Source organism: Macaca nemestrina, unplaced genomic scaffold (assembly GCF_043159975.1).
Source record: "Macaca nemestrina isolate mMacNem1 unplaced genomic scaffold, mMacNem.hap1 Scaffold_78, whole genome shotgun sequence".
In the NCBI taxonomy this organism is placed as follows: Eukaryota; Metazoa; Chordata; class Mammalia; order Primates; family Cercopithecidae; genus Macaca; species Macaca nemestrina.
This window is the reverse complement of record NW_027257869.1, coordinates 59,212-131,300: the sequence shown is the minus strand read 5'-3', so window position 1 is coordinate 131,300 and position 72,089 is coordinate 59,212. Positions and strand designations below refer to the sequence as shown.

The following is a 72,089-nucleotide window of genomic DNA, read 5'->3' as shown; positions in this document are numbered from 1 at the left end:
ACGATTTTAAGATTTGGGGCTGCCGTTTTCTGCAGTCACAGATGCGGACTTACATATTCATCATGACTGAAGGCAGCACGTATTTTTATGTTCCTTCTGTAATGGTAATAATCATGGCAACATTTCCTCGATCCTTAGAAAAGCCTCCTAACAGCAGTTGCATTCCACCCCCTTCCTTAAAATTAATAGAATTTACCAAACTAGGTGAAATCAGTGTTCATGAGAAAGTGAGAAATCAGGGTTCACACAATGGCATAGTAGCTGGGCATAGAGTGTACGTCAACATCCCAAACTAAGAACCCATCACAGTTATTCCCAACTCGCAGGAAAGCTAGAAAATTTAGAAGGCTTAAAACATAATTATAAATGAAAATAACAAGAAATCAAAGTTTTTGAGGAGCATTTGTTAGCCAAGCAAGGAAAGCCATTAACCAGTGCTGATTACATTGCATTTGATTACAGCAGCCAAAGACATGTCCAGAGGAAGAGACTTTTAAAGATTAGTCTTTCAGTAAGAATGGTTGCTTAACAAGTTCAGACTACTGGGGTACACCAATTATCAATTAAAAAGCAAGGCAAACTAGTGTGAGTCATTTTCCTTAATCCTTAATGCGTCAAAAATTACCACATTGGCCAAGCTGGTCTCCAACTCCTGACCTCAGGTGATCTGCCCGCCCCGGCCTCCCAAAGTGCTGGGATTGCAGGCGTGAGCCACCACGCCTGGCTGAGAACTGTTTGACAGAGGCTGAGGGGAGGCTCCTGTCCCTTCCTGGGACATCCGCATCCCACCCAGTTTCCCATATCGACTATGACACTTGAAGCATCACAGCAAGGGCAGCTGCATTCCCCGCAGTTCTCTGCACTCATGCCACAGCTGCGTGAGCAGCCGCAGCCCTGGAGCTGCCACTCAGCCTTATCGTGCTGGCACAAGCACATCAGAAACTACCAAGCCCCCAAGAGGGAGGATTGGGGACCCAGGGGAGTGAACCAGGAGGGAGGAATGTGGCCCAGGAGAGTAGGGAGGAGTGGGGGCCCTGGGGAGTGAACTATGAGGGAGGCGTGGGGGCTCAGGGGAGTGAACAAGGAGGGAGGCGTGGGGGCTCTGGGGAGTGAACAAGGAGGGAGGCGTGGGGGCTCAGGGGAGTGAACAAGGAGGGAGGCGTGGGGGCCCAGGGCAGTGAACCAGGAGGGAGGAGGGTGGAGTTCGGCCCAAGGAGTGAACCAGGAGGGAGAAGTGTGGTCCAGGGGAGTGAGTCAGGAGGGAGGAGGGAGGAAAGCGGTCCAGGGAATGAAGCAGAAGGCTCTGGGGGTAGCAAGTTCACACACCACAAATACCTCCCAATCCATCCGCGTGCAGGGAGGGGATGGAAACCACACAGGACCTGCAGCACTTTCTCCTCGCAGATGAGGAGTGAGGATACCGACTCATGCACAAAATCAGAGCTAAATTTCTACCACGGTGGGGAGACGCTTCATAGACCCAAATGGGTACAAAAAGAAACCAATCACACAAGATCAGTGGATGGAATGGGATCAGAAATTTAAGCCTGTAACGAGTTTTCAGAAAAAACTTCACTTTATCTGCAAGATGACTGCAGCTCTGCTTGATCATTTCTGCAAATGTCTAACTCATGATGAGCCATCTCAGAGCCGTTCAAGAGGAGTAACAAAATCAAAACGCCACGGCATCCTCCGTATTTTAGATAGCCTGCAACAGTATGGAAATGAGCAGCGGTGCCAGAGCTTTCAAGTTTGTTTAAAGTAAATTCCAGCATCAGGGCAGCATCTTCCTGGCTGAAGCAATGAGGTAGGCTCCTGCTCACCGCATGGGAGACCAGCTTTCAGCTAAGCTGCTGTTAAGGGTCTGCAAACCATGATCCCCGACCGAGCCTTGGGCCAGGGATTTTTACACGTTGAAGTTTTCACAAAAGAAATATATGCAGAGACTTCTATGGCCCTCAAAGCATAACACGTTGCCTACTCTGCCCTTTACAGGAGCTTCTAGCTTTGCTGTCAGTTACAAAGTGTTTCTATAAAATAATGTCACTGATTCTCAAGCATGCCAGCAAAAGTCACACTTCTCAACAACCCTCAATGGAGATGCACCATCCTGTGTTTCACACAGATTTTAGATTTTTAAAAGCCAAAATAAGGGAGGTAATTCAGCTAAGTATTATAGTAACACAATTTGAGATACTTAATGATGTGTGACAACAGAATACTTGGCATTCCTGTGAGGCAATAAACTAGCTCAAACACAAAATAACAAATCAAAGCATGTTTTGGCCTCTCAATCAGTGAAATTGGAAATAACATTCAGTTAAATGACACTAAAAAAAAAAAAAAAAGCACAAACAAAACAAATACTACTACACCATCACTCCTTAAATTTATTTAACTACTGCTGCCAAATAAAATGGAGAGACTTCTTACTGCAGGGTAATAATCGGCCATTGTCATCATGAAATAGACCGCTGTGCAGGCTCAGGCCCTCCAGCCCACAAAGGCAGGGGGAGGGAGGAGAAACGATGGCCAGAAACAAAGGGACAGGGCAACCATGACCTAGTCAGCAATTGTACCCTCCCACCTTTCTTCTGGACTTACAATTTTGGAGCCATCTGGGTTTACCTTCCTATGTCCATAAGTCAGCAAGTTCTCGAAGCCAGAAATCTACAATGCTTCTGGCAGCCAAGTCCTCTCGGCCTTCCCCCATGTTTTAGGGCGTCATCAGCTCACCCCTGGATAGTATCAATGGCCTCGGAGCTCCAGTCAACCTTGCACTCCACAGACTCAAGTATGCCAAGAGCCACTCCAGGCTGCCACTGCCATGACCAAAGGCTTTCAGAGACAGTCGCCAGCACTGCACAAATCCATGTGGCTTCACCAGGCGCAAAGCGGCTCCAGCATTCCATCCAGTCTGTCGCTGCTACCATAGCTGTGAGTCTAGGATGTGTCAGGAAGGGAAGGAAGACACCATGTACATCATCTCATTTAAGCTTCAGTGTCACAAGGTGGATTTTGTCGTGCCCGTTTTATGGATCAGGAAAGTTTTAAGGAGGGCAAGCACAGGGCCCTGCTGACACAAGAGCAAGACCCGCAGAGGCCTGGGCATGACCCCCGCCCCACGCTCCCTGGGTCCTGATATCCACTCCTCCCCCGTGGGAGCCTGATCCTGGGTCTGCCTGAATTGCTACCATTCCTAAGACACGACTCACGTCTGCCCACCTCCTCCTTTATCTGTTTCCCGCAGCCCAGAGGCGTGTGTGCTCTTCCATCCAGACAGACATCACACTTCAGCACCTGCATCTGACATCACTTCAGCCAAAAGCTTCTCTCAAACCTCCCCCCCACACCCGCCGGTCACACAGGTCTGCACCCATCACCTTTCTCACACGAATTCTCACATATTCCTGTGTAGCACCATCCAACTGATGATAGTCTGAGAGGAGGAAGCTTTGTAGATAAGTCCACGTTCTACTTTGCTCCCAGCCCTCCGTCTTCCGTCTTGCATGAGGCAACCGATTAACAGCAATTTCATTTCAGCACAACATTTCCATTTGAAGAAACGCAGAGCATAGGGCTCTGGTCATAATTAAAAGCTTGTTTCATTTGTCATTTGAAATTCCATGTACTGCTGCAACAGCAGCACCCCCTCCTCGCCAGGCTCTGCCCTAAGGACATCTTTCCTGGCAGTGAGAGCCCCGCAGGTTTCCCAGCTCCTCGGGCTGCGGCTTCCACGCTGGGCCGGCACTGACAGGACCGGAATGGTGCCCCCAACAACTACAGGATTGGAAGCTGGTCGACTGCTCTGTAGAATGGAGACATGTTAGTAATCCCCGACATTTCCACTGACAGGCTGCTCAGGTAAACTGGGAAAAATCCACAAACTAGAAAGAATCCATGGGGAGGAGCACTTCTGTCTCCAACCTGGCAGCAAACGGTGGCTGTGCAGACGATCTCTTCAGGAAAACTATCGACTGTATCTCAGGTCAACAACAGCCCCGCTGAGGGCCAAAAAATCAGCTCCCCCTGGCCCTCACTTCCTAAGGGTCAGCCCTCCCAGGCCACCTCTCCTGGAAGATCAGCTCTGACGCACCCACGACGGTCAGGAACCGGCTCTGGGACACGTTTCCCAGGCTCCTGCCCACCGCCCTCTCTCTTCTTCCTCCTCCATCTCCCTCTTCACTCCCATCCGCTCTCCCCCTTTCGCTTCCCTTCTCTCCTTTCCTCTCCCTCCCTCATTTCCTTTCAGCCCTCACCTTCCTCACTGCACTTCCCTATGCAACTCAGCGGACGCATTCTCAGGTCAGTAGAGTTTTCTTTCACTCTGTTTTTATTGCAATGATCATTCTTAATGAACAGAAACCTGTTTCGGACCATGTGGATGCCACCTCCTGACCAACTGCTGCCCCGCGGCTCCGTGTCCACTCAGTGACCTCACGGCGCAGGTGCCCAGCAGTATGGCTGTGACCAGGGGTAGCAACGTGGGACATGAGAGAGGTATCCCAGCCAAGAGGCCCTGCAAAGCCTCCCCAGCAAACCGGAGCAAGGCCCAGGGCGGTAGGGAGAGCGCCGTGCTCACGATGTAGGCAGTTCAGCTTCCGCAAACTGTCCATCGACTGCAACTTACTTTGTTTCCATGGTTACAAAAGAACCATAAGCATTCTGAAATATGTTCTTGGTTTCATGTTTGCGAAATCTAAGCAACATTATAAGAAAAATCACTGAATTCTGCCTGAGGCTCTAGGGGTGTTTTTCTCTCTGAAAGGAGCCCCCTTCCAGGACTTGGGATTGAGTGACAGCCTTCAAAAATCACGGTTATCCTGGTGGTAACAGGGAACTCCTCAGCCCGCCAGGAGCTGGGGCCCTCGACAGCCCCCATGGCTCCAGACGCCAGTGTTCTAAGGATCACACATGTGCAGATAGCAAAGCTTGCTGCACACACGCCAGGTGCTAACAAGCCCCAAACGTCTCACTCATACTTGCTAACCACATCGCTTCTCTCAGCCTCCACGGCGTTTCACACTCTGCCTTTATATAGAGATGAACCATGCGTCCTGAGCGCTACAAAGATTCAACTCCTTCCGGGAAGAGGGGTGCATCTTTCCATCACGGGGTCCTCACTCCAGCTGGCACAGGATTTGCAGATCGGGCGAGTCTAATGTTGATGACACTTTCTCAATATTCCCTTCACACCCCTCCAAAAACAAGAGTGCTGCCAGCTTCTTACCAACGTTGTAATGAGCAAAATATTTTTCTCTTATTTGTCACTTTTTAACGTAATACTAGTGAAGAATGTGACTCTGCATGTACATTGTAAGCACCCACACCGTGAACATTCTGCTCTCCTGTGACTGTATTCACAGGTCACAAGGACAAAACTTCTCCATAGTAGCCTATATATATATATATATATATATATATATATATATTTATTTATTCATTTATTTATATATATATATTTTTTTAACATGACTTCCACTCATCTGAAAGTCACAGATGTAGCTTTTCCTTCATAAAAAGATCCAAATGATACACAAACCAGGTTTAATAAACACATTGGTCCAGGTGGGAAAATGACCCCTCAGTCTCCCTCCCCTCAAAGACCAGGGCAGCCAGGAAACTGCGCTCTCCAGTAAATGACAGCCGGCAGGATTCCCTAAATAAGCAGCCGGAAGATTCCCATCTCGCAGAGCACACCTTTCAAGACTCAAGATGCCCCCGCTCCCTGAATATCCGACGAAGAACAGGGCTACCCAACGGAGGACTGAGGCAGTAAACAAACATGTATTTGGCCGGGGGCGGCGGCTTATCCTTGTAATCCCAGAACTTTGGGAGAAGGAGGCAGGCAGATCACAAAGTCAGGCGATCGAGACCATCCTGGCTAACACGATGAAACCCCCGTCTCTACCAAAAATACAAAAAATTAGCCAGGCGTGCTGGCGGGCACCTGTAGTCCCACGTACTCGGGAGGCTGAGGCAGGAGAATGGCGTGAAGCCAGGAGGCGGAGTTTGCAGAGAGCTAAGATCACACCACTGCACTCCAGCCTCGGCGACAGAGCAAGACTCCGTCTGAAAAAAATAAAATAAATAAAATTTTAAAAGTTTTCAGCAAATAGCATCATCGACCCACAAATGAGAGGTACCGTTTTCATTCTAGGAGGGAAACACTACAAAGCACGTATATTTTAGCCCTGTAAGTGAATTCTTCGGGCATTCCTGTGTCCGCTATCAAATGCAGCACATCACCTCAAAAGGCAAAGTTCTATAAGTCACATCCAAGGAAGGGAAAAATCATTCTAAGTTTTAGCCATCCAGTAAGAACCTGATCCAGAGAAGCCTACTTGTTCCAGACTCTAAGCGGCAATATATTGCTACAATGTAATGAAAACAAAGGGATAATTAAGAAAATTTCAATGCTAATAAAAGGCAAAAACATAATTAGATTTATTCTACTCTAGACAGAGCAGCCGGGCAGTTCACCCATACGTTATGAACGTTGCTGTTTTTCAGACAGGGTCCCAACTCTGTCAAGGCTTGACAGCAGGGGCGTGATCTCCACTCACTGCAAGGTCCGCCTCCCAGGCTCAAGCGATTCTCTTCAGCCTCTGGAGTAGCCGGGACTACAGGTGTGCAGCCATCATGCCCAGCTAATTTGTGTGTTTTCCGTAGAGATGGGATTTCACCAGGTTGCCCAGGCTGGTTCCCTGGGTCTCGAGTTCCGAGGCTCAAGCAATCCGCCCGCCTCGGCCTCCCAAAGCGCTGGGATTACAGGCGTGAGCCATCACGCCTGGCCCTTTTTTTTTTTCTTTCCTTTTTAAGCGATTAATGTGCTTCAGAGTCTTGTAGGCATTAAAAAAAAAAAAAAAAAAAAAACAAGCAAATTCTGTAAGGGAAAGAAACCATTAACATGTTTTACACACCTCAAAACTCAAAACAGAAATTCTAAGAATAAAATGTATTTTATTCACAGAGGCATTCTTAAAGTTCTGTAAAAGTGACACCATGGACACCACCACATCACAGACGAGTGTGGCAGGACTGCTCAGATTCAGAACACATTCTAAACAGTCCCCTTGCCACTTTCCTCAGTGGGAACACTTTATTCTGTCTTTTATTCAAATTAAGTATCTTGCAAGGGAGTTGAAGAAAACTGCAGAGCAGATTTTAAAACTTCAATGCTTTTCTCAATTTTCGTCACATTCTGATGCATTTTTATCTACTACACGGCCAATAAGTTTAAAGCTTTTTGCATCGATAAAGACAATGCTCCTTGTAGCAATAGGCTTTTTCTTTTCTATACAAAGATCTATAACTTAAGCTAGTAAACTGGGCATTTCACAAAGATTTTGCACAATTCCTAGCACAGATTATAGCAAAATAAAACCATTATCTCTCTGCAATTAAATAACCAAACATAGGAAACTGCACAGTTAAAATAACCATTCCATTATTTTATATAAACACAAATGATAAAGGAGAGTATGCTTTGGAAAACAGTGTTTCCATAAGCTAATGATGAAGCAGAAGACAGTTCCTCAGCCTCATATGACATTTGACAACCGAAGTACTCTGGCCCAAGCCCAGCCCGGTTAAATGGAGGGGAAGTAAACATGTGACCGACCGTGGTGGGGCACTGTGATAGCCACAGTCCAGGAAAGAACAGCTGACATGTTTCTTCTTCATGGGAAAACTGAAACATACTCGAGACACCTTAATTCTTTAAAACACATTCTGCCCCAGTACTAACCTTAAGCTCCCATTGATAAAGATTGCGATAACCAGAGGTGTTTATCCAGGCCCTCGAAAATCACGGACATGGTACATACACAACATTTTCAAACACTCAATGCTGCCAGTATGTTCAATGCGCTGTGATACCGGAGGTCTTGTGCAGGACCAGAAGCATCGCAGCCTGGTTACCTTCCTGGTGTTCAATGCTTTGTATGTGCAAAGTCTGCTGTTACAATTTACTGGGCTTAATGTCATTCAGTTTGTCACAGAAGAGAGCTATGACATTTACTTAATTCCACACACAGATTCTCAAGTTCATCTTCCACCAATGACTGCTCTGTCCACAAGACAGCGGAGGGAAGACCCAGGAAAGGCCTGGGAGATGCCAGGTGCTCACAAACTGGTATCAGTCTGCTGGTTCTGGCTTAAAGGAAAACAGACATAGAAGAAACTAAAAGGACTCACTACATCTAATATCACAATGTTCTCAACTTTACCTTAGCCAAAAATAAAAGCGGAATAGCAAAACTACTCCAGGGCATGATTCCAGGGCTAATCTGAAACATGAAATATTTAGAAGACAAAGCTTATTGTGAGTGCAATTAATATACACATAAAACACTGGTTTCGCAAAACCCAGTCTTTGCGATTGCTTTTATAAAAAGTAAAATTCTCATGAGGATCACATACACTAACTGATTTTCAAATGAAAGGACTGGTAAACTTCAGGGCATATGATTTCTGCCACACACGAGGGGAGCAGTGAGAGAGAAGAGCTAGGATCAAGTGTGCTGAAGCTGTCCTAGGACTGAAATTCAGTTTCTGCCAAAACAAAAACACAGGAGGCTGTCAACTTCGATAGCAAGCTCTGCTTGAGAGCGTCAAGATGTTAAAATTGCAAAGGGGCTTCTCCCTGCTATAGGCACGCGTGATCCTTGCAAAAACATAGCTCAGCATCATCAAAAATCAGGAAAGAACACAAGCTTTCCAGACACGAAATCCAAGAGCAGAAGGGAGCAGAGTCCAAGCTTGCTCGGCAGAACTGTTCCCGGACAACAGCACAGAGGACGTCACAGGGAGGGCAGGGCAAGCAACAGCAGCTTCCGTGATGCCGCAAGCAGGGCCTGAGCCAGGAGAGCAGTCTCCTCCAACCTGACAAGGAGGCGCGAGGAGCCACAGAGAAGTCAATTCAGGGTCTTTTTCAGAAAGGGGCAACAATGAGAAAATCTGGTCTTACCCAACCACCCCCCACCCACGGTAACAGCTAAACTCGCACGTGCGTCTGTCACCTTCCCCACCCCCTCTTGCAGATGCTCTTCCTGCACCCGGGTGCCTGTCTCCGTGCTGCTCCTGAGGCCACACCTGTTGCCATCCAGTAGTGACCACGAATTCACCTTTGTCCGGGCGAAGCAAACGCAGAGTTCACACATTCCTGTACAGGTTTGTTGGCCGAGAATCTAACTGCACTGTCCGATTCCAGATGTGCTGGTACCAAGGAGAACGTTCGATGTCTGGCATTTATAAACGGTATCAGTGGGTTCTCCTGGGACTCCCAGGCAGCCGCACGAGGGACGGAGCTGTTGCCCTCTTGCCCCGAGCCAAAGCAGCGCTGCGAGGCAAACACTACAGGCCACATCACACTCGAGCACCGACTCTTGACAGTTGCTCGTTCGTGTGTTCAGAGTTCAGGGTACAGGCGACAGACAGGCCTGATCTCAGCCATGGGACAGCAGTGATTGCCCACAAGTCCCGTATCTAAGCCCCGACTTGCCCATCGGCCTTCCTTCAGGAACAATGCCCACCTCACAGTGCTGCCATGAACGCTAAGTCAGCACGTATATACACAACCAGATTCATTGCAATTGTGCTTTCTACCCCAAGTTAATACAACCAGGTGCTATCATCGAGACTGAATAACCAATATTAGAACAGAAGGTCAGGCCAGCGATGGTGGCTCAGACCTGTAATCCCAGCACTTTGGGAAGCTGAGGTGGGTGGATCACTTGAGGTCAGGAGTTGCAGACCAGCTTGGCCAACATGGCAAAACCCCATCTCTACTAAAAATAATTTATCCAGACATGGTGGCACACACCCTGTAACCCCAGCTACTAGGGAGGCTGAGGCATAAGAATCGCGTGAACCTGTGACGTAGAGGTTGCAGTGAATGGAGATTGTACTCCTGGGCTCCACCCTTCCAGCCTGGGTGACAGAGCAAGATTCTAATAAAACAATAAAAGGTCAAGATGAGAACTGATTGCCAAGGTCCACAGTCCATATACTTAAAACATAAAATTCATTAGCTAGTACTTGATCAAGTTGCTGCTTTCTTCATTACAATCTTGTATATCCTTCTAACACGGCTCAAAATGTTTACATTTGAACACACCTCGAGTATAACAAAAAATAAAGTGCCTGTATTTCACAAACGAGCAATTTCCAGTAAGGCTGCATCCTGCTCTAGTTAATCCTTTGACAATGTAAAACTGAGCCATCCTGACATAGCACTGACACGTGGTGCAAGAATGACCTCCAATTAAATCGCTAGATTTAGAGAACACGTAAATATAGTTTATCACTAATTCACTAGCCATTAGCAAGATTTTAAAGGAAGAAAAATTATCAGGACTGTAACTAGGAATAAAGGCAAAAATAAACATGAAGAAATTAGTCACGTTTAAATCAATACCCTTTCTGTGAGGCCGTAACAAAGTATACACAGCAGGGGCACAAACTGTCATGCTAAACTGTCACCAAGCTCTCTATGAAGGTGGTAAGAGCGTCCCAAGTCGCAGAGCCTCGTCTTCCTATTTAAACCCTAAACAGCCAACACCACTCAGCATGCAGTGAGAGCTCTGAAAGCTCAGAGGAACGCATGATGGGATGAAGGGCCCTAGCCCTGCCATCACCCTGCTGCTTATTAAAAATATAAAACAAACCCCTGCCTTCAAGGTGCCCAGATCTAACTAGTACAAGGTTTTGCTTTTAACAAGTTAACTACGAATGATGAAGACTCTCAACAGCTGTGCGAAATGTAAGGCAACCTCATAAGAGGAACTTGGCTGAGACTAAACCCAGAGATGGTTTTTTAACCACAGAAGAGGAAAGAACTGAAGAACCTTACAGAAAGTTGACAGCAATTTCTATTTCTCTACGGTACAACCTGGAATTTACCTTTGAGACAGACTGCCCTTCTGTTCTGAAAAATCAGATTATTCTTGCAATCCTCCATCAGGACTGAAATTCCCAAAGGCATGGAAAACCAAGTACTAATTTTAACCCCCCCCCCAAAAAAAAAAACTACCTATGATCTTAGATGTGAGATTTAGTATTCTCAAATTCCAAATTTGGAAATATTTTGCACAAAGTCCTTATTTTCCCTGTTTACTTGAAAGCTCTCTATTCTTTTGTCCTAAACATCTTCCTTCTCATCCTTCCAAACAATATCTGAAGATGAACTTACATATCGTTTTCAATGTTACCAAGAAGATACTACATTTGTCATGAACTGTTTATATTCACAACTCTAGGAGGGATTTTGCTACATCGTGAGGAATAACACGAGGCAGTTAATACGCCACGAATAAAGAACAGTAGAAAGTGGACACATTTCCTGATGAGTGCCGATTTCTCATTGAGCTGCTGACAAAGTTATAATACAGAAAGCTAGACAGCTGCTCTGTTAGTTCTACCTCACTTAAGTGACCGAGTCATTGTTGTTTCGGTTCCCTCTCTCGTCTGGGGATGAGACACACCTCACAGAGCTGTTTATGATTTCAGGAACACACACATCAATGAAGTGACTGTTCCTAAATCGTTGCAAAGGGTAGAGTAACCTGCCAAATTTCAACTAGGTTGTAACAAACAACTGTTTTCATCCTACACGCTCCGGTGCCAGCAAGATGGTGCGTTCTCGGATCCCTGCGGGAGCCCTATTCCTGGTGCCATAGAGCACACACACATTTACATCCACATAGTGTACATATATGGCACACTGTAACACGTGTACCTGCATAGAGTGTACACACATCCGAATACGTAGAGTGTACATAAGTGCACTACGTGCGTACAGAGTGCACACACATCCAGATCCATGTAGGGTACATGCATAGAGTGTACACACATCCAAATATATATAGTGTACAAACAAGTTCACTACGTGTGTACAAGCATAGAGCATACACACATCCATATAGCAAATGTACATAGGTATGCTAACATGTATGTACATGCAGAGCATGTACACACGTCTATATGCATACAGTGTACACAGGTATACTATAACCTATATGGCATACACAAGCACATCCGTATGTACACAGGTATGCTATTTGCTATATGTATACACATGCATATAACATTCTTATCCAATGTACGTAAGTGCACTACAGCATGCATACACATGCGCAGTGTACACATATGCACATGTATACATTGTACATCAGTACACTAACATATAAAACGTATACACATATGCAATAGTGTACATACATATGCAGCATGTATACGTATTATTGTGTACATATCCAGAAGTTTATTCAGTGTGCATAGTGTACATGCATGCTTGTGTGCACATATGTATATATACATCTGCAGAAATAATGTGCACATACCCACATGGTGCACGTACACAGGTATGTATGTGGCATTAAATACATGCATGTATGTACACATGTAGAACAGATAGGTGTCCAACTAGTGTGCATATAATCATCCCCATACACACATATACACATGTACATGCATGCCTACAGCATGCACGTGTGTAGGACACAAATGTAGTGTACATACCTATACATTGTAAATACATGCACAGTGGAAATACACGTAGTATGTGTACACCACATACACACATGTACATTTATACAGTACACATATACCGAGACCCAGAACGGGTCATGAGTATTAACACGGCTCAAACGCTTCCAGTTCTACCTAAGTGAATTTTTTTCAAACTATAATAGAACTCATATAAAAAGGGTTTTAAGGAAATCAATACAGCTAGTGACAAAAACAGTGGGAAGGGCACAACCACTTTTCCCTCAGAGTTCTGGGCCTGACCGTGGAAGTTCAGAGGTTTCCTAATGCAGTACACATCAGAACTGACTCACAATGAAGCACTCCTTAAAAATTAAAAATGTGTCCTCATGTTTTGGCCTTTGAGACAAAGCCTCTTATTTAATCGATTTCTGACTGAATTTGACTCACAGTACTCTGGCAGATTCTTCATTTTCTGGTGAGACAGACGAATGTCCCAGGGTGAGGACAATGCCAGCCGTTTCAGGGTCAGCTTTTCGAGGAGCGATATCTGGCAGAACACAATCCAACACCATAGGAGGATCCCCCACCCAGCCACTTAGACGCTTTCTGGTACTTACACTGTCTGCTTGTTTCCCTTTCTTGAATTCAGCTGGGGGGAGAAAAAAAACCAAAAAAATCAAAACCAAAAACAAACAGCCCATGTGTTTGTGTGTCTGAAAAGTGAATACATCCACATCCAACTTTCTAAATGATACACGGCAGGTGTGATGGTCACCAACCAGTGGCCACTGTTGACAAAATACAAAGTCATCTGCAAACATGAACGAGTTTCTAGGAATACAAAAGTCAAGGGAATTTACTTCACATATTAAAGCTCTCAAGGGTGCTCATCAAAAATATATTTAGAGGTTTTCCTTTAAAGATATTTTTGAAGATTTTTAAGTTGCAATACTTAAAAGCCTCTGGGAAAAGAAAGGATACAGGTATCTGGAAGATTTATACTAAATGATTTTCATGTCTTTTTGATAAAGTTAAATAAGGTCAGCCTTGAAGTAATGGGTTCCACTACTCTGAGGCTGTGGATGGAATCCACACCACCACCAGACAATTGAATGAACAGCAAGGCTGCACACACAAGACACAGGCAGTGAGCCAGCCTGACTAGTTGTCAGCTTCTGGGTCAGTTCTACCCAGTTCTGCCCAGGCCCCACTGGAGATGAAAACCTGCCCTTTAGAAGCCTTCAAACCCCACCTTTCAAAATCTAATCCTCTTCAACTGAGGCCCAAGTCCAAAAATCTACTGACATCTTAGCCCGCGTTAGGCCAGCTGTCCCCCAGCCTTTTTGGCACCAGGGATGGGTTTCATGGAAGACAGTTTTTCTGGGGGGTGGTTTTGAATTGCAACTGTTCCACCTCAGGTCAGGCAGCGGATCCTTATAAGGAGCACCTCCGAGATCTCTCACAAGCAGTTTACGATAGGGTCCCAGCGCCTAGCAGAACACACAGCTAATGATAGGGTCACAACACCTAGGAGAACATGCGGCTTATGATAGGGCTCCAGCACCTAGGAGAACAGGCGGCTTAGGAGAGGGTCCCAGCACCTAGGAGAACAGGCGCCTTAGGAGAGGGTCCCAGCACCTAGGAGAACAGGTATTAAAATGAGTTGTCAAAGCCAAAATCCACCGGATCTACCACTCCAAAGCAAACATACACCACTGCCCAATATTGATGTGAGCCAAAAACAGGGAAGTCCTGAGGGCCCACACTGACCACAGCCAGACACCACTTCTGCAAGAAGCAAGCACGCACCTAGAGATCACCAGTGATGACCCAGGAGAGCAGCTTTGAGCAGAGACAAAGGTGAAGGAGAGGCACATGGGCCAGGGTGCTGGGTGTGCCCGTCTTTGTGACCTCACTGAGATTGCTGACCTCTGGCCCTTGGTGTCCTTCCTGTGGAGGAGGTAGCCCCCAAATCCCTGCCTCCCTTCAGCACTGACTGAGGCGGCCATGAAGTCTCCCCAGGGCTGAGACTGCTTCTAAATCCTGTTAACTGCACACCCACATGAAAAACAAAAAACAAAATATCAAGTATGCAGACAGGAAAATAAAAATACGTGAATCCTCCCTTATTCAACAGGCATTTAAAAAGTAACAGGAAAATTGTGATAGTCTTTAAACAACCACCAGCTATCATGTCCTCTTGAAATGTTTTAGCTAATCAGGAACATCTTTACCAAGCACTTGCGTGTTCAGGAAATCAGTTGACAGGTCCCAAATAACCTCGGAGCCTGCGACCTGACCCCCACTCACGCACATCACCTCTCCAGAGAAACGTGTCCTGGACACCTTTCAAATGGTGAGGAACAGGAACAAGGGTAGCTTTCCCTCAACACCACAAAACAAGCTCGACCCCGAGGAGCCCGGAGAACAGCGACGTTTGTTTAGATGCTTTCCCACTGTCCTTGTCAGAGCAAACATTCCCATCCCACACCGCCCAGTGTTTAACTCTCCCTGGGGTACCAGCAGCCGTCAACCCTCAACAAGCTGGAAACAGAGGCCAAGCTGGTAGGAGGCCTCTCTCCATTCCTTACTGAATTCGCTCAGGACACGGATGTTCCCAAACACATATGGCCCCGAGTATTCCACACCTGGGGAACATTCAAACAGCAGACTTTGCAAAGACGTTCCCCTCAAGAGAAACTCAGTTTCTAACTTCCCTTAGGGAAAAATACGAGACCCAGAACTTTCCAGAAAATCAAGTGTGGGAGGAAGCCACTCACCTCTGGCACTTCCTAAACCTGCCTTCCCGCGGGTGCTCAGGGATGTCCCCGCGACAGCCCCGTCCACCCAGGACGGCAGCAGGGCTCAGGCAGCCAGCACCTGGGCAGCTGGCGAAGCAACCCCAGGGTGAAAACGCCATCCCAGGCACCACTTCCCGGAGCCCCTCAGCAAGAAAAACAGAGGTGGGACAGAACCGAGGGCTGACTCGAGGCTGGGGAGCCACAGACCCGCACAGCTCAATCATCGGACATGCTCTTCTGTGGACAGAGCCCAGGGAGGGGCCAGCACAGAGACCCTCGTGCCGGCTCCACAGGCCAGCGTCCTCCAGGGCTGCAAGTTTGTGATCACAGCTTCAGAATTTGGTTCCAGAATCTTCCAGAATCAAAGACGCACCAAACTGTAAAGCTGCCAGGACAGCAGGGCCCAGGAGCAGGCTCAGGGGAGGACCACTTAGAAACCCCACACACAGCATACACGTGTGCATGCTTACTCCACACATGCCACCGCTTCACCCAATAGTATACACGCAAACGCATGTATGTACTCCATACACACCCTCAAATACACTCACCAAATATGATGCGTGTACACACTCCACACACACCCTCAAATACATACGACACACATGAACATGCTCACTCCACCCACACCTGCTAAATACACTCAACCACACATGCACAAATGTGACACACGTGCACACTCATTCCGGATGTCACACCCCTCACCAAGTACACAGGTGCACACACCTCCAAGTTCAGAACCTGTAGACTCCACAAGCTTTGGTTTCCCCCACTGTTTCTCTCATCACATGAGATCCACACACAGGTGTCATTTACTGACATCTAACACCCGGGGAGGCCCTTAGACAGAACTGCAGTCACAAGTCGGCTTCATTCAGGCACTCATCACCAGCCTCCTGAAGCCACCTCCTGTCCCCACGCGGAGCGGGGGCCGAGACCGGAGACGTCACTGGGCTCACAGATCCCCAGGCTGGCAACCCAGCGAAATGAGGAGGGCTGGGCCACGGCCCTGGAGGGAGACGGGTACTGGCTCAAGTATGCGGAACATGAGTCCTCATTTCCAGACAGTGTCACCTACGACAGCGTCAGGTGAAAGCCAGTGGTTGGCATTCCTGGGATAGACAGTTCTGGAAATACAAGGGAAGCTTTTTACTCTTCCCCTCTGAACACATGAGGTCCATGGTCCCCTCACATCTAACACTGGGAATCCGAATCGGTGACTCCTTGTCCACCTGAGGACCACCCAAGAGGATCCACACACCTGCTACAACAGCAGCACCGCACCTGGTCTGCAGGGGAGCAAAGCAAATCCCACCTTTATGACTAAAACTGGATTACCCTGACACTGGCAGCCTGCAGTGTGTGTATCGTCAAGCCCCCACGTCTGTGCCACCTGCAAGAGGAACACAAGCCCTTAGTCCCAGGTTCTCAGGACGGCCTGTGAGGTGGATGCTGGCACCTTCCCATCTCCCAGGGGAGAGGAGAGAAGGCCACGGTCAGGGCTTGCATATCAGGAGGGTCGGGATTCAAACCCCATCTGCCTCAAAAAGCAGCCCTTACCATTCAAGTGACTTCTATCATCAGCCTTAAAATGTACCACAGTTACCAGCAATTCTGAGTGCTGTTCCTTGGGACATCATAAGCAAACATTTTGTTAGAAAGGTTTTGCCAAATCTGCTTTCAAAATCCTATGGTATGAAATGACTAATGAAAATTTGAGCTATGAAATAAAGCACATAGTTAAATGAATCCCCAAAATGACTATCGCGAAGGAAATTTTAACTTGAAGTGAAAAATATCCTCCAAATGACATCAGCCAGAATTATCTTCAATCATTACTGATCCCATATGCTTCAGGAATTATACAGCATCATCTCAGATATGAACTTAAAACCATTAGCTGAATGCACATTTCAGCACAACCAAAGTTCTGCTATAATAAGCAGCACAGGCGTCTCTGGAGAGGATTTTAATTGGGACTACAAACGATGTGCACGATCGTGGTAAGAGGTTTCATGCTGGCTGTTCTCCAAGGTGCGACACAGAGAAACACCACAAACCTCAAAGACACCTGCTGCTTTGTAATGAGATGAGAGACGATGTGGACGGACTTCTGTAAATATTCGAAAAGGAGAAACAATGCAAGGAAAGAATCGTATCAGTTACCCTTTACATTCTTAGAAAAAAACGATTTTTCTTTTGGGATGATTTTAAAAGAAAATGACATTTCTGGATTTTTTTTAACTTTTCTTTCTGAGACAGGGTCTTGGCTCTGTCGCCAAGATTGGAGTACAGTGGAGCAATAGCAGCTCACTGTAGCCTTAAGTGATCTTCCCACCTCAGCCTCCAGAGTACCAGGGACCAAAGGCACGCACCACCATACTCAGCTAACTTCTGTTATACAGATGGGGTCTTGCTATGATGTCCAGGCTGGTCTTCAACCCCTTGGCCTCAAGTGATCCTCCTGTCTTGACCTCACAAAGATTTAGCCTAAGCGACCATGTCTTATCGGAAAACAGACATTAGAGCAAATGCATTTCTGTAAGATTTTCTACCTCTTTTCACTGGAGAAGAAGGTAACTTGCCTCCAAGGGTCGGAGACAAAGACGTTACTGCAGACAAGAGCGCTGTGCATCCCGGGAACCGCTACACCACGAGGCACGGCCGTGCACACTGGACGCAGGAGTAACAAACGAGGCTAGCACAGGCCGATGCTGGCCCTCTCCAGAAGCAGGCCTATCCTTCCTCCTCTCCTCAGCCCCCTCTCCCTTCAGGCCTCAGTGGCTGCTGACAGCGGAGAGGCCACAACTAGAGGAGGCTCTCAACTCCACCAGGGACAGGAGTCCCGGACGCTGGGGACTCAACTGCTGTCCTCCGCATCCACCTCCTTCTGGTCCAGCCTTCTCAGGAGCCAGGCGTGGCCACTTTGACCCTCTTTTCCCTTCTGTGGCTCCTACAAAAAACCAGTCAGAGAGCCCAGGCTGCCTTGCACTCCAGGGATACCTGGCACAGGCCCCCTGCATGTCCTTATCCAAGCTCCTGGGGCCAGAAGGGTCTTGCAATATTTCACTTTCCAGTTGACCATCCCCAGCCTGAAATCCAAAGTGCTCTAAAGAGCATTTCCTTCGAGTGTCATGAGGAAGCTCAGAATGTTTCATGTTTTGGAGCATTTTGGAGTAGGGACTCTCAGCCTTAATTTGAACCTCTTCAAGGAAGCCACACACTGAAGCCCCCGATGTCCACCCTACAGAATCCCAGCACACCATCTGAAGTCCTCAACAACAGATTTTCTTTCTTCAAAAATAACCACAAGTCACAAACTCACACGCAATCACGGAAGGGGGTTGTGGACACCCACACAGATGATGAAATTTAACTGTCACATTTTTACCTAGGTAATTTAAAGTCATTCCTCAAAACACACCTGTTTTACTGAGTTGCATTTTAAGGTGAACACACACAAATCATTTCAGGGAAACAAACGTCACTTTGGGCTGCGTGTGGTTTCTTGACTCCCGTGAATAACTCAGCGTTCACCCTCACTTCTGGATAAGGGAGACGATGCAAAGAAAACTGTTAAAACAAAGACATGAAAACAAGTTTAAGAAGGGTTTGAAAGGTTCCTCCTGTCCTCCTGGAGGGGAGACGAGGATGCCTGGAAAGCTCACGGGGGACAGGAGCACAGCCTCCTCGGTGTGTCATGGACGCTGCCTCACCAAGGGGAGAGGATGATGCCTGGAAGGCTCACAGGGGTGGGAGCACAGCCTCCTCAGTGCTTTCTACACTCAGCAGCTTCAGAAATTCCTGCAGAAGCAGAACACATCATGAGAACTGAGACTGGAACACCCCAAAGAAAGGGACGAGGGGTCAAAAAAAAGCATTCGATCATTACCAAGGAGCGCGGGCATGAAGCCGCTTCAAAGACCGTATGAGAAGTCACTCATAGGCGTTTCAGAAAATAAGGGTAGTGCGAGATTGCTCGATCAGCTCAAACAGGCTGCCGTCCCTCAGGCCATGAAGTCCCTGAGATGAGCCTGTCACTGAGCAGAAGTCATTCGCATCTCTGCCAGAGAAAGTACTAGAAGCTGACACATAACCTCATGAAACCTGGGCTTCAGCCGGTCGACAACAGTGAGTCTGACATGGTACATCCCTCCAGATAGTTAAAGACCCCAGGGGTTCATCAGACAACCCCGAAGGACTGTGTCTGTCCAGCTCCTTCTCCAAGTTCTGGATGATTTTTCCTAATACACTATAAGCAGCATGTTCCAATAGAGATGTAATTAACTGAATGGGTGTCCTCTTATTTTTGAAATTAGAAACACACTTGGCCAGGCATGGTGGCTCATGCCTGTGATCTCAGTACTTTGGGTGGCTGAGACAGCTGGACTGCTTAAGTCCAGGAGTTCAAGTCCAGCCTGGGCAACATTGCAAAACTCCATCTCTACAAAAAATACAAAACTAAGTCAGGCATGGGGACACGTGGAACATGTGCCTGTGGGTCCTGGCTACTCAGGAGACTGAGGCAGGAAGATCACTTGAGCCTGGGAGGTTGAGGCTGTAGTAAGCTGTGCTCACACCACTGCCTGGGCAACAAAAAGGTTTTTTTGCCTGTCTCAAAAAAACCAAAGAGAAAAAGAATTATATACCTGACTAGGCCAAAATATAAAAGAGGCCTTCGCTGCCTACATAAAGGGCTTTCAGAATTCACTTCCATCCTTAGGAAAGGCGGCCAACACCAGGCTGTCTCCCTTAAGATGCCCTGTCTCATATGGGAAAAAAAATCAAGAGAAATCAAATAAAGGCCATAAAATACATCAGTTTCAACACTAAAATTTGATAGTACGCTTTAAATTGAAGATGAGTTAAGTCACATTTCCAAACCTCTGAAAGCACGGTTACTGGGAGGGAATGGTTTGCAACACACAAACGCAGCTCTGTAGAAGTGCCCAGGCTGGATGAAGGCTCAAACGTCAGTGCAAGGAGAAAGTCTGAACAAACTCTCTCCTGCCCTGCTGCTGTCCTCTTCCAAAACACACTGTTTATCTGTCAGTTTAGAACAAGGCCTAGGGAGGTGGGAGGCAGGCCTGGGAGGGTCACCTAGCATCCAAGCTCCTCACCCACACAACTGCACGAGGCTGAGCTGAGCGGTACACACAAACACAACTAATTCTCCCCAAAAAGAAGACGGAAGGCAGCACACTGCCATGCCAGGCACCCTGCAGATGAGAAGATTGAGGGGAGCCAGAGGTACCTTTAATCTTGCTTGCATGGTGGAGGGAGAGGAATAATGCCACTCACTTGAGTGTTGCACAATTCTTTCTAGCACTGAGTGGCAGAAAACAAAAATTATAGATGCTTCCTCAGATAAATGTTTCTGAAGAACTGAACATAAATTACGTTCAGGAAATAGCATTATGAATGCCTCAAGTGCTTCTGTTTTCAATAATCCCAGAGTAATTCTATAAACCCGGGAATCAGTCTCACCCAACTCCAGGATCACAGCCCAGGTGACCTGGGCACACACATATCCTGAAGCTCCAATACTCAGCTAAAGTGGGGCGAGTGAAAATGATCCTGGGTATAATTTACACGGACACAGGAAGGTGGCTGAGCCCCAAACCCCTAAATCAGGAAGACCAGTGTCCTTCAGGGGCCTCACCTCTGTCCTTTCGCAGCCTCTGGGAACCACCACTCTGCTCTCTACTGACACAAACGCCCCTCCCAAGTACAACACCAGGAAGATCATCATTCAAAACTGAGGAACGTGGCAGAACAAAGCTGTCAGGAGATTTTAATCACCAACACCACTTGTTACATGACCCAAAGATGATTAAAATCCCAGGCCCTTCAAGACTGAATGCTATCTATACTTAAATGCATTTAATCACCATATTGGGGGTTATTCCTTTGTTTTGCTGCAAATATATCCAACTGCTGTAAAAGGAAAAGGCAATTTGTTAACGAAGCTTCTTGGAGTGTCTCAACAGGCCTCGAGGTAGGATAAAAGGCAGGACTTCCTGGCAGAAATGCTCAGCTCTGAGGTCAGGTGGAGTTCTTGAGCACCAACCAAGGCAAAATAAGGTCGAAGACCACACCACACTTTCCTCAATCACATCTTCATTCCACCTTTCCTTCTATTTCTCACGACTTCACTGGGAGAAATTGTGCTGAAAGAAAATGGAAACACACACATACATAGGAGACCCTACGGATGCTGAGAATGGGTGCAGCCATCACAGTCTGAATGTCCTTTCAGGGCCATCTGACCTGGCTGGGATCCAAGTATCCAAGGGCAGGATTGTATGTCAGACCGGTGAAGCTAGGATTACAGCCACTGAACGGCAGTTTTCCATCCCACGGAAACCGGCCTTGCTAGGGGCTTCCTCGGGGACCACCGACCTCAAGCCACCACCCGTCAACTACTTCAACTAACCTACATCATGGCAGAGGCCTCCCTAGGCAGACCAGCCCTGTCCAAGTCCTGCTTCATGGCAAACCCTCCAGACAAACGTCCTTGGCCTCCTCCGGGAGGCTGTGCTCGGAAGTTGCCCTCATTTACTTCTGCGGCTCTGAGACATTTAACTAGAGCCCAACACATTTCTTCCTGTTCACATAGTATTGAGTTAAAATACTTTTATGAGTAAACTTTCACTGGGAAAAATACCATTTCAGGAGCCCCAGTGACCACAATGAAAATGTTTTTACCTTCCCTTACGTGACATCGGCAACGCCAGGTCCAGGAAACGTTCTGGATCTCAGATAATGGCAAATCCACTCATAGTAAGCCTTGGTCTTGTTTCACAAGCTATCAAATGCTGCCCAGAAACAGGAAAAACCCCACAACGTGGCAGGGAGGGGCGACCAGCGTGAGTTCTAAGGCCAGACCACCCGGGTCTGCTGACAGCGTGGTGAGGGGCAAACAGTGCAGGGTCTAAGGCCAGACCGCCCGAGTCCCGCTGATAGTGTGGCTTCAGGAGTTTCCTAAACCCTCTGCTCTCCAAGTTTCATGTCAGAAAAATGCAGTGATAACCGTGTCCACCTCGTTTAAATATGTATATATATACACACACATATATATATACTCCAAACCTACAGCCCTATAAAGGTCATTAATCCTAGTTATCATCAAGGCATTGAGCGATCAATAATGAGCCATCCCCCTGGCTGCTGACCTGCCTCAGCCCCACCCTCCGGAAACCCCGCATCCACACCAGCCACACAGGATGAGGCCAGGGAAGGAGCAGGACTGTGTCTTGGGAACTTAAACTCTGGAAGCTGAGTTAAATCAGTGCCGCTCAAATCTTGTCACCAACTATCTTGTTAAATTGGGAGATTCCATCTCTGGGGATCTTGAAGGAACCTGAGGTTCTACATTGAGTGAGATGAGCACTCGTGCTGCAATGAGATGGCAGGGAAAGCAACCGAATCTGGGGTCGCAGCTGCCTGAGGCTTGGGTCCCACCGGGAAAGTGGCACCAGGGCCCTCAGGACTGTGGCGGAGTTCCCAGGAGGCAAGTCCCGGTGCAGAGACTCATGGACCCAAAGATTGCTCCAGGGCCAGGAGGGGCTGCTGCGCTGACAGCCACGAGGCAGGCAGCCTTCGAGCTCCTCCAGCTGCCATCCTGCAGGCAGGGAGGACAGTGCCCAGACCACCCTGGGGCTCCCCCCAGCCTGCCAGGCTGGTACTCTTACTCCAGCCACTGACAAGAGTCCCCATGTTGCAAGCTAGGTTGAAACAGTGCCTCAGGCCTCGGGGCACATGCACCCCCCCTGCAGGGCTGGGATGGCTATTCCCACACATCCCCAACTCACAGCAAAACTTAAAAATGAAAGTTGGAAGATACAGCCAGGAAACCAATGCTCAAGAAGCAACTCCAGGGTGACTCTTCCTAGAGCTATTGCTATTGAACATCTTTAAAAACCTTTCCAGGGTGACTTCCTAGAGCAATTGCTGTTGAAAATCTTTAAAATTCTTCATTTCAAAATTAGCTTTTATTACACTGTCTTCCCTATTCTACCAAGACTCTAGAAAACAAAACCATTACAATTTCCAATTCTATCTTATAGCAAGTTAGAAATACAAGTTTCCTCAAAGGATTCTACATGTTTCCTTGGCAATATCCTTTCCACGCCTCGTACTACTGCCCACAACAGAGAAGGCTTTTCCAACTCAACTCAACCCAACCCAACCCAACCCAACCCAACCCAACCCAACCCAAGGGCCCTGAGACAGGCCCCTAACGAATTGTCTACAAACTCTTGAAACAGGCTTGCCCTGACAAATCATCTGCAAACTCCATCTTCCATTAAAAACAGTACCGAAAATGAGCGTATTACCACTTTCTAAAAATTACTGTAAAGTGGACAGTGTTCAGTTCTGTGAATTTCGGCACAAATATTCCCATAATCATCATCACACAAGCAGAACAGTCCAACAGCCCCAAACCCACTCACGGGGCCTCATAAGCATACCCTCCCATTCTCAGCAACCACCCTCTCCGTGTCCTCCCATGACTCGGGTCTATCTTTTGCGAGCGTTGTGGCAAAACACTCGCAAAATCACAATTTCCTGGGCATCGTGCTTGGAGGTGCACCCAGGGTGTCCTGTGATCAACAGCCAGGCCTCGGGGCTGCTGGGTATTTATTATTCCACATATGGCTGTGGCACATTGTAACCTGTTTTGGACAACTATAGACAGCGCTATTAACATCTGGGCACAGTTTTTCTTAAACATCAGATTCTGTTTCTCTAGGGTAAATACCCAGGATTGGGGTCACTGGGACCCACGTTTGTGTGAGTTCAGTTTTGTAAGAAACCGCCAAGCTGTCTGCACCGTGCTGAACCCCAGCATCGCACAGGAGTCCCGACTGCCTGTCCTCACCAGCACCTGGGGCTGTCGGAAGACCTTAGTCAGGCGCTCCAGCAGGGGTGTGAACAAATTCACTGCGGCTTCGGTGCACATCTCGGTGCAACCAGTCATGCTGAAGGTCATTTCAGATGCTTTCGGGCCATCCTCCCGTCCCTCTCAGCGAAGCATCTGTTCAGGTCTCTTCCGCTTTTAAGTCAGGTGGTTTGTTCTCTGTCATGAGCCGTGGGAGTCCTGTGCATTCTGGATACGAGTCCTTTGCCGGCTGCATGGTTCATAGACATCTTCTCCCCATCTATCGAAAATGTGTCTCTTCAATTCCCTAGGGGTGTCTTTTATATTAGAAGTTTAATTTTGATGAGTCTTACCTACTTGTTTTCCTCCTTGATTATGGATCATGGTATGGCTAAGAGCTCTCACCCTAGGTCTCCACAATTTCCCTTTCTTCTGCAGGTTTTGTAGTTTGGTATTTTACATTCAGGGCTATGATCCACCTTAATTTTCATACAGAAATTACTCCCTGTTTTCACTCTTTTGCATACGGCTGTCCCATAATTCCAGCACCATTTGTTGAAAAGACTCAAATTCCACTGAACTGCTTTTGCATCTTTGGATCTGTTCTGGACTCCACTCTGTCAGCTGACCCGTGTGTCCATCCTGAGCATAATTTATGACTTTAGTGGCTGTCTCTGTGAAAAAAAGTAACTCTGTCTGGAAGCAAAAACTACATTAGAAGTGCTCTAAATAAGATTCTTCCTGTTGTCAGGAGAGCAAAGCCACTGCCCTAAGCAGAGGTGAGGTCTCAACAGCTCCCAGGCACAACCTTAACAAACAATGGGGAAGGGAATTCATTTCAAGGGCCACAACGTGAGACCAGCATAGCCATGAAAACTGCAATAATTTCACAACAGAATGAAATTCATAAAGAATTGCTCAGAAGCGTGTGATAAGTTACATAAATCACTGTTCCTTAAATTCTGACGGTTGACTAGAACAGAAATAGCTTCACGGTACAGTTCAAACAGGAGAAAGGTAGGTAGGGGTGGTTTCCACACCACACAGGGCCTGCAGGAAAGGGACACTCTTCCTCTAAACGGGAGATCCCGGGAGTGATGTGATAAGCCATGGTGAGAGGCACAGAACTGTGCAAGCCGGAGTCGCGGCCTTTGCCCCACCACGGAACCTGTGTCCATAAACGACGAGGCTCAAATGTCAGGCCGGGGCAACCGAGGCAGTTATCAGGGGACAAGAAAACGAGCGCACGGTGGAGGCAAAGGTCTGAAATCGCGCGGCAACTTCGAGTCAAGTGGGACAAACTGACTCAAAATACAGGTTTCAAAAACCACCACAGAGAGCTGCTCCTCGGCTCTGGAAAGGCTAAGTGACTAATGCCCACACTGAGCATCTGCTCCCAGAGACGACCCTGGTGACCTAAGGCCCAGCTGCTCCGAACCCGCACCGAACCTCAGTGAGGAACTTTGTTGGTATCTTACAGCACATTGACATGTTCCCTTAAAATCTGGTATTTCATCAACACTGCAGGCGCCAGCTTTGACTCATACACATTTCGATTAAACAAGATAATTTACACCCTGACCGTGCCAGGTAAGAGGTTTACTACAATCTTTAAACAGAGCCAGAGGCTACAGTCTGCTCCTACACAACACCATGTCTCTACAAGTTCCATGGGTTTTTACTTTCCATGTCTTCACTTGCCTAGTGCTAGAAAGCAGATAAAAACAGAAGGAACCCAGAAACACTACTGAATGAGACTCAAATATCTTGCAGTCATCATCGAGATGAGATGTTTATTAAACAGAAATGTTCTCCCCTGTAGAAAGCAGCACACATCAACACGCACCGATAACTGTCGCCAGCATTCCAGATCATCTTCCCTTCCATGGCCACAGTGCAGGGCAATGGACCACGCACACCTGCAGACCCACGGAAAGCGGGGTGACACGGCCGATTCTTGTAGCGAGCAGGCCAGGGTGCACTCAAAGAGCATCTCTTTCCAGAGGTCTGCCATGGAAAGTTACACATTTATTCCACGAGTTAATGGCACTGCACCGAACATTTCTGTAAGAGTCTCTAAGCAAGTATTTCCTTCTGCCTACAATGGCCCGACACAAACTGAAAAAGCTCTTGGAGCTGCCAAAGACTTCAATATCCCCTTAACTATTGTCATGCACATCCATGTGAAGAGACCACCAAACAGGGTTTGTGAGCGCAACATGGCTGTTTATTTCACCTGGGTGCAGGCGGGCTGAGTCCAAAGAGTCAGCGAAGGGAGCTAAGTGTGGGGCCGTTTTATAGGATTTGGTTAGGTAAAGGAATATTACAGTCAAATGGGGGTTGTTCTCTGGCGGGCAGGAGTGGGGGTCACAAGGTGCTCAGTGGGGGAGCTTTTTGAGCCAGGATGAGCCTGGAAAAGGAATTTCACACACACACACAAAATCATCGCTTAAGTCAAGAACTGGCCATTTTCACTTATTTCTGGTAGAATGTTATCAGTTAAGTCCAGGCAGGGCATTTGCACTTTTGTGATTCTTCAGTTACTTCAGGCCATCTGGGCGTATATACGTGGAAGTCACAGGGGACGCGATGGCTTGGCTTGGGCTCAGACGCCTGACAACCATAGTCTTTACTTTTAAGGTGTGGGGTAAGATCATATAATCCCCAACTAAGCTCCTGATGCTGTGTGTGGCGTCTAGCAACAGCACGTTCCATTCCTGGATTACATTTGACTCAAGAGTCCACAGTGAGAACGATTTCTGGTGAATGAAACACCAGGCAGGAGGGTGATTCCGCTGGGCAGCTCTTCACACACAGCCCAGGAGCTGAGGGGAGAGGAAGAGGCCCACACGCGTCCACCGTGCTCATGCCCCCTTGGAATGCGCCCCACTCCTAGAGACCCGGACCCAAGGGAAATCTGACCTGAAAATGGGCAAACCCTCACTTTGCAGAGGGACAGGGACTCGGGGCCACAACTTGACCTCAGAGCAACACAAGTGCAGACACAGCACCCCAGGACTCCCTCTCCACCCAAATTCAAGGAGGAAAACCAACGCCCCGCCCCCTTGCGGAAACCCCCGGCTGCTGGAGCAGACGCCTGCCGGCGTGTGCAGCCTCTCCCGTCCCACGTTCCGGGCTCAGCACCTGTGCCTCAGCCCTGGCACTGCTCGCCACACCCACAGGTGTGCCAGGAGGGGCAGGTCCTAAGGTCTCCACTGCACCAAAGCCTGCAAGGCAAAGGGGCAGCTCCCTCCAGCAGGAGTCCAGAAGCACACACTGCACCAGCGTCAAGGCGTGAGAATTCTCCCCTCGGTCTCCGAATCTCCAGTCTGTTGCCCGCCACGGTCTTCTGCCAACGGCGAGGCCCAAGCTGGGCGGCACATTTGGTTCTCACCATTTCCCTTGTCAAATCAATACTGCAAACATATCCAATTCATCCTGTCACTAAAAATGAAATAATCCGCCATCTCCATCACAGATGATGCAATCAGGTTTTCATTACCGGGTTTTTGTTTTGTTTAGTTTTTTGGTTTTTTTCTATTTTGAGATGGAGTTTCTGCTCTGTCGCCCAGGGTGGAGTGCAGTGGTGCGATCTTGGCTCCCTGCAACCTCTGCCTCCCGGGTACAAGTGATTCTCCTGCCTCAGCCTCCCAAGTAGCTGGGATTACAGGTGCCTGCCACCATGCCCGGCTAATTTTCATCTTTTCAGTACAGACGGGGTTTCACCATGTTCACCAGTCTGGTCTCGAACTCCTAACCTCAGGGGATCCACCTGCCTCCTTCTCTCAAAGTGCTGGAATTACAGGCATAAGCCACCACTCCCGACCATTACTGGTGTAATTTCTAAGCCACTCTCTCACACCCACTCCCTTTTTTTTTTTTTTTTTTTTTTTTTTAAGAACCAGCTTTATGCCTATATTTTTTCCAAGAGAACCAGTTACCCCATTTCAAGAACAAATAAGACATGGTGTTTAAAAACCAAAAATGCCCATTTGCACAGAAGTCTCCAAATACCCAGTCGATTTAAGCCTTGAGAATAAGATCAAGCTGTTGGCTGAATACAACTTCCCTTTCCATCTGTCTGCCTGTGAGTTAGACACAAGGATGAAGCCACGAGCTAGGGACATAAAGGCAGGAACCAAGGTAGCGGAGACTCCAAATAAAAGCTGGAAGACCAACACAAATGCACCACACCCTGCACACCCTCCTCTCCTTCCTTTTCAGAATTTCCAGAGGATGAAACAGGGACCTTTCTCAGACGTCCCACGATGCAGGCGGCCAGAGGGGAAGGCGGCGGCAGCCTGAATGAGGCGACCGGGAAATCACAATCCACAAACAGAAATTCTCCATGTGCTTTACATCCTCTGTCTCTGAAGAACTATGCCAGGCTAACAGTCGCTAGAAAACCGCATTCAAGTGTCATTTCCCATTTCAAGCAAAGAAAACAGTGACGGGGCATGAGGGAAAAACATAGCCATGTGTTCTGGGCTATTAAATAAGGTTTTTTCTGTTATAAACGTATAATTTTACATTCTCAGATTTCTGTATAATTGATATGCTTCCTAATTAGCAGACATAGTAATAAAAAGTGAATTCCAAGTGTAAGATCGGAGGAACCGGTCACATGGCTTCAGGTTCTGCTACTGTGTTTCAACTTAAGAAAATGGTTCTGTGCGTTGGTAACAAGGCCTGAGAGTCTGTGTGAGAGTCAGTGTGGCTGTAATCAGGGTTCGTGTTGGTTCCCTAGCAGAGGATGTTACACTGTTACATTATCTTCTACAAAAAATCCTGAAAAAAATGAAGGCTGAATAGACATACACACCCTCCCAAAATAATCCAAATGTCCACCGATATGAAAAACAGATGAATTACGGCTTCCATCGTGGAATATTCTTCAGCAGTGAAAACAAACTATAGCCACAGGTGCCAACTAGGATAAAGAAAACCTTTTAAACACGCTTAAAGTGAACTGACTAGGCCGAATTCCTTGATTACAGGCATCTGCTCCAAAAGGGTACTGTTATTAATCCTGTGATGTGGAATGATAGTTAGCAACCCTGTTTCGGGGCACATCTAGAAAAAAGCAAAATAATGACTACACAATTTTAAATTCTTTGTAAATTATAACTATTACTATGAAAATTCTAAAAATGTGAAAATCTTCCCAACTGTTATTGGACACGCTTCAAAATAAATACCCTGGCATTGCTTGCCACACCCACAGTTGTGCCAAAATAAATGAAAATATAGCCCAAGGTAGTAGAATTGAAACCTGAAGATGTACGAGCCGTCCCTGTCTCACTATCTATACATCGGGTAGAAATTTAAGAGCAGGTAGTGACACTGCAATGCAAGGCTCAAACCAACTGGGTATTTGGAAACTTCTATGCAAAGTGGCATTTTCGGTTTTTAAACACGGTGTTATTTGTACTTCAAACAGGTAACTTTTTGATTCCCTTGGAAAAAATATACCCATAAACCTGGTCTAAAAAAAAAAAAAAATACGGGAGTGGGTATGAGAGAGAGTAGCTTAGAAATTTTAAAAGTATCAGCAGGGAGCAGTGGCTCATGCCTGTCATCCCAGCACTTTGAGAGGCAGGCCCAAGGGGCCTTTGAGGACACCGGTCTCCTCTGCTGCCTGCCTGCTGGACTGACCCCCCAGGACATTCACTGGGTTTCCACCCCTGTCTCATTTAACATCCCAAGGGTGGTCTTCATCCTCGTCTGGGGCTTAGCTCTGCCCCAATTTCCTAAATCTCTGCCCTCAGAGCCTGAAAACACCCACGCCCAGGTCACCCTAAGTCCACGTTTACCCCAGAGAGTCCCCATTTTATGTTTTCCAGGCATCGCCTTAGTGATAATTTATCCTGTAAATTCCAACTGCCTTCACACCTCACCCCTGCTGTCTCCCAGCAGAACCCACTCAGATGCACATGCCCCAGACCCACACCCAGGTCTGTACATGCTGCCCTGCTCTACCCATGTGGGGACCACCTCTCTTTCTTGAGGAATCAGCTGGCGATCATCTCCTTGTGGAGGGCTGCCCTGACTTCCAACTCTCTCCAGCAAAGGCAGAAGCCGTCCTCGGTAACTTCCTCAAAACTCAGGCCAAGTATGAAGATGGCGCAGATGCTAGCTGTGCCTGGGATGCCAAGGGCAGGGTCCACAGATGCTCTGCACATGGCCCGGGGCACCGCCTGAACACAGCAAGTGCTGAAGAAATAAAACTGACATGCGATGACCTCTGATAGGGCCTCCTTCACCATCCACATCTGTCTCCCCTCTGGACAGTAAAATCCACAAGACACGGAGGGCTTGTCTCACTCATCTTCAAACTCCCAGGGTCACCCTGGCAGGTAAAGGGGACTCAAATGTCTTCTGAAGGAAGCAGCTGGTTAGCTGCCAAGTTGAAGGGCCTCTGAAATTCAGAGCTCTGCAAAGGAGTCCAGCACACTTCATTATGAATGACTCCAACCACGGCAGAAGTGGCCGTGGAACCAGTGCTAACCAATTCAGGGTTTGTTCACTGTTTCTCAGTTCATTATCACAACTCATTCTCACAGAGCAGCTGCGCACAGATCCTCAGACATCTACACAGAGTGGGACGATGGCGCCAAGTCACGTCAACGTCCTGTTGCAGACTGGGAGACACCGGTCAGACACGGACCCAGGCAGAGCACAGACCTCGCGTTAAATCGGCTCCGTGTAAACAGCACTCCCTGCCAGGCCCTTTCCTATCTGCACAGCTTCTACAAATTCAACTCTCGCACCTGACACCTAAGAATACTGCACACCCCCATGTGAATCCCCTACTCACCTCCCAAAATGACCCGCCATGGCCGAGTACAAAAAATTTCAACATAAGGGAACTGGAGGGCATGTGGGGCTTTCTCGAGTCCCTGCTGCCTCCTGATGGGAGGGCCCAATGCTTCACACCCCTAGTGAAGGGCGGGTCTCTTCGGCCCCCAGGCTTTGACCTGGAGCTTAAATCAGCATTAACTAATTTCACTTTCCAGGACCGACTTCAAAGGCCTGTAAAGCCAGAGAAGGGAGAGGAGATGGAATACGCCCTCACCTCAGATCTGCTGCAAGCACACACTTCTCAGATGCGTCCCAAGGTGCACAGCGTGTCCGATGCCTGTTTCACATCCACCGACCTGCAGGTCTTCTATGTGGCATCAGCCTCCTGGGCACTGGGAACAAGAGGTATAATGGCAAGTCCCTTCTGCAGCAAAGCTGAGGCAAAGGGACCCAACACATTGGAACTGACCTTTTTCTGACAGTATCAAAACAGAAGGAAAATACTGTACAGTCAACTCCCCCTCACGCAGGTTTATTTACCTGTGACTCAGAGGCCATGACAGAGAACTTCAGGTTCTTACCGATTCCTATTTTCCCCATCCAGGAAGCCTTTGTTTTTAATATCGTACGAACTTGCCATTTTGTAGGCCAAAAACAGCAAATATTGGCAGTTTCCTACAGTTCAACTGAATAAAATATGATCATGGCCTTTTGTGAAACCATGAAGAAAAGGTGGGTATCTCAATATGTGTTTCCAGACTGGCTTTGTTCCTGAAGCGGTAACTCTGTTCACTCAGGATATTAGACACTGAAGAATAAACATCAATATCCCACCAAGAAAACCAAAGGAATGAAATAATTTTGCATCCACCTTGGAACCTTTTTAGGACAAGGCAGGACACAAACTTCTAAAAAGCTGCAATTGTCCCTCTGTATACACAGGGACATGGATTCCAGAACATGCCCCGAGTTTACCCAAATCTACGTATCCACAGGACCCCACGGCCACCCTATGGAACCACATGTAGGAAACGTCGGCCCTCCACAAAGCCAGGTTTTTTCAATAAGGGTTTGGTTGGAAAAAAAATTAACATAAGTGATCCTTCGAAGCTCAAAACCCATGTTGTTCAGGGTCAGCTGCATTTATTACTTGTGTCATATCTGAGGCCTGAAAGCCATCATTCTCGATACCTTAATGTGATGGTTAACAAACTAACTGTTCCGATTAGAAAGAGGAAAAAGCTTATTATTAAGCTGACAATGAGAGTGGATGCGGCTACGGTGAACGGAGAACAGACCTAAGCCAGCACCAAGGCTGGGGTGACTGCCTGTGCTCAGACCCACCAGGGCCTGTTCTTCCATCTCCCTCTGCTGAAAGGGATAACCTCCTTCTCCCCCACGACTAAAGGGCCTTTTTAAAATATTCACATGAGAAGTGCTATGAAAAGCTGAAAGGTCACAGATAACATTTTTAAAAATAAATATTAACGTAAGCATTTAATTTTCGTATAAGGAGTAAGGAAAGGATCCAGTTTCAGCTTTCTACTTATGGCTAGCCAATTTTCCCAGCACCATTTATTAAATAGGGAATCCTTTCCCCATTTCTTGTTTCTCTCAGGTTTGTCAAAGATCAGATGGCTGTAGATGTGTGGTATTATTTCTGAGGACTCTGTTCTGTTCCATTGGTCTATATCTCTGTTTTGGTACCAGTACCCTGCTGTTTTGGTTACTGTAGCCTTGTAGTATAGTTTGAAGTCAGGTAGCGTGATGCCTCCAGCTTTGTTCTTTTGACTTAGGATTGTCTTGGAGATGCGGGCTCTTTTTTGGTTCCATATGAACTTTAAAGCAGTTTTTTCATACAAAAATTAATTCAAGATGGATTAGAGACTTAAATGTTAGACCTAATACTATAAAAATCCTAGAGGAAAACCTAGGTAGTACCATTCAGGACATAGGCATGGGCAAAGATTTCATGTCTAAAACACCAAAAGCAACAGCAGCAAAAGCCAAAATTGACAAATGGGATCTCATTAAACTAAAGAGCTTCTGCACAGCAAAAGAAACTACCATCAGAGTGAACAGGCAACCTACAGAATGGGAGAAAATTTTTGCAATCTACTCATCTGACAAAGGGCTAATATCCAGAACCTACAAAGAACTCAAACAAATTTACAAGAAAAAAACAAACAACCCCATCAAAAAGTGGGCAAAGGATATGAACAGACATTTCTCAAAAGAAGACATTCATACAGCCAACAGACACATGAAAAAATGCTCATCATCACTGGCCATCAGAGAAATGCAAATCAAAACCACAATGAGATACCATCTCACACCAGTTAGAATGGCGATCATTAAAAAGTCAGGAAACAACAGGTGCTGGAGAGGATGTGGAGAAATAGGAACACTTTTACACTGTTGGTGGGATTGTAAACTAGTTCAACCATTATGGAAAACAGTATGGCGATTCCTCAAGGATCTAGAACTAGATGTACCATATGACCCAGCCATCCCATTACTGGGTATATACCCAAAGGATTATAAATTATGCTGCTATAAAGACACATGCACACGTATGTTTATTGCGGCACTATTCACAATAGCAAAGACTTGGAATCAACCCAAATGTCCATCAGTGACAGACTGGATTAAGAAAATGTGGTACATATACACCATGGAATACTATGCAGCCATCAAAAAGGATGAGTTTGTGTCCTTTGTGGGGACATGGATGCAGCTGGAAACCATCCTTCTTAGCTAACTATCACAAGAAGAGAAAACCAAACACCGCATGTTCTCACTCATAGGTGGGAACTGAACAATGAGATCACTTGGACTCGGGAAGGGGAACATCACACAGCGGGGCCTATCATGGGGAGGGGGGAGGGGGGAGCGATTGCATTGGGAGTTATACCTGAAGTAAATGACGAGTTGATGGGTGCTGACGAGTTGATGGGTGCAGCACACCAACAAGGCACAAGTATACATATGTAACAAACCTGCACGTTATGCACATGTACCCTAGAACTTAAAGTATAATAATAATAAATTAAAAAAAAAAAAACGTAAGCATTTAACAAGCCCATTACGATTTAAAGGAAAAAAAAAAAAACGGTATTAAGTTCCTGGGTGCAGGGGCTCATGGCCGTAATCCCAGCACTTTGGGTGGCCGAGGTGGGTGCATCACCTGAGGTCAAGAGTTTAAGACCAGCCTGGCCAACATGGTGAAACCCCTTCTCTAACGAAAATACGAAAATTAGCCAGGCATGGTGGCGGAAGCCTGTAGCCCCAGTTACTTGGGAGGCTGAGGGAGGAGAATCACTTGAACCCGGGAGGGAGAGTTTGCAATGAGCCAAGATCATGCCATTGCACGTCAGCCTGGGCGTTGAGTGTGAAACTCCATCCCAAAAAGAAAAAAAAATATAAAGTTTTCCTTCCAATGAACCTATCATTCAGCCACCGAGGTATCCTATAGCTACTTATTCAGCCATGAGATACACCACAGGCGATATAGGCGAACAGGACACAGTTCTTCCCTTCAAGAAGGCTGCACCCTCAACAGAAGGGAGGCACATACTCCGAATGGAATCGGCATAGGGAACAGATGCTGCTGCAGGTGAAACTGGCTGCACAGAGCACCCACTCAAGTGTCTGAGAAACAAGGAGCCGTTGGTGCCATCACCTTCCATACTTGAGCTGGGGCAGTGGGGAGCCTGTCATCACCAAGGACAAAAAGCCCCAGAACCACACAACGAGCTTACAAACTCACCGAGGCGATGACTGAGCAATGTGTGTGGAGTGATGCGAACACGCAGATGTCAGGGCCACGCGCGGCGTTGGTTTTGTGCATCAACCTGAGCGTGCCCGGGGTGCCCAGATGGCTGGTTCTGCATTATTTCTGTGTGAGATGCATGTTTGCCTCTGGACTGAGTGGAGACCCATCCTCGCCGGTGTGGGGGGCACCACCCTATCCACCCAGGGCCCGAGTAAAACAGCAAGGCGGGGAAAACTGGGTTCACTCCACCTGTCTGGCTGATGGGCCAGTGACATCCGTCTTCTGCAGCCCGTGCTTCTGGGTCTCAGCTCCTCAGACCCCGGTGGGATCTGCACCCTCCGCTTCTCAAGTCTTCAAGCCACACCCTCCCAGGACTCTAAGCTTGCAGCCTGTGGGTCCTGGGGCTTCTTGGATTCTGTAGCCCCTGCAGCAAGCCTCGCCCTGGAGACACACGCACACCCGGCTGGCTGTCTCTCTGGAAGCACTGACTAAAAGCCGCCCCTAAAAGTGGTCTTCAGAATTTTTTTCTAGCCCTAAGATCCCAGCGCCCCTCCTACAATTCTAGGCAGAAAGGTGAACGGAGACCAATGGACAGAGGTGTGTGCGAGGACACGCCAGGCAGCAGCACTGGGCAGGAGGGCACTAACGCTCACTAAGCAAAGAATCAATGTTGCTTGCCACAAAAATGAGAGCAGTAAAGATTTCTTCAAACAGAAATGAGTTTGTATCATGATTTGCTCTTAATACATAAGAAAGCATAAAAGTAGGCCTATTAACAATTACATAAGTCTTTAGAGGCCCTTGAACTACTTCTGCCCCGAGTCCTTCCCTTGCTATTGATGGAAATATGGGAGAAACCAGGAGGTCTGAGCGTGGACCTGGCCGGGCTCCCAGGGGCCGAGGAAAGCACCCATCTGTCCAGTCTTCCCTCCACCCCGCGGGGTTCCCTCTTACCCAGACTCTTGGGCTGACGCGGCTCATGCACTCAACAGCGCCATCATTAAACGTTTAGCTTCGCATCACCAGGGCCTCCTCTGGCCTCTTCTGACCACTCCTGAACCTCCAGTCAGCATTAGTCTGCAGGACACGCGTGGACAAAGTTGATAGATCACGGCCTCCAACGAGGAAGGTGCCAGGCAAGGAGTCGGAGAGCCGGGGATGGAGCAGCCCTCACCCAGGGAGGCGAAGGCCAACAGCGGCCACCACCGAGGACCTCCCTTCCCACCCTGAGGGCAGCTCACCCAGGGAAGCGAAGGCTGACGCCGGCCACCACTGAGGGCCTCGAGGGCTCTCCCCACCCCGAATGCGGCTGCGATCACATTTTCCCATCGCACCAAGAGACCCCTGTATTGAGCACAAACCTTTCCAACCTTCGAATCAATAAGGAATCACAACACAGACATTCCCTCAATCCAAATGGCCAGCCCACAAAACAGACATGCAATCATACACATTTCCTGTGGGAAAATCAGTCAGTCTCTGGGGCCTCGCGCCAGGGGTGGGGGAGCATCATGGGGAGACGCCCCAGCCCCAGCCTGGCTCCTCCCTCTATAGCTCCTTTTCCCTCCTCTTCCCCCCGCCCCTTCCCACCCCCCTCCTAGCCTCAGAGGCTCCTTCCTCAAATTCTTTCCCCTTGATGAAGTCATTCATGCCCAAAATACAAGGCAAAGTCATGGGGGCTCAAGAGAAAATCCATACCGTGGCTCGCGTTTTAGATTCTCATAAGTTTGAGAATAACCAAGCAAGAATCTTTGGCATCTGAATGGTCTGAAGGATTCTGAGCTCAATGTCCTGCACTGGCCCGGAGTGGATCATGGGTGTCTCGGACATCTTCACAACTCTACACCAGTTATTTTGAAACACACCAGCAGAATAGAACCATGTGAATAGCTGCTTCTCAGTTAAAAGTAGGAAAAGACTCCAAAAGCTGCCCTCAAGGAACATCCTTCCCATGAGGAGTTTTCTGCATCGGGCCCTTCAGGCACAGGCAAGGCCCCCGGGCCCAACTCCCTCATCCCTGCGTCATAAAGCAGCAAAGGCAGTGGGGAATAAAGCAAGTGAAGGAGTCAGTCCCGCACAAAACGGGCTCCAGAAGCCACAGCTACTCTCCCAGTGTGGGAGCCAAGTTCAGAGACCTGGAAACACCAGCATTCCCAGGGAGGAGGGCAGAACAATGCCATTTCCCCCTAGTTTAGGGAGACACCACCCCACGTCCTCTGGCCTTAAAAGAGGAGAGACTTCACATAAATGATTTCAATGACTCCACCACACACAGAAAGTGGGCTGAGGGCTAACACACCCATATAAATGCCTGGCAAAAACACACTAAATGAACACACAGATAAGCAAGGTTCTCCTGTTATCCACCAAATATTCAGAAACAAATCCAGTAAGCAATCTCTTTGCAATCAAAAGACCAATTCAGAGGTGCAGGTTAAAAATAAACATACAACTGAACCCTTAATACACCAAGAACCAAATTCCACGGAAGTGTTATCACATCACCACCTCCCAGCTGAAGGAAGCAGCACTGGCCACTGACCAGCTGTTCACTCGTGGATCAGTGAACGAAAGGCAGTGCTGTCCAGGACAATGATGAGATGTTAACCTGAAAAGGGCAAAATTGCAGAGGCTGGAGGGACCTTCCAGGTAACCCGTCCCCCTCAGTGGATAGAGGACCCCCGTGGGACCACAGAGCCCAGAGCTCCAGTGTGTTCGGGGCAAGGACTCAACTGCAACCCTGATGATGTCCGAACGCCTTCTGCCCTTCTGTGTCTCTGCCCCACTAACAGGGAATCCGTGAATGCTAAGGAAATGTAACGCATTTTACAATACATGTAGATTTTTACCAAATTAAAGATAAACAGTGACAAACTTTGAGAATTAACTAAAATATAGTTCAGTGAATGCCCAAACTCAAAGCTAGTCTCCAAGAGGTGATAAGCTGTGTGTGGTGGTTAACGCCTGTAAATCCCAGCAGTTGGGGAGGCTGAGGCAGGAGAATCACTTGAGCCTAGAAAGTTGGGGTTGCAGTGAGCTGTCATTGCACTACTGCACCCAGCCTGAGAAACAGAGTGAGACTGTCAAAAACAAACAAACAAAAACAAATTAAAGGAGTTCAAATGAACTCGCCCATACCCTTTAAATTTTCATTTGGGTACATGGGGTGATCTAGTTCCTTTTTCCCTTGCAATACATGAATAATCTAATAATTAAATATAATCTAACAATTACATGGGAAAATTTAATTATTTTCCCATTTCATTATTCCCTATCTCAGGGAAAAAGTTAAAAGTATTCCCTATTTCAGGGAAAAAGCTAAAAATCATTTTAAACCTTCCTTCCACAAAACAGTATACTCAGTCATCTCTATCTGCTTGATCATGTGGAATTCAGCTTCACATGTCTACAATACGGTTTTTGTTAAACAGCGTTTATGTAGACAGGCGAGAGAAATAAACACTTGGTCTATGTAGAAGCAGCAGAAGACACGTTTTAACAGAAAAGGGAGAAGATACCACCGTGTGAATCTGGAAATTCTGTCGTCATCTTGTCCACACACACAGAAAACACCCAAGCACGTGCCTAGTGTCCAACAGGAGCACAGAAAGGACAGGGTTCCTCCAGTTGTTTAATGACCAGCCCCACTTGTCACCGCCACATAACAAAATCCGCACGGCAACTTCAGCACGTTTCATTCACGATTCCACGGAAATCAGGCTGAAGAACATACAGATGTTTTGCCCACATTTAAAAATCCAAGTGTGGGACTCATAGAAATAAAACACATTATGGGTTCACTTAACTTTTCCAAATTTTTACTTGGAGAAACCTATAAAGTTCTTGTCAGTTACACCCTTAAGTTTTTCACTAATTTTTAAATGCGAAGGTCAGGCAAGACTTGTAAAGAGGTACACACATACGGCCCGGCGTGGTGGCTCACACCTATAATCCCAGCACTTTGGGAGGCCGAGGTGGGCAGATCACGAGGTCAGGAAACCGAGACCATCCTGGCTAACACGGTGAAACCCCGTCTCTACTAAAAATACAAACAATTAGCCAGGCGTGGTGGCGGGTGCCTGTAGTTCCAGCTACTTGGGAGGCTGAGGCTGGAGAATTGCATGAACCCGGGAGGCAGAGCTTGCAGTGAGCTGAGATCTCACCACCGCACTCCAGCCTGGGTGACAGAGGGAAACTGTCTCAAAAAAAAAAAAACAAAGGAGGTACACACATACATGCCATGTTCTTCTCTCAAAGAGACGGGCCCTTTTTTAAGATTCCAGAAGTAAATGTGGTTGTCATCCTGCTTTTGAGAGGATGGGCTGTGTTTTAAGCATGAACAGACTTTCCTCCATGCACCAAGGATGCACCATGGGGGCAGTGCTGCCGCCGCCTCCCCAGTCTCTGCTCAGGGTGGGGCAAGGGGAGCTCCGTTGTCTCCCGTATACACCGTCAACAGGCCAGGTGCTCAGGAGGCGGCTTCCAGGACTCGCTGTAGGCATTCGTCAGCAGGGCAGGCAGTGCCTCGTGCTGGTGGGCATCCAGCAGTAAGGGGGTCTTGCACTTCACTCCCTGGGCCCAGCCGCAGACAGAGGGGAAAGAGACACCTGTATCGTAACTCATGTGTATTTATAGACACACAGAGACTCTGCAGTGCAAGGTGCAGAACTAGAAGGAATCATGGAAATAAGAGGGAAGACATTTGGTTACGACTGGCAGAGCCACCTCAAGCCTCAGCACTTCCTGCCGGAGCCCTCACTGACCAGACTCCTCCAGGGTCACTGCCACTGCCTTGCCCAGCTCATGACAGGGCAGACAGTGACAGAGCCTCAGAACAACCTCCCACTCCTTCCTCACCAGCCCAGGGGATGAGCTGTTCATGAGTGTCCCAAAGCCTGAATGCGGGAACACAGAGGTGACTGAGCAGAAAGGGGGACAGCCACAATGGCCGCGGGTGTGCAGATATTGCGGGGCACCCCAGCAGCCCTTTCCGTCTTAAAGAGGATGGCCACGGGTGTGCTGATGCTCCCGCGTGACCCAGCCGTCCTCTCCACCTTATAGGGGAATGGCCACGGGTGTGCGGATATTCCCGGGTGCCCCAGAGCCCTTTTCACCTTAAGGAGATTTTCACAGTCTCATATCAGTCTCCAAACTATTCAGTGAGGTTGGAGGAGTATCACTGTGGACCAACACTGATTGGCACCAAGTAAGGGCGATTTTATAACCATGTCTCAACCATGAAACAATCAGGTCTTTGGCCATCTGGTCTAAGCTTTTTCTGTAACAAAGTTGGATAATTTAGTTGAACTTTGATTTTCCAAAGCTTGTTACAGAAACCACATCTTCCTAGGTGTGGCTCTGTGGTGTCACGTGCACACTTCAGTAGCCAGGCTTGCCAAGACTCACGGCACGTTACATGTTCACCTGAGAAGGCTGCTGAATCATTGAGGGCTCTGGCGTGCTCTGAAATGAATTTGCCACTTCAGCCTACACTCTACTCCCTTGTTTGGTTAAAGAAACCCAAAAAGCAGAATTTGTTTTGGCCAATCGCCTGCTGACCCAACTGCAGAGGTTTTAATTAGAGTACTTTCATTGCATCATAGAAAGCAAAGTCATATAGATCAACTCATTATTACCACTCCAAAGGTTTAGTAAATCTCCAGATAATCAGGCAAACATTTTAAGAAGCTACATTAAGGTTTACAATACTCAAAATTTAAAACTACATCCATGCTTTAAAAAACCACCATTCCCATTTTAGATGGCCAAATGCATATGAGAAAGAAAGAAACGTGCTGAGCGCATTTTTTGGGTAATCTTACGGAGAAACTGCCACTTTAAAAATGGCTCTAGTTCCTGGCTCCAGATGGGTGTGGTGGGTTGCCTCACTCAATTTCAACTCCACCTGAAGCTGGGACACTAGAAATCCATTCCCACACTCCAGGGCACCAGAAATCCCACTTCTGGAAACAGCCAGGAATGCAGACCTGTAGCAGAGAATTCTTTCCTGCCCACCCTAACTGTCCTCCGTGGAAGGCGACAGTCAAAGACAAGTCCACCGCCCTAGTCGCAACTGCACCACGAAGAACCATTTCAAGGTGGGAAGTGATTGATCAGTGGGAACAGGCAGTTTAGCTAATCACTTATAAGGCTGAGAAGTGGGGTTTGAAGGCCTGTATCTGGTCTTGTCCTCGGTAAATGGTCATCCGCCAGTCAGCCTAAGCCACATGGGAAGGGGCTTCTTGCAGTAAATGTGGGGGCGCAGTTGTGGGGAGGGGGAATGTCTTAATCACTGTTTTACAGGATCACAGGGCTCAGGCAATGTTCAGTATTGTCACACACCAAGGTTTTTACAGTCTGAAGAAAACTACAGTCCTAAGGTGTCAGTTCTCAAAGCCCTTAAGTTCCTCCTGCTAAGATTCCCAGAGGGTCTCCACTTCTTGCACCGAACCCCAACTTACACAGGCACCTGCGTCTTCCTCCTTCAGCAAATGCAGATAAGAAGCTGTGGCTCTGCTGCAGTAATGACGCCATGCAGCCCTAACATTACAGCAGAGCAATGGCTCTGGCCTGAATGTCCCCAAAACCTCATGCTGAAACCATCTCCGAAGGGATACATTAAAAGGTGGGGCCTTTGGGAAGTCCTGCTCTCAGGACTGGGGTTGGTGTCCTTGTTGGGAGGCCTAGAGGAGCCCTCCTGCTCCTCCACCACGTGAGTTCTGACGAGATGACCGCTGCCACGCAACACCTGTTGAGATGCTGCCGTCTGTGAGCCACAGGCCCTGGGGCACCAGATGTGCAGGTGCCTTGACCTTGGACTGCCTTGACCTTGGACTTTCCAGCTTCCAGAGCTGTGAGCAATAAATGTCTCTTTACAAATCACCCAATCGACAGCAGCCGGACAGAGACAGTAATGTCACAACATGAGTCACTTTCTCAGTGGGCCAGAGGACTCCCCATGAGCCACCACTGTAAAGCAAGAACTCCCTGGAGGATGGAAAGGGGTTCACAAGGAATTCTACCCAGCACCAGGGTGTCTGTCCTTTCTTGCAGGAAGACAGCTGAGCCATGGCAGGAAACTACAGGGTGGGTGGGGCTGGACAGTAATGTGTCACCTGCTCATCTAAGCCTCAGTCTCCTGCCTCTCATCACGACAGTGGGGGTAACACCCCCCTCACCTGAGCTGTTGGGGGAGGTAAGAGTGCTGGGTGATTAACAATTGTTAGTTCCACAGAAATAAGGCAAAGAATCTGCCCCATGTCTTATAAAACCAAATCAGCCCAGGAATTCCACATCACTACTAATTTGCATGGGAAAATGCCAGATTCTCCTAAGTTCTGGCATGTCATTTGTATTAATAAAGTTTGCAGAGTTTTCACATACTAAGTATATAAAACAGGAAAATAAATCATGCAATTTGGAGGCTGAAGCAGGAGACTCACTTGAGCACAGGCGGCGGAGGTTGCAGTGAGCCGAGGCCTCGCCACTGTACTCCAGTCTGGGTGACAGAACGAGACTCCATCTCAAAAAATAAAAAAAAAAAGATTTTGCTGCTTCATACTAGTAAAGTGGGCAGACTCTACATGCCAACTCTTATTCAAAGGTCGCCTAACACTGACTCAGGAACTCTGGCCCTGATGTGCTTGGAGTTTTAATCCTAACAGTGTTAAAGACCACTCCCCCCAGGAGCTCTGAACAAGTACTCCAGGTATACGCTGAACAAGACCACACACTCTGACCGAAATCTAACTTCCCAGACCCAAACTACAGAACCACAGAAGACACTGCTTCTGTCCAACTTTGTGTTCTGCCATCGTTTGTGTCCATTATTTCCTACAAACCATCTCATTAGAATTTAGGGCACACAAAAGGCCAATACAACAGGGTTACTTTTCAAAGGTTTGGAGGTGAAGAACAGATACAATGCATTAGCTTACTATTGCTGCTGCAACAAATTACCACAAATGCAAACCTCCTCTCAGCCCTGGAAGTCAGGAGTCCCAGGGCTGAAGTCAAGGGGTCAGTAGCTTGTATTCCTGCCTGGAGTCTCCCAATTCATAGAAGCCACCATGCAGCTTGGCTCACAGCCCCACACCCCTCCTACCACTGCCCCGGCCTCAGCCCTGCACCCCTCCGGACCCTGCCCCTGCCCCACACTCGCCCTCACCCCCACAGCCCTCTGGCCTCTATCTCGTCCTCAGGTCTCCTCCTCTGAGGCAGACCCTCGTACTGCCTTCTCAAAAGGCACATGTGAAGACACTGGACCCAACTGGACAACCCAGGGTCCTCTCCCATCTCACTGTCCGTTACACTCACATCTGCAAAGCCTCTTTTGCCATGGAAACTTCATTATACTAACAATCATTTAACAAGTCCATTATAATGATGTGAAAATTGGCATTGTTTTCCTCCTAATGAACAGATCAGTCACCCATGTAACCTATAAATATTTGACTATTAAATATACAATACTGTAGGAGACAGAGATGAGGAAGACGGTTCTTCCCTGAAAGACGACTGGACCCTAGACAGAGGGATAAACATTCTGAACAGAATCAACATAACTCAACATTTGAGTCGGAGAGGTCAAGCAACAAGACGTTCAAAGAAGCAACCAGAAAGTATGTACTGTGCCTGTAGTTCACATCTGCGCCTGGCGTCATGAGCACGAGCATGCGGACACGCACACAGGGCCCAAGTGTAAGATCAAATATAAGGAGCTTTCCACTGTAGTATTTAACTAGATCTTATTACAAAATAGCCTCCTGATTTTTATCCAAAAAGTTCTCTGTAATTAAGGAAATTAATTTTCCCCTAAAAGGCATTTCTCTAGCTATCATTCCATATAAACTAAATGGGCATATTAAAGAAAAAAGACAAGGCCGGGCGCAGTGGCTCAAGCCTGTAATCCCAGCACTTTGGGAGGCCGAGACGGGCGGATCACGAGGTCAGGAGATCGAGACCATCCTGGCTAACACGGTGAAACCCCGTCTCTATTAAGAAATACAAAAAACTAGCCGGGCGAGGTGGCGGGCGCCTGTAGTCCCAGCTACTCGGGAGGCTGAGGCCGGAGAATGGCGTAAACCCGGGAGGCGGAGCTTGCAGTGAGCTGACATCCGGCCACTGCACTCCAGCCTGGGTGACAGAGCGAGACTCCGTCTCAACAAAAAAAAAAAAAAAAAGACAAATGTTTGACTTCGGGGGTTTGCCTACGACTTGAATAAGCATGATTTTCTTCTGCCAAGCAGGGAGCAGCTGGACCAGACTGGAGGGAAGGAAGAACAAATTTCCACTCTGACCTCAGTTGGGCACCAGAGTCTTCCCTGTCAGAATGTGGGTGTGGTGCTTCCCACACACCAGCCTCTGACGAAACTCAGCCCAAGGGTGTGGGAAAAGGCTGTCTACTTCTGAAAAATCTACAAAGTGCAGACACATCAAAAGCTTCAGAAGACTGTAAGCGGCCAAGGAGACCACTACACCCTTGGAGTTTACAGAAAATGGTCAGCATCACACGTGCCTGAGGTCCAGGGTCAGCTCCCGGCTGCCGCGACGCCGTGAACGCAGCCCTGGCTTCCCCTCTGATGCAGAGAGCTGGTCACTCTGCCGGCAGCACTCAGAGCTCAGAACATTCTAGAGGAAAGCAACGTGTTCCTTTTAAAATGGGGAACCGGGGCAGCACAACTGAAGCTCTACGACTGTCTCAACTACTGGGTTTCGGGGTAGCATTAGGAAATCGTGAGAATCCAAATCTCAATTTCATACAGATTCCAGGTTCACTGCAGGTTACAGAATTTCCTGAGACATTCTTCCAATTTATCACTCAGGATTCCCTTGCCAAAGCTAATAAAGTCTACATTCCTTACGGAAAACCCACCATAAGCACCACCACAAATAAGATCAACTGACTGACGCCCGCCCTTCGCACCAAACACAGAAACTGTTGCTCACACAAGACTGTGCTGGAGGCAGCTCTCAGCTGAAGCTGAATCCGTGAGACTTCATTATCCCCCATTTTGGATCGAGTGTGAAGACTGTCAGCAAACCAGGGCCCCAGTGTAAAGCAGAGAACAGATCCTCTGATGCCTACCTGAACATTTCCTTCCCACCTCTGTCTTGGATATTGAACACCCTCAGAGCTACTGAGTCATCCACATGTGCAGGTCATTTATCCAGCCACCAGGATAACACAATTATGCGATAAAAATGCCTTCTCAGGGCTTTGTCATACTCAACAAAGAAGCTCAGAAGGCTAGGTAAGCTCAAGAAAGGGGGAAGCGTCCTCCAAACAGACAAAAACCAAGGAAAACCGTGCAGAGACTCGAGAGAGAGAGCAGAAACACAGCCCGCTGTAGCCTTTCAGGTCCTGCTGGCCGCAGCCCTGCGTTAGGTGGCACCATTTCCACAGATGCATCCTGCTGGGCCCACTTGAAAGGTCCCGCTTGCGAGACATTCACCCCCACTTCCAGCTCCTGCAAGACCCGCTGCAGCCCCACTCCATCCTGGGGGCCGACTGTGCAAGTCTTCCCGGCGAGACCCCTCAGAGCCTACTCAGTGTCTGAGACTGGGAAGCACCAAGGATCCAGAAAGGCACAATCCCGTTCTCCTCGTGCTGCTTTCTGGGTTCCAAGTTGTCTAACGAGTCCTGCATAAACCCCGGGCTGGGGAGCCAGCCAGCGCCCAGCAGCACCCAGCTCATGCTCTCCACTCACCCCACAGAGGACCACGGAGGCCCCAGCACGCTCTGTCCGCGGGGCAAGACACCAGAAACAGCCACAGTTCAGGGTTCTGCCACCCGCCCCGCTGCCGTCATTACCTCCTGGGATCTGAATTCTCATTGGTTGCAAAGGTGATCCCACAGCTCCGCTGCCTTAATTACCTGCTGGGATCTGAAATTGTATTGGTTGGAAAGGGGATCTCATTGCTCAAGCACTCCCTGCTGCCTCCTTGCAAACAACATAAAAAATCCAAAACCCCTTGTAAAGAACGTTTACTATAACCTCAAAACAAGACACATCCCGAGACCAAGGAAGATACACACGCACATCTGACACCCGGTGGACGTCAGTGACCGACGCTACGGCTTCCGTGTGGCGTGTGAAGCAGGAGGCCTGTCACGGTGACTCAGGCTGGGGTCTGAATGGGGGTCTTCCAAGCAACTAGGCAACCAGGACGCACACCCCAAAACCCAAGTCCCCGCACTCATGTACCTGGCAGAAATGCTGCGTGGCCATCGACACCAGTTGTGAACCAAGACCGATCTGTGTCCTGTGGCCCTCACAACGTCCGTACATGCCTGGGCCCAGCAGAGGCCCGCACGGCACCCTGCTCGCCTCCAGTGGGGCTCTCTCCTGCCAAAGGGGATGGCCCTGAAGTCCGTTGAGATTTCCAAAGCTCTACAAAGTCGTGCTTCCTCCTGCTTGTTCAGAAGGCCTAAAGCCCTGAAGACACCAGTAAGAATTGACCTAGCCTCTTAAGGCGGCTCAAATACCTAAACACAGGAACGCTGGACCTCTCTGCCCTCGAGAGCAGCCGATAACACACTGGGCTAAGCAGAAGGTACAGATGTCACATCCAGAAGCCAGTGGCGCTCAAGATTGCATTCCAGGAGCCGCCCATGTGAGTCCCTCCAAGGCTTCCAAGTCCCACGTGATTGTTTTCATCGTATCTCTATAACATCAGAGACATTATATCTCACGGTATCTATGAGATCATCTCTACTTTTATGAGCACATATGCTCCCTGACTTACCATGGGATGAAACTGTTCCAATAAACCCAGCGTAAGCTGAAAATATCCTAAATAGAAAGTGCATTTGACATCATAGTTTCAACTTACAACGGGTTCATCCAGAGGCAGCCCATCTTGGGCCAAACAATGCACTGAGTGTGACTAGTTCACACCATCACAAGGTTGAAAAAAAAAATCACAAATGTAACAATTGGGAGCCAGGGACCACCTGTATTGGGGCTCCTGTCTTCAGAGACAACAGAAACCTCTTCTTAGACAAGAATCACAATTTATAATCCTCAAAATGTTAAACTTAGTTTAACAATCTAGACGTTCAAACAAAGCCAAAGTAGGCCCACAAGGCCGTTTGTGCCCTTCACTAAGATGCACGACTCTATAATAACCCTCACCACAGCCCCTCAGGGTGGGTCCCAGAGGCAGTTGAGGCTTGTGGCTACGGACACTAACGAAACCAAAATCAGAGTACGCAGGTGCAGTCAAGTCATATGACTTCTCCACTAGCATATGCTCAAATGTTCATCAGCAAATCTCATCTTCGCTTTACGTCCCTCCCATGACCTAAAAAGGAGTCCACTACACACACCCATACACACACACACCACTTCAAAAACATAATTAGTACTTGCATTCAATTCTGGGCATTCGGAATAGACCGAATGGGTGATTAAATCTCTCCTCCAACCCATTGCTTAGTCTTCTTAGAGGATGAAGGATTTTGCATAACACAAGTCAACATATAAAACATCTGCTACAGAAAGACTTTCAAGTGGTCCTCATTAGAGTGATTCAACTAATATACAAAGGACCCAACACACAGCACAGTGTATATTAGAAGAATGATTTGTTCCCCTAAAAATCCTAATATCTACACAGAAAAAATACCCAATACACATTTTATCATTCTTTACCAGTATAGTCATACAAAGGAGTATCACAAAAGCAAAAGAACACATTTGGTTTGACTCACAGTTCTAAGTTTAATATAAAATTGCTAAAACCACCAAGACAAACATGACTATGAAGTATTTAACGATCTTCACCTAAATTCAAGTCACCATTCAACCACCAATACCTCTGCTCTCCTTACGGGAACTTTCCAAAAGTAAATTCTGGAATTAACAGGACAAAATTTTCTGGTGATAGAAATTAGGAAGAAATTGGTTGAAGGCCGTTCCTTGGCTGTCAAACTTTTTCTCAATAATATTTTGTAAAATAAAAGCGTCAAACAGATCTTTACATTAACTTACAATCTATCAAGCAATACTGGAGCAAGCTTTAAATATTAGCCACATTCTGTCAGGGCTGACTAACATTAAATCAGTATCAGTCTCATGTCTTGTAGGATCCACAGCTCATCTTCTTAAAACCACTTAAGATTTCATAATTAACTCAATTAAACAATGTAAGTCATCTCCTTGATCTTTGACATGAAGGGGTCATTTTCCCCCAAAATAGTACCTCTTTCCTTGACATGATTTAATCTGTGGTTAGAGTATTTAACAGGATTTCTTTCCTTCTTATTAAATAAAATATATACCTTTCCAATATGAAAAACTCTAACTGATAATGCCATAGCTTACCCAGGTCAAAAGCATTTTTTTTTTTAAGTTAAAAAAAGAACCTAACTGCATCTTTGGACCTTATGTGAGGTAGTGTCCAGGGTCACTGGGACCCCTACTTGGCCAGTGTAGCTGGGTACCAATTAAAAACAGAAACCCAAGCATTCACTCAAAGACCCTTCCCAGCTGTTCATCCTAGTGGAAGAAGCCATGAGTACAAACGAATGCTGCATTCTACGGAGGGCTTTGGGGATAGGCTGCTTGAGAACATCAAAGTGGCTCACGTCCCCCGAGTATAAAGCCAGTGACTGCTCTCAGCTTCCATCCACAGTAGCCAAGGTCTAGAATCACCTGAGTGCCCGTCAACAGGGGATGAAGGGAACGTGGCCCGAACACACACAGGAGCAATACTCCACCACACAGCGGAGAGCCCTGTCATCCGCGGCAGCATGGATGGAGTTGGAGGACATTATGTTAAGCAAACGAGTCAAGCAAGGAAACGGCGCATGTTCTCACTCATAAGCAGGAGCTGAGAGCAGATCTCATGGAGGCCAAAAGTAGGTGGTCGACAGGGCCCAGCAGAGCCCACTCATAAGCAGGATGGGCAGAGGCTGGTAATGTGCACAAACACACAGCCTAATGGGAACACGAGACCTACTATTGATAAATCAGCAGGGGGATGGCAGTGGGTCATCTACTGTGTATTTCAAAACAGCTAGGAGAGAATAACTTAACATAACCAGCACAAGGAAAAGAAACTATTTAAAGTGAAAGACATCCCAAGTACACAGATTTCATCAATATAGGGGTGAATCAAGGTATCACATGCACTCTGAAAATATGTACATATATTATGTATCAACAGAAACAAAAACCAATGACAGAACCATTTGCGAAGCACGTGCAGGAGAAGAATGGGAAGCCTGACATGGTGTGGCTGTGTGTCCCCACCCAAATCTCATGCTGAACTCTAACCCTATGTTGGAGGTGAGCCCTGGTGGGAGGTGATTGACTCATGGGGGTGGTTTCTAATGGTTTAGCACAATCCCCCAAGTGCTGTCCTCATGATAGTTCTCCTGAGATCTGGTTGTTTGGAGGTGCATGGCACCTTCCCCTTCACTCTCTCTCCCCTTCCAGCCATGTGAAGACATGCCGGCCTCCCCTTCACCTTCCACTCTGATTGTAAGTTTCCCCAGATGTAGAAGCCTGTACAACCCACAGAACTGTATGCCGATTAAACATTTTTTTTGCTTATTACCCAGCCTCAGATAGTTCTTTATAGCAGTGGAACAACAGTACAGCCCTCAGGACCAGCAATGTTTTCCTTCTACCCAGCGGCCAACAAGGTCCTACACTGTAGCTGGTTTTCCAAAGCTTTGCCAGAATGCTGAAGCTGTTTTGGGGATACTAACTTTCCCCATCTCTGGCAAACCAGATGGGGCATCCTATTTGCCTCTTACCACCTTTCTCAGAGAAACCCCACCTCTGAAACAGCCTCCACCAGGGGCCTCCTTCAGCAGCAACAAAGCTGAGTGTTCCTTGCACTTCCCTTCTTCTGAACAAGTAAACATCTTAAGCTTGTTTTTCCATCTTCCCAGCTCATTGAAAAAATATCTTATGCTTTCTATTTTCCTAACACACACACATGGAAGAGAAGTGCCGTGAGGGCAGGGGCTCTTGTTTTCCCGGATCTGAGCCTGGCCCTCAAACACTAGCCGAATACTAACACGATATCCAGAGGCAGAAATGCAAATATCCATATGACTTCAAATACCCTAAGGACCTAACAGGCCGAGTGGCCCATGTAACTATGGTGTGCTGGGCCATTCAACTGGTGTCCAAATCCCTGTCCAAGTGAGCTCTTTAATTTCGAGACTTTTCAGACAGCTGTTTTGTTGTTGTTGTTCTGTTTTGTTTTTATTAAAGGGATATGTTACAATTATAATCAAGAATATCCCAGGCCGAGTGTGGTGGCTCGTGCCTGTAATCCCAGCACTTTGGGAGGCCAAGGTGAGCGAATCACCTGAGGTCAGGAGTTCAAGACCAGCCTGGCCAACATGTTGAAACCCCGTCTCTACTAATACAAAAATGAACCAGCCATGGTGGCAGGCACTTATAATCCCAGCTACTCAGGAGGCTGAGGCAGGAGAATGGCGTGAACCAAGAGGTGAGGCTGCAGTGAGCCAAGATCGTGCCACTGCATTCCAGCCTGGGCAACACAGCAAGACTGTCTCAAAAAAATAAAAATAAACCAATACTCCCAGTTAGTTCTTCACCAATGTCAGATACATCAGTTTCAAGAAAAATATGAAAGCATGTTTTTATATTTCAGTGTTGAATTTAACCATATCTTTTAAGAAGATATGAAGATAGAACTTCCTCAAGGATTGGGGGAGAGAAAAGCAGTTAAGAAAATCTTAAAACCTCAGGAGAAAAACAAGTATGGGTTAAGACCTCAAGGCAAAACTTTTTCTTTGCACTTTGATTTCAAAAGAACAGAGATGCCCAAATTATGAACTCTCCCATCTGCAATTTATATTCGTCTGTGTCCTTTGAAAGGCTGGAGATGGGATCCCAGGTTCCACAGTGCCTGGCCGTGGCTCACATCAGGCGGCATCTTTCACAGCCGTTTACTCCCCTGACTGTGCCTAGAGAGCTCTGTGGCCCAATTTACAAAAAAAAAAAAAAAAAAAAAAAAAGTCCTAATTTACTCACGTTCATCACTTTGAGCAGAGTCTCAAGAAATGAGACAAATATTGAGACTCCACAGAAGAAAGTACTCTCTTCCAAAAAGTCAAGTGTCAGGTTCCCATGAGCCAGGCAGCTTGCTTACAGAAAGCACTGGCTGACTTGCTGGTTGAATGTTAAATGCATTTAAAATGTTAAGTGATCAAACGCCCCTCCTAGTGGGTGTGCGCGTTGAGCTGGCTGCAGTAGTGATGCAGACCACGTTCTTTCCCTTGGTTTTGCTTCAAGCAGAGCACGCCACACCCAGGAAGAGGCCGAAGGATGGCATCGAGGTCTAGGACAGATTTAAGGAGAGCTGCAGGTTGACTGCCTCCTCTGCAAATAGTCTCTCATTTCAGAGAAAATCACTGAACAGAGTTCATAACACGTGAATTTTTAAAATTCATATTTCTAATTTCATCCCATTAGAACTTTTGAACCTCCACCTCCCACCTAGAGAACGTCAGCTCAAGCCGATCACAGCGCAGTGCGATTTTCTATAAGTAATGTGCACGCCTGCATCTGAGCTGAGATGTGAATGTCTGGAATGTGCCTGCCAGGCCCAGGAGGAACTGCAGCAAGTGTGGGGACACAAGCCGCTAAGGAATCTGATTTGGAGGGAACTGGAGGCAACTAAAACTAGGTCCACTGGTTTTTCTTGGTAAGGTTTAACCAGACAAACTGTTATCACTGTTGCTAATTTATGGTAATTGGGATGGGGACTTAACAGTAAGTAATTAGAGCAATTACAGAATTCGCTACTCAATTACAATGGCACAGATTCCTGAGAATGGAAGAACTGTTGCCCAGGAATAGAGTTCAAGAGGTCCTCCCCATGCTCCGAGGAACATGGCATTTCCACGCACCCCTGCTTTGGTCCCTGGCCACCACCATCCTGATCTCGGCCATCTGATGGCATCAGTCCCCAAAGCTGGAAACACCTGACACCTCTTGTCACCCTCCCATCTGCCCTGCCTTCCTCCAGTCCGGGATATTCCGGGATGCCCACATACAGGACCAGGAAACCAGGGTTATCCCAAACCAGTGCCTGCATTCAAAGTCCTCCACGGCAGCACAATCACCAATGGCCAATACTCCCAGAACCTTCCACCTCAAAACGGGAGCACATCTGGATTCAAGCTGACAATGCTGCATTCTCTTTGCCATGTACACATGGAGGCATGTCAGGTTCCACCTAAAGGTATCAGGTTCCACGCTGGTCAGGAGCCCAAACCTAGTCACTCTGCATGATCTCAATTCACCATCCACAGAGAAGCCTGCAGTTTTCCTCTGGTGCACGGTGTGGATGGTGGATGGTGGATGCATTTCCCCTGAAGACTCGGAAACAGAAGCCTGGCCAAGGAGGCCAGTCACCCCATCCCCTGCAAGGCCCGGACGTGACCCTCTGCTGTCTGCACACAGTACCCAAGTCTAGCAGTGCTGGCTCTGTGGTGGGATCCATCTGGGCCTGCAGAGGACCCGGGGCACAGGAACCGTGCAGCCTGGCTGCAGCCGGAGGCCTAAGGGATCCCCACGAGGCTCTCCAGCCTAGGTGCCCTCACCACAGGCAGAGCCATGCAAGAGAGTTGCCTGCTGAACTGGAAACGCCCCAATCTGCTCAGCCAACACAGAAAGACAACAGCCACCTACAGCTGCTGAGCCCCGAAACGTGGCCACTGGGCCTGAAGGGTTGAATCTGGAATTTAATCTGTGAAGTTCTTTTCAAATGTGTTTAGCTATGTAATCAAATCTTTATTCTAATTAAATTTAAAGGAGCCTCTGGCTATGGGCTCCCTTCTCGGGCTTCACAGCTCCAGGGAGTAAGAATGGGAGAGAGAGAGGCCCAGAGCCTCTCTGCATTCTCCACGTTAATTCAACAAGTCATCATAAGGAAAGGCACTCCAGCAGGAGAGGTGTACACGGGAAGAACTGGGTTGGCCCTGACAAGCATGACCCCCATGGCATCACAGCTGCCTCAGGCAACAGGCAAAAGACAATGATGCCCACCTGGACAGGCCACCGGATGTGATGATGCACCCCCAACCCTAGTCCCACAGCAGCCAGAGACCACCCGCTGCTCATCCCGGCTGAAACAGGCAGAGCTACCCGAGCTATCAAAAGCAGGAAGAATTAAGGAAGCGATTCCCACGACACACGTGACACTCCTTGGAGACAGACACAGGCTTCGCTGTGAAAGTGCAGAGGACAGTGGAGTCCCTAGGCAGGCTGCTTCTTCCAACGATCGGGAAGAAACCAGATCCATTTCCTTGTAGGAGAATCATTTGTACCGTGATTAGACAGAAGACAGAAGGTGGCTGATGTTATCAAATCATCAAGCACCTCACGGCTGCTTCTCCAAGGAAGGCCTGGAAACTTGCAGCCACCCGCGTAGGGGCCGCAGTGTTTACAATGGAGATACGGGTGACCGAGTTCTGGCTTCCTCAGGGAAGCTACATTTGAACTTTCACCACTGAGGAATCGGTCATTTACAGTCACTCACCCTCAATGCAGAAGAGGGCTCAAGACACTGCACCAGACTTCAACACTCAGGGTTGGGGTTAGGGTCAGGGTCAAATTTACAAGTTTTACAAGATGTATTTACTTGGGATGCCAGAAGAGATGCAGCTTCACACCCCCGACCTCCATGGTTTGCTTAGCCCCTTCACCAGTGGATCTCACCGACAGATGACACATCCACGCCTCATCCATGGCAGCACAGAAAACCACTTGGAAGACAGCCACTCCCACCAAGCTTCCTGACTTTGGTGTTTAAACTCTGCATCATTTAAAATCTGCATCTCATACGTGAGATTACACTCCTCCGAACAACGACATTGCCACTGTCATTTCACCCAAAAGGGCTTTAGGAAGTGACACGTGGTCCAGACGCCAGAGGTCGCCGGCCGCCTTACTCTAGCCTAATTCCTTTGTGCCTGTATGGAGGCTTCACAGATACAGCCCATTAATGACTGTATGAGAAGCTCAGGGCATAGACGAACTCAGTGCTGAATTTTTTCCATTTATCACCCTTTGTTTTGTCCAGAAGACAGCTGAGAAAGGCGGGGGCAGATCATCTCCTCGAGTGTAATGACTCTAGCCACTTCTCTTCACCCCAGGTCACCACTCAGTCAACACCCTTTTGAGAAACCAAAGCAATTCTGTTCCCTTCACTCTGGGTTCCAAGCACTAAATTCCTCCGTTTTATCAATTAGATTATCAAGCAGCCGTTTGTAATCTGGACTGCAATCTGATACGAAATTTAAAGCTAATTTAAGTTGCGGTAATAGCTTCTATTCACATTATAGATAAGGCATGAATGAAAACTTTAATCTGTTCATAGGACCAACTTTGTAAACAAACCAATTATTCAAGCAATGATGGTCTTCAGTTAGATGCAAATTACTTTGCTCATAAAAGATTTTCCAGTAGGAATTTTTAAATCCATGGTCTGTCTTTTCTGAGCCTGTCTCTGCACCTTCCCCTGAGTGCACAGCAGGACTTCTCAGGGCATCCCATCAGCAGACCCACTGAAGAGAATAAGTCCGCAGCCCCCAGCCCAGGAATCAAGTCCGAGCCCCAGCAGCCCCTCGTCCAGCCGGGGCTTCCTCACCAGCACAGCACCCAGAGGTCTTCCAGGTTTAATGCCACGTGTGCGTGGAAAGTAGAGTGCTGGAAGGAACACAATAGACATTCAACAATGCAAATTCCCCCCTGGAACAGCCCAGCAATCCTCTACCTTCCCCAAAGTACCCATGCTAGGCAGGCGTAGAGTCCAATGGGGGTGCCTAGGAATCGGCATTTAACACTATTCTGATGAATAAAAGTTTGAGAGGTCGGTCAGCGAGAGGCTGTCGTGGCCTCCACTCATTTGCAGGCTCTGAAGAGACACAGATTCAGGTAACAGGCCAGACAGGACAGGACAAGGATGGGGAGGTGGAGGGCAAATTCCATGGACCACCATCCGCCCCGCCATCCCCACTGAGACTCCGTGATTTAAAGACGCAAAGCCAGGGAGAAAAGATGCCCGCACCACACGAGCGACTGAGATTTCACCTAAAGCACGCAGCATGTGGCTGAGGGCCAAGGTTGGGCAAGCCAGGAGCACAGAACGGGGTTCACTGGCCCAGAGGTGTCTCCCACACCCACACCCCGTGCAGACCTCCCAAGCACTGCCTGTGTCTCCTGCCTGGTTTAGTTCCTCCCCGCCTTCTACTGTGTTGGTTTCTCAGCCGCCACCCACCACCACACAACCCTCTCTACAAGCTTGGTGGACTGAAAAGAGCGGGGGCGGGTAAGATCTGGGCTCTGGGGCCAACGTCCTGCCTGAGAAATTAGTTCCAACCCACCTAGCTGTGATGTGAGCCCCCGAGATTTCTCAAATGTGAGATGGGAAGGTAACTGAACCCACTCACCAGGACGGCTGTGCAGACTGAGATTACATATAGCCACACCTCGGCATCCACCACACGTGGGACCCCAGTCGTGTTGCCCCTGATGGGAATCCCTCTATCTATGCCCCTTCTGCTACCAGAACCAACTCCCAGCAGTAGCTGTGGAGGGTGCATCCTCTATTCCCACTCCACTCCCCTCCCATCGCTCCACGCAGTGACCTGCCACGCAGCGGCCACCAGCAAATCCGGCCCCACTGGATAACCGACCACCAGCCCCCCCTCACTTTGGGGCGTCTTCCACTTGCAGTTCCGAAGCAGGCCGAGAAACCGCCCTCAAGGGCAGTCACCTGTTCCTTATTGCATGTAATGACCTGCCACGCAGGACCACCAGCAAACCCAGCTCCACCATCCAGGCTCCTGTGGATTAAGCGAACCCCCACCCCCCACCTTGGAGCGTCTTCCACTTGCGGTTCTGAAGGGGGCCGAGAAACCGCTCTCAAGGGCACTCACCTGTTTCTTATTGCACGTAATGACCTGCCAAGCAGGGCCACCAGCAAACCCAGCTTCACCGTCCAGGTTCTGGTGGGTAACTGCCCCCGTCCCCCGCTTCCTCCTGGGGTGTCTGGGAGGCTCAGAAACTGCCCTCCACGGGCACTCATCTGTTCCTTATTGCACGAATACCTCATTTACAGAAATCCACTTTGACTTTCCAGCACTGCAGTTGTGACAATTTAGCAATCCTGCTTGCAAGCTACAAGAGCTTGAGGTCACGTCCACCTCACCAGTATCCCAGAGACCCAGCACTATCCCACTGTGTTTAAAATTCCAAAATACTCCTTCAAAATGCTACTGGCATTTGCTTTGCACATAAAATGCTAACAACCTTCAAGTGAAACAAATATCTTCAACAGTTTGATACAACGACATGTGAGTTACACATCTGCCAAGTTGTAAAGCCTCATGCATTTATAACATTTTATGTACGGTGAAATGGTTCATTAATATAAATTATGAGAATCTCTAAGAAACAGGTTTTTTCTGGCATTAGATGACCAAAGGAAAACTGGGTTCTGGCTGGCTTGCGGGCCTGTAGAGACAGACATATCTGCTGACACAACCAAGCTCCTTCCCACTGATGTGGCCTCATCCCAGGCCCCTCACCCGGATGCCTGCAGGCCCCTGGAGGAGCAAGCTGACCTGTCCACATTTCTCAAATGCACAGCTGTTGCTCACACTGCAGATAGAGTTCAAGGCACGAGCAGGCCGCCACGCTAAAAATACCACGCAGCGTCCACGCCAGGTGACGGTGGTTTTCACTCCATCCCAAAGCCCCAGGTATGAGTTTACAGCCATGATTACCACATGGATTTTTGGACCCTCAAGACATACTGTTTCCTTTTATGCAACAAAGTTAAAAGACTATCACTCAGATATAGGCTCTGAAACTGTGGAATAATTATTTGGGAACAGAGCCTCTGCCAGATCAGGATTAGCACTTGGGACAACACCCCGTGACCTCGGTCCAAACCCATCCAGACCAGAAGCCTCCCACACTGTAATTTCTGTGGAGTTCTGTAAACGAGGTATTACTGCAATAAGGAATAGATGAGTGCCCTTGGAGGGCAGTTTCTGAGCCTCCCAACCACACAGCCACGTTCAGGCTGAAGCCGCACCACCTCCAGAAACACTGTCCCTCGCCGAGGTGTGCCTGGCTTCTCCCTTTTTCCAAAACTTAACAAAACCTGAAAAGGACAGGTCTGTGTAGAAAAACACAAACTACTTGCGATTCCTCTTCCCAGTTCAGGCTGTAGGAAGCTCGTCTCGGCCCTCACTGTGTTCTGACTGTGGCTTGGTTCCCATAAGAAATAAAGTCAGAATTCTAGTCCCTGTCTCCTGGGCAGTGTGGCAGGCATACATACCTTCAGTTATATGAGGAAAGGCGTGGCGAGCCCCCTTCCTTCAGTAAAACTGCAGAGTTCCCAGAACCCCGATGCCATCCCCCTCACACCACTGTGAACACCTGGACAGAGCACATTTCAATGCGTGCACCTTTGTGGGCTAGTTTTCTATTTCTCCACTAAATCACCCCAAATTTAGCGCCCTAAACACTGACTTATTTTCTCACATTTCTGGAAGCTGGAGTCCAAAACAGGTCCCACCATCTAACGTCGAAGTGGCGGCAGGGCTGGCTCTGGGGAAGCGACCGTCTCCTTGCCTCCCGCAGCCTCTAGAGGCTTCCGCATCCCCTGGTCCATATGGCACCCACTGTTTTCAGGACCCACAGCGGCCCTGACGGCCCCTCAACTGGAAGAACGCAGAAACGTCAGGAGACCGGGATCTAGCGCTAGGGCCAAGCCTCCCCACCCTCCCAGCTCCTCACACACTCCCGTGTGAGCTAATATAGATTCCACTTTAACTAGTGTCACCTGTGTAAGGGGTAAGTGCCCAGCTGTGAACTGGTTAACCTCGCCCACACAAACCCCGAGAATAAACTCACAGGCCATGGACCACTCCACAAGCAATAAGTGACCACCTGCTCAGGGACCTCCATGCCCCAGCAGAGCCCTCCGGTACCTCCTTGTGAGCTCAGACTGGCGGCAGGGGTCTGCAGCGCCACAGGGCCCTGGATAAAAAAGACAGCTCCCATGTCGGGAGGCACCCGCCCGTGGTTGGGTTCCCAGTACTTTAATTGCCCAGGTGGACAAGCCGCGCCGCATGCAACCCCATCACCAGAATAACGGCTGCACGTGGCGAGTGCACGGGTGGCCACCACTCAGCCCAGCTGGCCGCGCTAAGCACATCACCACCGTGACGCCCAATCAGACTCAACTGCTGGAACAGTCCCGGCATCGGCCCCCAACAACATTCTGGATCACAATTCAGAGTAGTGATTGCGATCAGGGCCACACGTGGCTGAATGTTTTTACAGGAGGACGCCACAGCTGGACTGACGCCACAGCTGGATCTGGCTGGACTGAGAGCATTTCCCACTGGACATTCTTACAACACCATTTTATTTGCGCTTTATTAAACTTCTATGGCTTTTTTCTGCTTATCTACTTTATGGGAGTGTTTCTTGTTCTTATGACTGCGGTGATACTTCAAGCTACAACTATCAATGTGTAAATTAGTTTGGAAGTCGCCTTATCATTAAACATTTCACAAGCAAGCAGTCAGAGGCACCTAACCCGGAGGCCTCTTTTCTTCTCTGAGCCAAACCTACCTTGGACTCAAAGAAAACGGCACATGGAGAGGGCTGGATCTCCAGCACCCATTCCTAGGGAGCCTCCTGGGGAGCAGATATGGAGGGAGAAGCCCTGGGTTATGGCACTGTCGTACTAAAGAAAAGTCTATTTGGGTAATGTAAGCACCAGACTTAAGAGATTAAGCAAACCATGAAAAGAAACCACTAACCACAGCTTCTCCAAAACAGAACTAAACTCCCTTTAGTTTGAATTGGAAAAGCAGAAGTGATGATCAGGATACAAAAAAAAAAAAAAAAAAAAAAATGACACAGTATCTGAACACAGGAGAATACTCAAGGGCCACTGTCTCTTCCTGTGTCAGTGGGAGCCTCGCATCTAAGCTGGATTTAGAAGGTTGCTACTTTGGACTGAAAGGTATCCCCAACCCCAGTTTGTAAGCAAGTGGAGCAGAATGCTTCAATTATTTCAAGGTTTAGCGGTAAAGCTCTGCAACTCTCACAACCATTTTAATTGGTGTGAATTTTAAAGTGACTCAATCTGTTGGCTGGAGTATCTAACGGCTTAACCACGGGGTCACGTTGGAAAATTTTTCCAATTGCTTTTGTTTTTCCTACTGAAGATGCATTTGAACGTTCTTGTAGTTTGCAGTTGGCTGGTTCTGATGTTTGGTCCTGAGGAGGCCCAAGTATCCGTAGAGGAAGAATCTGAAACCTCAAGCCACTCGAGTGCTGTCTGGGCAGATGGAGACCCCAACCCGAGGGACACTGACGGACTCAGCATGGGCTCAGGGCCACCCGACGCAATGGGCCACGTATTTGCCGGTTACAAAACATCATAAGCACACACCCCCAGGTGTGCACACACGCTCTGTACACATCTGTCCCTGTCAACACCAGCACACACCCCCAGGTGTGCACACACGCTCTGTACACGCTCACGTCTGTCCATGCCAACAGCACACACCCCGAGGTGTGCACACACGCTCTGTACACATCTGTCCCTGCCAATGCCAGCACACATCCCCAAGGTGTGCACACACATTCCATACGCGCTCACATCTGTCCCTGCCAACGCCGGCATACACCGCCAAGGTGTGCACACACGCTCTGTACACACTCACATCCCTCCCTGCCAATATGAGCACACATTCCCAGGGGTGCACACAGGCTCTGCACATACTCATGTCTGTCCCTGCAGCCTGAGTCAAACAGTCACAGAGAGGCAGAGGAGGAGGAAGAAGGATGCGATGGGCACTAAGGTCCTGGGCCAGTTCCCCTCCCTACCTCGGGAGAGACCCCTCATGTGATCCTGCCATCACTCACCCTTCCGCCTCCATCCTCCCACAGGGATCAGGAGGATGCCCACTGCACAGAGCTGTGATGAGCATGAACAGAAGATGGCAGGAGCTCACGCCAAGGTGCTGAGCACGGGGCCTACGGAGTGCTTCTTTCTGCTGTGGCTGACATCATCAAAGAAGAGACTGACACAGCTTCTGCAGAGAATGTCACTTGCTGAGAAACTGAAACGTGTGACCTAGGAGCCTGTGAAGGTCTAAGAACAAACCAACAAACCAAACGGTTTTGTTTGTTTTTCAAACACCATAGCCTGTTTTTTCTTTTTTTTCATGCTCTACCTTGGGTATCATTTAGTTAAATCTCAAAGTAAGTCCAATAAATACACAAAATCACAGGACTGAGCATGGAGCATTGTTTCACTTCATGTCCTCCAGCCTTTAGGACACACTAAGGAAAGACATGATTCCAGGATTCCCATTAGAAAGGCTGCCCTGAGGCACCTGCTGGGGCAGCCAAATTGCAGCTGTTGATGCTGCCCCCAAGCTGCTTGGATGAAGCAGAAGATTCCGGAGGTCTCCTCTCTTCTGCCCCTCGCCCAGGAGAGAAGGTGGGGGGAGAAAGGTGAGAGAAGATAGGAAGAAGGAGGGGGGAAGGAGGGAGAGAGGAGGGGAGAGGGAGGGAGAGAGGAGGGGGGAGGGAGGGATAGCGAGAGGGAGGGAGGAGGGGTATGTTCCATCCACCAAGGCAGCTACACTGCAGAGAGAATGGAGGGTGTGTTGCCTCTCAGGACAGCAAGTTCAAGCTCTTTATAATTGTTAGCGTAAACAGTGACCAGCTGAGGACAGGGCTGTCATTGGAGTTGACGTTTTATTTTCATAGTTGATATTGGGGACCTGGACCTAAAGCAGCGTGCCTTGCCCTTTTGCCAGATGGGCCTATGCTTCTCTATACTTGAGTCTATTTGACTAAATACCCGATATTGACTAGGAATTATGACGTGTAGGATACCCCTTACCACAGTAACGTCAAACTCATATTCTAAATGCAATTTATTCAGGGACTGGCTTCTAACTCTGGGTGGGAATGTTAAGCTCAGTCCAGTTCAATTCAGTAAGCATTTATCAAGAAACTCCTAGACCAAGAGCTCTGTTAGACACTGGGTATGGGGTGATGGGGATACGAAGATATGGAATTAGAACTCGAGAAGCTCAAATGCTTCCATTGAATTCCCTAATGCAAGTACTAAGCTTCAACCTGATGGCTGTAATGTCTAAATTCACTTTTTCTTTATTCCAGTTCTACATAACAAAGCATAAATAATCACAGAGGAATGATTCTGTGTTGGACTATTCAGTGGACAGAGAAGAGCATTCTGACCAGTGTGAGACACTGTCTCCGTTCCCAGGGAGCCCGTGAGGTGGCTGCACAGAGCACACGCGTGAAGATTCAGGAACACGAGCTTCAGGTGATGGGAGGGGCACGGAGGCAGCACCAGAAAGATGCCTGCCGAGAGGCCGCTGCAGCCAGGCTGGCCGGGAAGGTCACGGGAGTGGGCGCAGGCATCTCCCTCCAGCCGCACTTGGTTTTCATGAGGACGCGTGCACGGAAGGGGATGACACCGAAATGCTGTGGCGCTGAGGGGAGGAGGGGAGGGACACAGGGCCGACGGCTGGCCCCCACCCCTTCCGTCCCTGCCCCTATGAACGCTGCCAAAATCAGCCCCAACGGGGAGAAATGAGGTGGGTGAAAGAGGTGGACAGACTTGGCTTCCATGGAATTCACAGATTCCAGTCATTAAAAATCCCTTCTGAGTTTTCACCTGGAAAACTTTGCCAATGTACTTAGGGACAAGAGGCAGAGGATGGGTTCAAACCGCCGCCCTTCTCCTTCTCTCTTCATCCACGACCCTCCCTGGGGCCCTGAGTGCGAGAACCCAGAGCTGCACAGCCCAAGGGCGCAGCCCCTGACCAGAGGAGGGAGCCGCACGGCAGTGCCTCCAGCACGCGGATGGCAGGATCTGTGCTATGTCAGTCCCAGGGCCCCAAGCAGAGAAGGCCTGGGGCTCCCAGCTGAAGTTTTGCTGTCTCCTTTCTCACCAAAGTCGAGAAGGACTGAGTGGGACTACTAACGCTGCACCTGACGACTCCTCGGTGGCTGCCGATGTGGTCCTCAGGCTGCGGGTGAGACCCTCTAGGGAAGCCCAGACAGTGGCGAGAATCACAGCCACGAGTGCTCCAGTTGCCCCAAAACTCAAGCATAGCCTGAGGAAGGCAGCGCCCGCTCAGATCCCCGTGCAGCCTTGTGTGGCACACTGGTGAGGCACACAGCACCAGAACATGGCACTTTAAGTGGCTTTGTGGGGTGTAGGAACACAAAGTGTGGTCTGGAGTGGCTCAGAAGTTACTCCCACCAGCCTGCGGGACCCGGACGGCCCCTTTGGACGTGGCTGTAGTCTCTCCAGGGCGGGCTCCAAAGTCCCAAGGATGAGGTGAGGGTCGGTCTTGCTCTGAGGAAGGCCCCTGACAAGTATCCTGAACATGCAGGTACACAGCTGGCTGACTCATCTGAAGGGACCTGCTGAGCTACGAGCCAGGGACAGCTAGAAAGAACTCGACTAACACACGAACCCTGCCCAGGCGCCCACCTGGGGCACCCACGAGAAAACTACGGAAGCTGTGAAGATGGAGGTGTGCACGGGGCTGGGAGAATCCTGGGAGGAGCCGCACTGGGGACCAGGAGGGATGGAGGGCTGGGCCCCACAAACAATCGAGGGAGGCGCTCGGTGCCCTGTAGACCCCTCTGCACCCACAGCTGCAGGCCTGGCTGGCAACACGACCTTGTCTGCAGGGGCCCAGGAGCACGTGTGTTTGGCAGGAGCTGCCCTCCTGGAGCCGCACTACGGGTACCGTCATTTTAGAGGCAGGTACCTGATATCAACGATGACAATCAACCATGCCAACCTGAATTACAGCCATGTCCTCAGCGGGTCACTCTTTATGCTGACAATCACAAAGAGCTTGAACTCGCTGTCCCAAGAGGCAACAAGCCCTTCATTATCACGGCAGCAAGCCTCTGTGCAGCCCTCCACCCACGCCGTTTCCTGTCGTGGCAACATGAAGTCCCATGACGGTGACTCAGAGCCAGCCCAGTAGTTTCAGTGCAGGAAAAATCACAAACACTCAAACACATCCTAAACGTGGGCAGTTGGTAGGAGCCAATTCCTAAATTCAGCCTGTTCGGAGGCTTTCTGGGCTAGCACAGCTCTGATCACAGGCTTGAGCTTTCTGCTCCCAGTAAAGGGCGGCGAGGAAGCCAGGCTCTGCCATTCTGCAGGCTCTCCTACGTGGAGCCTGCCCTGTGGCCTCGGTGGCCTGTGCCAGACAGCTTGACCGTCACCCTCAGTGAACACTCGGCACAGCGCAGCAGGCTTGGGGAAGAACAGAAAGTGACCTCTAAGCCCGCAGAAGATGCTAAGCCACGCATGACCTCACGTGTACTGCGTGTCAATCGCCACCGAAGCAGGAACAAGCTCTTAATAGTTCCAGTAAATGCAAAGGCCGCCCTGGAAAACTGCGTGAACCTTTCTGACTACTCACAGGTAGGTAGCTACTGCCTGAGACACAAAGGTAAAGAATTAACCTGAAACTGCATATTATAAAACTTATTTTTAAATGATGGCGCTTAATTGAAAAGACTCCCAAAGAATACTGCATTAGAAAGTGACAGAGTGAAACCGTGAGGCTGACCACAGGAGTCCCTGGAAATTTCACCAAATGTTGTGTCAAAACTGGGAAACAGAAGAACTGCACCTAATGAAACATTCGATTAATCACTCGAGTCCTCCCCACATACGAAGCTATGTAAAAAGTGTTCCCAGAAGGTAAAGTGAGCAGGAGGGCTGTGAACACACAAAGAGAGAGCCACTTCGTCCACGGACCACAACAAAAGAAACGCTAATGAGTGCTGACGACACGCTGGAGTCCAGGGCTCTGGGTGCAGCTGGGACGGGGACACTCAGGGTCCCACTGTCCAGATGGGAAACCAGGGTGGAAACACCAGGGAGCCTGTCCCAGGGTGCAGAGCTAGTGAACAGTGGTTCATACTGCGACAATCCCAGCTGCCAGGCTCTGGGGCTCCTCGGGACAGAATCCTGTTGACTTCACTCTGGGGTGCGAGAGGCAGCAGCATCCCCTAAAGGCACCTGGAGAAGCGGTGTTACCCTCCATCCCCTGTCCCCGGCATTACCCTCCATGCCCCTGTCCCCGGCGTTACCCTCCGTCCCCCTGTCCCTGGTGTTACCCTACGTCCTCTGTCCCCAGTGTTGCTCACCATCCTTCTCACCTCCAGGCCCCTCTCACTGTCCTCCCTCATTTTCCTGTTCAGCCAGAGCACATCACATGTCTCTTCCCTTTTCAAGAGGCTCAGCTGCACCCAGAGGCATTCCAGCCTATTCGGGATGGGGCACACACCCTGGGGAAATGCCAGCACAGGGCCGAAAGGGACTGAGACCCTCTCACTGTCGCCCAGGAAGGATGGAACAGCCCACGGTCACACTGATTGTCAGGCAGGATGAAAACTTCTGTGTCCGAAATGTTCTTTTCACTGGAAGGGTTCGGACCATTCGTGAACGAATCAGTTAAATACCAGCAAGTGCCACTCCCACTTATTCTCTGGCTACAGTTTTCCACCCACCAGCAACCACACTCCTAGGAATTATCCATAACGCAGAATCAGCGCCTTGTGCCTTTAGGAAAACCTCTTTCTCTCCAGCTTTGTCCTCCTTCCACAAAAGGTGCCTCTGACTGCCTCACTCGCCGTACCAGGATTTCACTCAGCTACGGAGGAAAATCTGCTTGGGGGTCAGAGGTGGGTGGTCCCTGCATGGGCAGCAGGTCGGTGACATCCTCCGAGGAGCCTGGCCCAGGCCTGCCTCACATGCCAGGACTCTGCCTTCTGGCCCTCGGGCCCCCGAAGCTGCTTTCCCTCCAGGTGTCCTGCCCCGGGCAAGAAGGCCGGACAAGGGCCCAGGGCTGCTGTGGGTCGGGAAAGCCTCCTGAAACCTCCCACTCCAGGACCCCCCATCAGTATCCCAGCATCTGGACCTGTGTCACCAGCCGCTCCGCCGTGCAAGAGAATTGGATTTTCAGCTGGGTGTGCTGCTTCCCTAAACAAAGCAGGGTGTTGTTACTCAGGAAAAAGGAGAAAATTGGCATCTTCTTGGCAACCCCGCGACATCCAGCCACCGGTTCTCACCACCCCAGAGATGTCCATCCAGGGCAGATAGTGTCTTCAACCAAGCGCCACTGACCCAGAAGTACAGTAATTAGTACACTTTCACCAGAATCACCCACTCCTTCACCTTTACACCCAAGAAAAACATGTTTGCCAGGCAAATTAGATGTCCAGGAGGTGTAAGGAAACCCCAAGCCTGCTTTAAGCCTCAGACTTTTGAGACCGTTGAGGACTGTGCGCACAAGAGCAAGGCTGCACCCGAAAGCTCTGCTCCTGCCGGACATCATGGACAGACCACATGGCTTAGCCACATGGACCCTTCCAGGACTTCACGAGAGGGACCTCTGTGGTACATGCAATGATGTGCACTTCGTTCAGCCTCGAACAGACCACGCCCTCGTTACAGGGTCGGTGGTCCATCTCCTGCCATCAGCCCCCCACCTCACCGAGGGTCTGTGTCTGCATCTGAAATAACTTTGCTGTTTTACCTGGGTACCAAAATGCGGCATCGCGATGTTTAAAGGTCTTTAAATATCAACACTCCGGGTGCAGTCCTTGTCACTTTAATGCAGTCACTCGATGCAGGCTTCACTCACAACTCTGAGGTAGCTCATACCTTCCCTACCTAACCAAGGAAGAAACGAAGGCATGGAAGGTGCAGCTCCTAAGGAGCAGATTATGATTCAAACCAGTGATCTTCGTCACATGCTGACCTACCTCTCAGGGTGAGATAAGGTTGAAAGTTAACCAGGTAGAACAGCGTTCCATAAATCAGCTGAAAATGGTCCCTGTGGATGGGCCTGTGGTTACTCCCTGAAGAACAAGACCATTAGCCCAAAAATCCACCTCTGTCACACTCAAATGTTTACATATACAATTATTTTTAAAATAACCCAATCAAGCATGTTCACAGTCATTTAGAGCCATAAAGATTCTCTGCTTCGCTGACAATCAACCCAAGACCTCTGTTGGCAAAGGGCACGGTGCCAGGTCCAGAGAAGGTGGGACAGAGACACAAGCAGGAACCTCTCCATCCCTGGGAGCCTCGCTCTGATGAGTCCGTGAGGACACGGTACAGACCGCGTGGCACAGGCAGACGGCAGGCCAGGAGAAGGGGCTGCATTGCCGGGAGGCAGTGCTTTGAGCTCTAATGGGTGGAACACAGATAACCAGTGAAGGTGGAGAGAGGGCACCCATCTGAGAGCATGTAGAGGCAGCAAAGCACAGCCAGCCTCGGGGAACCAGAAGCCACAGGGACATCAGGTTGGGTGCTGCTGTCTGCCGGCCACCGGCTGGGGGACTGTACTGGGCCTGGAGGGACATCCCTGACACTCCCCACCAGATGCCAGGGGCACCCACAGCCCCAGGTGAGAACCACGGATCCCATGGCGAATGAGGCCAGCCTGTGAAAAGTGGGGCTGGGACAGCTCTGTACAGCTTAATAGGAAAGTTGGGTTCTATTTTGTGGGGTTTTGGTCACGCCGATGGCTAGTCACGGCAGTCCGTCAGGAAGTGATTTGAGGAGAGACTAGAGAAGGGGCTGCCAAGACCAGCGGAGCATTCACTGCCTGGGTCCAAGGAAAAGGAAATAAAGGCTGGCGATGTGACAGTGGGGGGGAGCACAGAGCGAAGGAACTGGTGGAGACACAGGGCTGGCCCCGCACAGGGCTTTGAGCAGCTACCCGGGGGTCGTCCTATCAATTCTCCTCATGGCCCCAAGAGGCTGCTGTGAGGATCCATCTCCTGAGGACAGAACTGCTCCAGAGCCACACAGCGAGGATCCACAGAACCAAGATCCGGGCCAGCTCCAAAGAGGGTGAACTTGACCCCTCAGCCATGGTCCTAAGACAGGGATCGGAGCCCCCTGGACACACAGACACAGGAACTGCAGGAAGGGGAAACGGATGCCCCGGACCAGTGGCAGGACCCAGGGTTTCAGCCCTCCAGGGCCACTGGGACCAGCCACTGCACAGGTGGACACACGGTGCTTTAACCCGCGCTGGGGGAAGGAGCCCTCACTCTCAGGGTGGAGACCGCAGCTCAATCGGGCCGGCCTCCCTGCTGGGCACAGCCTGAGCCACACAGGATGCTGAGGTGCCTCAACGTTGGGGTCCTCAGAGCCACTCAGCTGAGATCGTGGTGCTTTCTGTAACCACCCTCGTTTCTTTATGGCATAGATCTGGACTCCATCCTTTGCAATGTGTGGGGTTCTAGGAAGAGGCTGGCCAGCCGGGGAAGTGTCCTGGGCTCTGTCCCAGTGATGACGAACTTGGCTCTCCACAAGGGCGGCCTGTTCACCACAGTGAACCCCGGGGACCACGCCCGCACCCACCTTGCTGAGGATAATTCACTTCTCATCCGTGAAAGAATAAAGCTAGAGTAACTCAATTTCACACTCACTTCCAACTTTAACAACTTGTGTTAGGAAATCAAAGACAAGGACTCTGACCACGTCACAAACCCAGCAAGCAAAATCCGAGACTAACGGAATGATGCCACCTTCGCAGTTCCGAGCTTTACTAGTTGTTTTTCTTTTCTGGTCTGTTTTTCTCTTTTGGTTTAAATAATTAAAGACTCTCGTTGACAAGAAAAAAAATTCTCTATGAAACTAAAAAAAGTGGTTCTAATTAAACACTTAAACATTCTTCCATATGCTTTATAAACAGTTGAAATTACAGCTCTACTTACTGTTAAGTACTTTAACCAAATGAAAGGTTAATTATACAGACTGGCAATTATAAAAAATAAGGCTACATATTCATGGTATCATGAATAATTAATAAGAACCGTTTGATTTCATTCAGACCAGGGATTCTGTGCTAATAGGCTCTCAGCTGTCTTGAAATAATGGTGAAATTTTAAAATTACTTTTGTACTTAAACATGTCCCCAAAGTGAAGCACAGCGGCTAACATCCATCATGGTGCCCTGCAGAGCGACCCACCCTACTATGGCCGACACCCTGATTCCCGAGGGCTGCATCCCGGGGCTGTACTAGTGCAGAGAATGTTCAGGAAACAGACCAGGTGGAAGGAGGGGGTCTTGTCCTCAAGGAACCTCATGAGTCTTGCTACGGGGACAAACAGCGAGACAATGAAACCGGCAGCCACGGAATCCCGACAGCGATGCTCAGGCCTCGCCATGCATACCCCCTGGCTGGCACCTCCCTGAGACCCGTCTGGCACAGGCAGTGTCAGGTTCCGGCCCTTGGAGCGCAGGGATGGCAGCGCAGGGCCATCAAAGCGGGTGGCATGCCGACAGCGGCTTCTCCGCAAGAGCTCCTGGCTCTCGGGGAGCTGAGGGCTCCTCAATGGGAATTTCTGGCTGAGCTCCAGGGGAAAGCGGGTGGGAGGCCCGTCTCCTCTGCCCCCATCTCCTCTGCCCCAACCCTGGAAGAGGGTCAGATATCAATGCTAACTCTTGTGCTGACTCAATTAATTCAAACAATTCAGAAAACAAACTTGCTTTAAGTATTAATTTCCTAAAAAGAACTAACATGAGTTCAAATAATTCACATAATTAAAATGATTTTAATTGTTAATTTAATTAAAACATCTCCATTTTCACAGCATCATGTACCTTGGTACTTTCTCCTTATTGCATTTCCCATCTTCCAGGGCAGGTTTCCTTCCACCCAGGGCAGCAGCGACTCTGGTGTCTCGGGTATTCCCAGGCTTCCGTCAGCCCCTGGGGGCTTACAGTTCTGCAGCGGTCTCCATCCTCATTAATCTGCATAAAAACATCCGTCCGCAGGGATGTCCTGTGGCCCCGTGGCCACATCTGACGTGCAGCTAAACGCTGGGCGTGTCGCCTGGTGACAGCAGATGACACAACTGTGGGCAAGGTAGCACCTCTGGGCGCCGACACTCTCGATGAGTTTTTTACAAGACCATTCTTTAATGGGTGAACCCTGACAGGAAACACTAAACATTGTTTTTAACTATTTTTATATCGAGACAAATCTTTGTCAAACGTTCACTCAATGCTAAATGTCACTTCTCCAGCCAACCCCTTTAAGAATACCTAAAACTTAAGACTGGAATGACGCTTTCAAACACATACTCTACTCATGTATTCCCGGGAGCAGAGAGCAGCTTAATGTTTTCACGATACACTGGCATGAAGTTTGGCGAAGGCATTTTAATATTTTTACCTGAATATTTTAATTAAATCAAAAGATCATTTTCACTCTAATACTCTACTTAGAATGTAATTTTCCATTAAATAAACAGTCAATGTTCAGTAACCCACGTGCTGATAAACTTTTGAAAACTTTAGAAAGTATTAAGTATAATCAAAGATTACTTTTAATTTTCGAGCTGGTAAGAGCCTGTGTCAGGGAACAGAGTTGACATTGAAGAGATAAAAGCACGATGATTTTCTTAAAGAAAAGCGAAATTCGTAAAAGAGACCAGGTGATTATATAAAGAAACACAGAATCCGTTTTCAGAAATGGCAAACATTGACCACAGAACACCAGCGTTGCCGTGATGAGAGAAACAGTTAAAAGGAAGAATTCACGGTGGCCCAGCATAGATCAGGTGTGGGAGGACAGAGAGGTGATGAAATGATCCTCCTTCTAACTTCCCAGAAACGCACAAATGGCCAGCACTGTAACTGAGGACCAAGCAGGCACCAGTGTGAACTCAGACTCCATGGCCAGCACTGTAACTGGAGACCACATGGGCAACGGTGTGAAGTCAGACCCCACGGCCCACACCGTAACTGGAGACCACACGGGCACCAGTGTGAACTCAGACCCGACGGCACCTGCCTGGGCTACTCCAGCCACCACCAGAACCTGTTCTGCAGCTGAACTGGAAGCTGATTCTGGAAGGAACTGAGGAGCATGAGGACGAGATCCTTCTACCTCAAAAGGGATCAATTTTTTAATGATTTATCCTCTGGTAAAGGGCAGAGGCTGGAGATCGAGTTGACAACAATTATGCCTACTAGATGAACACTTTGTAAAAATCCCTGAATGGTGGGATTCAAAGAGCTTCTGCATGAGTGAAGAGCCATCCACATGCTGAAAGAATGGTACATGCCAACTGCTTGGAGACAGACCTTCTAAAACTAAGACCCATCCAAAACTTGCTGTATGTAACTCTTTAGCTGGCTGTTCATTTGTAATATTTAAAATGTCCTTTGTAATAAATCAGCTAAGCAAACTGTTTTCCTGGGTTCTGTGAGCTGCTAAACCCTAGCAAATCTAACATAAAAAGGAGTTCTTGTCGGGCATGGTGGCTCATGCCTGTAATCCCAGCACTTTGGGAGGCCAAGGCGGGAGGATCACCTGAGGTCAGAAGTTCAAAACCAGCCTGGCCAATATGGTGAAACCCCCTCTCTACTAAAAATATAAAAGTTAGCTGGGCGTGGTGGCAGGCACCTGTAATCCAGCTATTTGGGAAGCTGAGGTACAAGAATCGCTTGAAACTGGGAGGTGGAGGGTGCAGCGAGCCGAGATCACACCACTGCACTCCAGTCTGGGTGACAGAGCAAGAGTCTGCCTTGCGGGGGGTGGCGGGGAAGGAGTTCTTAGGAACCTCCAATTTTTAGCAAAGTCAGACAGAGGTTCTTCACTTTTTAAAAGATTCTTTTTCTTTTTGCTCTTCTGATTGAATAATTTCAAATAACCGGTCTTTGAGTTCACTGGTTATTCCTTCTGCTTGATCAAGTCAGCTCTTGAAACCCTGTATTGATCTAGTTCAGTTACTGTGTTCTTCAGCCCCAGAATCTACATTTCTTTTATTATGGTTTCTCTTTGTTGATATACTCATGTTGTTCATGTATTCTTTTCCAGATTTTACTTGTCTATCAGTGTTGTCTCACAGCTCATTGAGCTCCTTTAAGGCAATTTATCTTTAATTCTTATCAGGAAATTCAGAAACCTCCATTTCTTTTTCTTTTCTTTCTTTTTTTTTTTTTTTTTTAGCGGAGTTTCACTCTTGTTGTCCAGGCTGTAGTGCAATAGCACAATACCAGCTCTCTGCAACCTCCATCTCCTGGGTTCAAGCAATTCTCCTGCTTCAGCCTCCTGAGTAGCTGGGATTACAGGTGCCCATCACCATGCCCAGCTAATTTTTTTTTCTTGTATTTTTAGTGGAGCTGGGGTTTCACCATGTTGGCAAAGCTGATTTTGAACTCCTGGCCTCAAGTGATCTGCCTACCTCGTCCTCCCAAAGTGCTTTGATTACAAGTGTGAGCCACTGCACCCAGCCAAAAACCTGTATTTCTTTATGGTCAATTATTGTAGATTTATTTTGTTCCTTCAGTAGGGTCACATCTCCTTGATTTTTCAAGGTTGTTCAATATCTCCCAGTCTCACAGAGCTGTGCCAGTTGCCATAAGACACCCTGTATTTCTCCTTAGAGCTGTGCAATGATAGCCTGGGATGCTAAATGCATACTTCATTACTCTCCTTTCCTCCACTAGTCTCACATATTCCTCTGGGGGAGAAGTCTAAGGGGTCTGTGCCTTCTACCAGTCTCACAGAACCATGGGGGTCACCATAAACCTCCATACAAGCCTCCTCAAAATTCTCTACCTTGGCTTAGGAGTATGGGAGTCACACTGCAGACAATGGAGGCATAAGAAAGACATCAAAGACCCCTGTGAGCTTCTAAATCTCTACAGGCATCAGTAAAGATGGGTGCTAGACTGTGAGGCATGCCCATCCTCATGGGCAATCTCAGGATTCTCTAAGTCCTCCAAGGAGCCCAGCAATGGCTTATGTGGGCCTGGGCCACCCTTGCCAGCAGGGAGTAGTACTAAGGATGAGATCCACCAATGGCCACTGCTGAGTTATGCCAAATGAGATGTCCAGACCTCACAGTGCCTAGGAGGACAGATGGCAGAAGCTCAGCCAGGCCACGGAGATTAAAACAGTGCTAGGGGCTTAATGTATGTTTTTAGTGGGTCTGCTACATGTCGAGTTTGGATCTGGAGTCCAGCCTATAATCCTAGCAAAAATTAAACACCAAATATGATATTCAAAAAAGTGTATGTGGCTAAAAACATATGTTGGAAATACACATGACTAGAAACGTCTGGATTCAAAGAGAAATTGCTAATTCCATAAATATGATAGAGGAATTTAATAACAAGATCACACTTACATAAATAATAAATATCAACTCTATATTTATCTGAGTTGTAAAGACTTTTTTTCCCCATCTC

At 48.4% G+C, this 72,089-nt stretch overlaps 2 long non-coding RNA genes across 2 annotated transcripts in view; both read right to left on the bottom strand.

Moving 5' to 3' along the window:
- Nucleotides 1-27,245: 27,245 nt before the first annotated feature.
- On the bottom strand, nt 27,246-59,323 carry LOC139361633 (uncharacterized). Its single transcript, XR_011619219.1, has 4 exons — nt 57,304-59,323; nt 31,253-31,370; nt 30,420-30,526; nt 27,246-27,593 (listed from the first exon to the last, which is right to left on the bottom strand). It is a non-coding gene; the product is annotated as an uncharacterized lncRNA (long non-coding RNA).
- Nucleotides 59,324-68,420: 9,097 nt separating this feature from the next.
- Nucleotides 68,421-72,089, bottom strand: part of LOC139361632 (uncharacterized) — a 9,138-nt gene continuing 5,469 nt past the window's right edge. Inside the window, exon 2 of the long non-coding RNA XR_011619218.1 lies at nt 68,421-68,721. This is a non-coding gene — a long non-coding RNA (uncharacterized lncRNA). The remainder of the gene's footprint in view (nt 68,722-72,089) is intronic.